Source organism: Neovison vison, chromosome 9, assembly GCF_020171115.1.
Source record: "Neovison vison isolate M4711 chromosome 9, ASM_NN_V1, whole genome shotgun sequence".
Classification (NCBI taxonomy): Eukaryota; Metazoa; Chordata; class Mammalia; order Carnivora; family Mustelidae; genus Neogale; species Neogale vison.
This window is the reverse complement of record NC_058099.1, coordinates 55,286,113-55,358,201: the sequence shown is the minus strand read 5'-3', so window position 1 is coordinate 55,358,201 and position 72,089 is coordinate 55,286,113. Positions and strand designations below refer to the sequence as shown.

Below are 72,089 nucleotides of genomic sequence, written 5' to 3'. Positions count from 1 at the left end.
ATTCAAGAATTCCAAAATAAAGGGAAACTTCTAAAACACTTTCATAGAGAAAGAAAATGTAGAAGAATCAATCTATAACATATTCTCAACAGTAATATAGACTTTTAAGAAGAAAATGGTGAGATAGAGCAAGGTACTGAAGGAAAATAACAGCAAATTCAGAATTTTATGTCTAGTTAATGTAGCATTTTAATACCAGAATAAAATGAAGATATTCTCAGTCATATAAAGCCCTAGGCTGTTTCTGCACAAAGGACACCTTTGAAAACCACCTTATGTTTCAGCATGAAGAAGAATTAATCCAAACATTGTACTAGAAACAAGGGTAACTAAGTTAAATAAATAACTTAGAAAAAGAGATAACTCACTATGCATCTGGATCACAGTGGGATTGTGATTGTTTACCTCAGCCTCTTAGGGCATTTTTTTTTCTTTTCTTTTCTTTTCTTTTACTTTCCTTTCCTTTTCTTTTTTTTTTTTTCTTTTTTTTATTTTCAATTTTATTCATTAATTTGAGAGAGAGAAGGAAGTGAATGAGGGGGAGCAGGAGAGAGAAACTGAATCAGATTCTGCACTAAGCACAGAGCCTGACACAGGATTGGATCCCACAACCACAAGATCATTACCTCAGCTGAAACCAAGATTTGGACAGACATTTAATTGACTGCCACGCAGGTGCCCCTCTTAAGGCATTTTTCATGGCATGATGTTACCACGGTGTACTGTTACTACTTTGTCAGCTACCATGTAATAGGAGCCAATTCAGAGCAAGGACACTTGGAATATTTTAGTTATGTAAAAATTAATGAGGAGTGTTTATTAAGTGGGTGATACTCAACAGATAATATATTTAACATTTATAAATTTCATCTGATAAATTTTGCTCCAAGTAAAAAGATTTAATGAACTATCATATTTCCATGTCAATGATAGACAAATCATATCCATTTAGAAGACATCTTACATTGTATTAATTTTCATCATAAATAAAAGTCAAGTGCTCTTCTGGCTTTGAGCTAGACTAGAGGCCCTGCTCTAATCATACTCATGGTTTTTTTCCCCTTTTTCTTGATTCACTAAAAATTTTGAAACCTAAGGATCAGTCCATTTGTCTTCAATTTTAGGGGTACCTACACAAGAATGCATTCTTAGAATTAAAATGGTGCTTCTTTTTTTTTTTTTTTCAAATATTTTATTTTATTTATTTGACAGAGAGAGATCACAAGTAGGCAGAGAGGCAGGCAGAGAGAGAGAGAGAGAGGAGGAAGCAGGCTCCCCACTGAGCAGAAAGCCCGATGCGGAACTCGATCCCAGGACCCTGAGATCATGACCTGAGCCGAAGGCAGCGGCTTAACCCACTGAGCCACCCAGGCGCCCCAAAATGGTGCTTCTTGTATAAATTACAGACTTTGTTCCTCAGAGACAAAAAAAATACATATCTTAAAAAAACCTTTCCCACTCATGTTGAAATTACAAGAAAAAGTGACATCTAGTTTCTAGTTTTGTTAGTCAAAAATTTTTCCCTCAAATTTTTTTAAAGATTTTATTTATTTATTTGACAGGGAGAGACAGTGAGAGAGAGAACACAAGCAGGTAAGCAGGAGAGGGACACTCCTTGGTGGGCAAGGAGTATGATGTGGGGCTCGATCCCAGGACTCTGGGATTATAATCTGAGCCAAAGACAGATGCTTAATGACTGAGCCACCCAGGTACCCCAAAATTTTTCCCTCAATTAAAACAAAAAAATCTCATTTGGCTATGGAGGGTTAGGAGACTTGATCTGAGTCTTAGAACTATCTCTAGCAATTCTTTAGATGTACTGTAATGTTTCACATTTTAAAGAATATGCATTTTACTTTCTGAATTTAACCTATAAAGGGATTTAGATTTAAAAATCAACATTATCAGACATTTATCAATAAGAATTCATACTCTATAGGATTATAAGAATCATTGAAGTAAACTATTCTATTCTATTCTTTTCCTCATCAAATCTAATCTATTTTTTTAACTGAATCTGCTAATCTGCTTGATAGCAGTTTTTCTTCAGTCCAAGATCAAGTTTAAGATTAGGGATCATATCTTTTCAGTTCCTTTTAACTGGCTAAGTTCCTCAGTCTTTCTTGGTCTTCTAAGACATTGACATTTTTTGTTGAATAGTCTCTATTCCCATCTCCTTTTTAAATACAATGTTCTTCATTTTGTTTGTCTGATATTTCCTCATGATTATTCAGGTCATACATTGCTAGCTAGAAAATAACATAAGTGATATGTCCTTTTCAAGATATCACATTCAGGGCACCTGGGTGGCTCAGTGGGTTAAAGCTTCTGCCTTCGGCTCAGGTCATGATCCCAGGGTCTTGGGATTGAGCCCTACATCGGGCTCTCTGCTCAGTGGGGAGCCTGCTTCCTCCTCTCTCTGTCTCTGCCAGCCTCTCTGCCTACTTGTCTCTCAAATAAATAAATAAAATCTTAAAAAAAAAAAAAAAAGATGTCACATTCAGAGGTACATTAAGTCCACTTGCCCCTATTTCTGAAATTAATTTTGATTTCCTGTTCAAGGTACCATTCTATTTCCCTAATATATACTTTTTCCCTCCTTACTAATAAGGAATCTGTGGGGGAAAATTCTTTTGTAAAAAAAGATTTATTTATTTGAGAGGGAGAGCATGTATGTGTGAGAAAGGGGACAGACAGAGGGAGAAAATATTCAAACAGATGCCCCATTTAGCTCACAGCCCAACTCCAATGTTGAATCTCATGAAACAGAGATCATGATGTGAGCCAAAACCGGGAGTAAGATGCTTATCCAACTGAACCATGCAGGTACCCCTGGGCAACATTCTTTAAAATCAAACACATATCCTGATCTTCATCAAGATTTCTCTTACATTAAGCATTTATTGATGATTTTTGCTGACCCAATTTTTATTGAATAGTTTAAAAATGGGGATTTTCCACCTTTAACATGTCCCCCATATTTAACAGTCAGCATTGGTATCTACTGTGAACAAGACCTCCATTCTTCTTTCTCCCACGTTTATTTGTAATGTATTATTGATGAGGAAATAAGGACTCATGGATTCTAATTTTTCCAATATTTTATAATTAATTACTCTCCTTTGTTCTTCAATGCTCAGATTGTCCTTGCTTTGGTAGGTGGGAGTGTGGCAGGTCTCATCATGGTTTTTAGTAGTTTCTCACCTTCTGGCATAACAAGATGTTCCAGGCTTATCAATGTATTCAGCATCCCTTCAAGGAGCCCTAAGTCCTTTTATTGCTGTGTGGTATTAGAAACCGACATCTGGGGTGCTGGGTGGCTCAGTTGGTTGAGAGACTGACTTCAGCTTAGGTCATGATCCTGGAGTCCTGGGGACAGGTCCCGCATCAGACTCCTTGCTCAGTGGGGGGGTATGCTTCTCCCTCTCATGCTTGCTCTCTCTCAAATAAACAAAATCTTAAAAAAAAAAAAAAAAAAAAAAAAAAAAAAGGAAACCAACATCTGGGTGCTTCGTTTCCTCCTCAATACCCATGTGTCTTTGTTTCTAGACTTTTTCAGTAGACAGAGTTAGGAAATCTACACGTTTATAAAGCCATACATATACCAACATACATAAATTTATAAGCATATACAAGTATATAGATACCTAAATACATAAGCATATACCTCAATATACACATATACATTTCAGAAATCAAGTTCATTCTCATCCTTCAATTGTTATCCATCCTCACATGGTTCACTCTTGTCTTCCCACATTTTATATTTTTATCTCTTTCCTCAGTGAGAGCTCTGTCTCCCAACAATACTGACATATTTACATTTTTGCTCAATGAGTATTACTTTGCCCATACTACTATGAAAGCAAACTTACTTTGTAAAAAGTTTGGTGTTTGCTTCTCAAGAGCAAGGATATATACGTGAACACTGTGCTCATAAGACTCTCAACTCCTGATATCCACATCTTTGCTTCCCCTTCTACTATTCATAATGACATACTTTAGCCAAGATTCTTAATTTCTCTGGACTTCAGCCTTCTTATCTGTGAAACAGGTATAATGACAATTCTCATTTCACAGGATTGGTTGAGGATTAAATGAGATAAAGACATTCACTCAATGCTGGAAGCCCTCCATAATTGATCTGTAGTCAGAGAAAAGAGAAAAGAATTTGTAAACTTTTTATCTTAGTGGTAACAGTGGTGCTGGTGAAAATAGAATTAAAATGTTGATTTTTGAAAAATCAGTCTATTCCACCAATTATTAAAATACGTGTACACTTAGGCCTGATTTCAGAGAATGACAATCTATTCCAAACACGTCAAATATGAAATTTATTCAAAATATACTCACTGTGTCCATTATTTACTGGGTGTTGAATTCAAAAATATAAATAAGATATATTTGCAGTCTTTGAGTATTTGTAATATAATATGCAGATAGAGATAAGTAAAATAATTCTCAACACAAATTACTATAAAAAATACACATGCTGCCAAGGGGGTTAAGATTAGGGAGAATGTGTTAGAGCTAGAAATAAAATACACATGATTACAAATGGAATCCAGATTATTTCTGTAATACTTATCATATCCACCTAAACATTGCTATCAGAAATTATAAAGTGTTTACTATAATGAAATAATATTCCAGAATTAGAATGAAATTACTTATAGTAATTTTTGCACATTAAAAGTGAGGGTCTGAGATAATTTCCATGATAATCAAATTAAATTACAGCCTTTTTTTGGCTATAACTTGCAACTTAATTTTTAAATTTTATATGATGTAATATTTCATGAAATTCTACTTATCTGTGATTTATTTCATCAAACAAGTCTTGAGACTCTAGAAAATCTTGATCCAGATTCTCTCTTTCATCAGCTTAATATTTATAAAAAATTTTAAGCTCAATGAAAAAGAGGCTTCAAATGAACAACAAAGAAATGTTACTCATTTTACAATGTCTCCCAAATGGCTAGTATATTGGACTAGAAAATTATCAGTAATATTATGTAGGGTTATTTTTTTTTGAGATATGATTGACATATAACCTTATTTTAGTTCCAGGTATACAAGGTAATGATTCAATACATGTAAATATTGCAAAATTATCTCCACAATAATTCTACTTAACAGTTTTCACCACACTTAATTATGCATTTCTTCTTGTGATAAGAACTTTTAAGATCTATTCTCTTAGCAACTTTCAAATATACAATATGTTATTATTAACTATTATCATGTATATTACATCCCAGGACTTATTTATTTTATAACTGGAAATTTGTACCATTTGACCACCTTCACTCATTTTGCACACTCCCCATCCCCCAGCCTTTAGCAGCCATCAATCTGTTCTCTGCATCTAGGTATTTGATTTTGGTTTTTATTTGTTTTCTTGATTTGGAGTTTCAATACCTGATTCTTCTAGACAGTCTTTAAAAGTTTTCCAAATGGCATACAATAAGAAAGCTCAGCTATCACATGGAAATATTCTCTAATATTTTCTCTAGTATTTTCCCTCAAGAAAATATTTGGTGGGGCACCTGGGTGGCTCAGTGGGTTAAAGCCTTTGCCTTTGGATCAGGTCATGATTCCCAAGGTCCTGGGATCGAGCCCTACATCGGGCTCTCTGCTCAGCGGAAAACCTGCTTCCCCCTCTCTCTCTCTGCCTGCCTCTCTGCCTACTTGTCATTTCTGTCTGTCAAATAAATAAAAATCTTTAAAAAAAGAAAAAAAAAAAGAAAATATTTGGTGACCCTTTTATGACATAAACAGTAAAACTCTAAATACATTTCCTGCTTTCAAACACTATCCATAATTTGACAACTATCTTGGTCTTGACAACTTTATTTTATGGAATTTATGCTTCACTCAAACTAAGAGTGACCATTTTCTTCACATTCTAACACTTCTTGCATCATTCTTTGTTTATTCTATTCTCTCTGCCCTTCTCTTAAGGTCTCCCATATCACTTAAAGTAACTTGAAGTGACTCGAGAGATAAAGGGAAATGATTATCTATACCTAAAATAATCCAGTGGGAAAGGCACACACAGAATGCATATGAACATGCAATTTAATAGTCTCTAGGCAGCTTATTATAGAAGAGACTACTAAGTAATTTATCTCCATGTCCTTCATTCTCAATTCTCATCTTTCATTCCTTTTTTTTCTTTCTTATTTTCTTTTTTTATTATTTTTTCTTTCTTCTTTTCCATTGTTTTTATTTTTTAAAGATTTTCTTTATTTGACAGAAAGAGAGAGATAACAAGTAGGCAGAGAGGCAGGAAGAGAGAGAGAAGGGGAAGCAGCTCCCTGCTGAGCAGAGAGCCCAATGCGGGGCTCGATCCCAGGACCCTGAGATCGTGATCCAAGCCGGAGCCAGAAGCCTAACCCACTGAGCCACCCAGGTGCCCCATTGTTTTTATTTTTATTTTTACTGTGGTTTTTTTAATACACTGATTTCAAAAATATAATACTCCATAAATATTGAGTACTTACTACACACCAACTCCTGCTATAGGTACTATTATAGACAACAAATATACTCTGGTAAAGAATTTGAAACCAGTGTTTACCTACATAACTTTTACTCAGTGGGTTTTTGCAGGTGCCTAGGCAGCTGTTCACATACTAGTAGAAGACATGAATAAACAAATAAATAAGTGGCTATATAATATAATGGTCAAGTATTTTAAGGGCTTCAGGGAAAAAAATAATTTCCAACAGGGATGAAAAGTAATGATTATTTAGATAGAGTATTTAGCAATATTCTCACTGAAAGATGACATGGACATGAAAATATTTAGGAAAAAGTCATTCCAGAATGTCAGAAAATATTAAGAAAAAAGATAGTATGGAGATATTAAAGGCAAGAATAGTTAGGGAAAGCAATGTTAGGAAAGTAACAAAGAGCATTTTATTATGCCAAATTTTTGAAATTATATATGGCTTATAGATATCACATCCAGAATTTTCCTTTCAAATCTTTCAGGAACATATATTCCCGTAATAGGAAAAAAAAAAAAAAAAAGCTCCGGGTAGGGATGGGAGGAAGTTAAAGAACTTGGGAGTAATGGTCCCAAAACTAATTTTAAAGTGCCTTCTTCTGAATTTAGCTATTTCTTTGGGAAGAAGAGGGATTTTAAACGTTCCAAGTACAACAGGAAAAAATAAGTAATAAACTCTGCTCCTGCCCCTTATGGTACCACAATCCATGTCAAATGGCATTGGAGGTTGAGCTATCTGCTTTTTAAATTTGAAGCAGAGTACTCTACCCATTGGCCCTTTGGTGCCCACAAAAACAACTCATAAAAGTGATGCATTTATTTCTCTAGTATATCCACTCATTGGAAGAGTTATCCTCCTTTATGCCCCAGTGATATTAAATTTCTCCAAGTCGCTACATTTTTCATGTAGAATGTCATCCCTTCTCTTCTTCACCTTTATTTTACTAAGCATTATCATCCTCCAAGATGGACATGAGTTTATTCTATGTTCTTACAGCAATCTGTGCTGAGTTTTATCATAGTTCACACCACACCAAATGGAGATTAGCAGCAGTATTTCTCTCACCCTCTAGACTAGAATTACCATCAAGACAGAGGTTATTTCCTATTTATCTTTTTATTGCCAACCCTGCATAGATTCTAACATATAAATATTCAGATAATTATATATAACAGCTGAAATGAGACAGAAGAGTACTCAAACCTTCCAACTCAACACAAATTGATGATCTGAATCATTTATTCTAAGAAAAATCAATCAGGCTATTTCCTCAAAGGAAGTAGTAGGATGCAATTAAGTATTTTCCCATGACAATAAATGAAGAAAGCAGGATAAATTACAAAAATCATATTTTAAAAAAATAGCTGACCTAAAATTCTGAACTGAACTTCCAAGCTCAACTGTTAATCCCATCCATCTTTCCCCTTGAGGCATTTGCTAATTCTAAGCACAGGCTGTGTATTGGGATGGCTTAAAAGGCAAAGAGATTCTGCTGAGGAAAACTAGTTAAGTTTTTAGCAGTTAAACAAACCCGTTGGGAATAACTGGTGATTGGTAGGCCATGAATGCATACTCAGCTTTATCCTCTATATCCTTGCTGAAATGTGGGATTTCCATGTGAGACAGGGAAGTCAGAGTGAAATTCCCTGCATTCTCACAGTGCTTATTCTAAGCACAGATCTTGGAAAGGGGTCCTGCCTCAATCACATTTCTAGTTTCTCAAGATATCTGACAGATTTTTAAACTATGAGGGGTGGGGGTTGATCGATAATTTTATATATCAACTTGAATGGGTCAAGGGACAGACAGACAGTTGGTTAAACATTGTTTCTGGAAGTGTCCCTGAAGGTATTTCTAAAAGAGATTAGCATTTGACTTAGTGGACTGAGGAAAGCAGATTGTTGTCCCCACTGTGAATAGACATACTCCAGTCTTTTGAGGATCTGACTAGAACTCAAAGGGGGAGAAATGTTGTGTCCTCTTTCTGCTTGATGCTTGATACAATGATCTTCTGCTCTTGCCACTCCTGGTTCTCAAGCCTTTGGATTCGGCTTGGAATCTACACCAACAGATCTCTAGCTATGAGGTCTTTGAACTACACCACAGGCCTTTCTGGGTCTCCAGCTTATGGAGGGAAGATCATGGAATTCCTCAGCCTCCATGATCACATGAGCCTATACCTTTTATAAATCTTTTTTCTATATGGAGATAGATAAATATCTGTTAATATGTGGATACATAATAGATAACTATACATCTTTATCTGTATCTATGTCTATGTATATTTTTATCCTACTGGTTCTGTTTCTTTGGAGAACCTTGACTTGTACAGGGATCTAGAGAGCTAGGCTGAGGAAACCTCAAGAGCATAAGTACAATATATCAATCTCCAAATGGATTTAGGTGATGAGTTCTCCATCTTAGGTGCTTATAAATGGAAAGAAAAATTTCTCTGGTGAATTGTAACGTGAGGCAGGAGAGAAAGAAGTCTCAGGAGACAGGCTAACCAAAGTAACCCCATTTTGATCTTAGGCTGACCCTTAACCTAAAAGTCAGAAGGTCATAAAAAAATTCACAAGATCTGATTCATGAAAAACTACAAGACTCCACTTCCTCTGGCAGTAAAAGCCACATAGGGCAGACATTCTTGAAATCACTCCCTGTGGGTAATTACACAATGCTAAGACATTGGAAAAACTAACCACTTAATATAAATGATAAACCTCAAATTAAAGAGTAAGTCCTCCCTGTATAGTTAGTTAATTTTTAAAAACTTATTAAACTCTTTGTTAGAGACAGAGTTGGGGAGGGGAGGGTGCTCTTCCTCATTTGGGAAGCGAGACTGCTACACTCTATGAAGTAGCTCCTGTCTTATTTCCGTACTTAGTAAATATTTCCCCCTTATTCTAAAGGGCTTGCTCTTGAATTATTTCTCATGCAATGCCAAGAACCCTTCTGGTGATGGGATTAAGAGTCCTCAGCCCATCGGGCATCAACAGCATCTATAACCTCTAGTTTTCTTTACTACACAATATCTGGAATAAAATTTTTAAAGTTACTAGATACTAAGAGACAAAAAAATAAATAAAAATCAAGAGGTGAGATAGTAGAAGTAGACATAAGGATAACCTGAGTATCACAGTAAGAAGATGAGGACTCTGCACTAACTGGATTCATATGCTTCAAAAATCAGAAGATAAGATAAAACAGAATAAATGAAAAGTGAATAATTTCAACAGATAAATAGTATCCAATTTTTAAATGGACATTGCAGAACTGAAAAATTTCAGATTCTGAAATTGAGATTTCATTAGGTGAGTTTAAAAGCAGAGTGGAACAATGGACTACATTACTAAATAACTGGAGGAATGCTTGAGTGACTCAGTAGGTTTGGGGCATTACTCTTGATATCCTCTAAGGTCTTGATCTTAGGGTCATGAGTTCAAGAACCATGTGTGGAGCCTACTTAAGAAAAATATAAATAAATAAATTAATTAATTAATAAGATGGAAAAGAGATCAACAGGAAATAGAAAATATTTATGATGAAACACAGAGATTAAAAACAAAACAAACAAAAAATACACTCACACACACACACACATACAACAAGGAGAAGAAATCGAGAAAGAATATGAGACTTATTTGGGACAGTAAAAATTTATCAGCTAGGATATATATGAATGGAGGAGAAGAAGGAATATAGCAGAAACAATATTTGAGGAAATGATGGTTGGAACATGTCCAAGATTATTAAAGAAAACAGCCAAACTGTGGAAAGAACCAAGATGCCCTTCAACAGACGAATGGATAAGGAAGATGTGGTCCATATACACTATGGAGTATTATGCCTCCATCAGAAAGGATGAATACCCAACTTTTGTAGCAACATGGATGGGACTGGAAGAGATTATGCTGAGTGAAATAAGTCAAGCAGAGAGAGTCAATTATCATATGGTTTCATTTATTTGTGGAGCATAACAAATAGCATGGAGGACATGGGGAGTTAGAGAGGAGAAGGGAGTTGGGGGAAATTGGAAGGGGAGGTGAACCATGAGAGACTATGCACTCTGAAAAACAATCTGAGGGGTTTGAAGTGCGGGGGAGGGCGGGGGGAGGTTGGGATACCAGGTGGTAGGTATTATAGAGGGCACAGATTGCAATGGAGCACTGGGTGTGGTGAAAAAATAATGAATATTGTTATGCTGAAAATAAATAAAAAATAAGTTTAAAAAAAAAGAAAATAGCTCAGAGATTCAAGAAGTTCAACATATCCTGGGCAGGAAAAACACACACATATACGTACTTTATAATGAAATTCTAAAGAACCAAAGATCTAAAAAAAAAAAAAAAAGAAGAAGAAGAAGAAGCCTTACTAGCAGCCACAGAAAAGAAACGATGTGGGGAGAAAGCACACATTACCTTCAGAAGAGGAGTAATAAATTTACAACTGACTTATCTAGAAACTAGAAGACAGACATAATGGAACTATATATATAAAATGCTGTAAGAAAATGGGCAATGAACTGTTATTCAAAAATGAAGTTTATAATAGACATAAAATTCAATGTAAGACAAAAGACCAAAATAAGTGAGATGGGAATAAAGAAATCAGTTTCTTGCATAGTTTAGAAAGTGGCTTTATAAAAGTCAGAAAGTATATAGAAGATTTGACCAGTATTTGCCAACTTTACCTAGTTGATGTTTATCAGACATTCCACAAAAAAAGTGCAGAGTATAAATTCTTTTCAAGTGCATATGGAAATTTACTGGAAATCAAAACTTATCTGGGGTCATAAATCAGGCCTAGGCAAATAAAATTAAAATCATACAGGGTATGTCTTATGACCCCAAGGAAAAATGAAAGTATCTGGATATAGATGAATTAGAGAAAATGAAAAGTACAACTTTGAAAAGTGACAAAGAAAAATAGAAAATCTGAGTAATACTATAACTTTTCAAAGAAACTCAATTTATAATTAAAAAATCTTCCACAAGAAAAATCTGAATTTTAATATACCCCAGCAACTCCTTGAGAAAAAAAGGGGAGACAATGTGCAGCACATTTTATGAAGCCACTATATTTTTTAAAAGATTTTATTTATTTATTTGACAGAGAAAGACACGGTGAGAGAGGGAACACAGGCAGATAGAGTGTGAGGAGAAGCAGGCTTTCCACCAAGCAGGGAGCCTGATGCAGGTTGATCCCAGGATCATGACCTGAGCCTAAGGCAGATGCCTAATGACTGAGCCACACAGGCGCCCCAAACCACTATAATATTGATGCAAATACCTGACAATGATATGAAAATTAAAAAAAAAAAAAAAACAGCTAAACCTATCTTGTGAACATATATACAAAAAAATTCCCGAACAAAATATTAGCAGAAGAAATCCAGTGATATATAATAAGTAAATATGTAATAAGTGTACCTAATAAAAGAAAAGTTCATTTAGCTTTTAAAAATAAGTCAATGTAATTCATATTAACAGAATAAAGGTGAAAATCCATACAATAATCTTAAAAGATTCAAATAGATTCAACTTCCTTTTAGGATCTTAAAAAGTCTCTATAGGGGCATCTGGGTGGCTCAGTTGGTTAAGCATCTGACTCTTGATTAAGCATCTGACTCTTGATATCCACTCAGGTCATGATCTCAGGGTCATGAGATTGAGTCTCAGATTAGGTTGGAAGCTCACCTCAGAGCCTGCTTGAGATCCTCTCTCTCCGCCCCTCCCCCCACTCATGCTCTCTTTCTCTCTCTCTCTCTCTATCTCCCAAATAAGTAAATCAGATTTAAAAAAAAAAAAAAAGTCTCAGTAAATTAGTAAGAGAAATGGATTCCCTTAATTTGGTTAAAGGTATCTACTAAAAAAATCTACAAGTAACATTATAATTATTAGTGAAATATTGAACATTTCTACCTGCATTTAAGAACAAGACAAAGATGCCTAGCATCACCACTCCCAGTCAACTCTGTGCTGGAGGGGTTTATCAATGCAGTAAGGCTAGAAAAAGAAATAAAAGTTAAGGAGTTTGAAAAGAACTAAAATTAACTTTGTACATGGATAACTTGATTGCATGCATAGAAAATTTGAAGAGTCTACACAAAAATCACTTAGAATTAATAAGCAAATTTCATAGGGGGGCTTGAGTTAAAAGTTAATATATAAAAAAAATAAATTGCATTTCTATATACAAGAGAGAAAACATGAAAAAGAAATTTTAAAATGTCATTTAAAATCCCATCATTACATATAAAATATCTATTGGGGCACCTGGGTGGCTCAGTGGGTGGGGGCCTCTGCCTTCAGCTCAAGTTGTGGTCCCGGGGTCCTGGGGTCAGGTCCCACATAGGGCTCTCTGCTCAGCGGGAAGCCTGCTTCCCCCTCTCTCTCTCTGCCTGCCTCTCTGCCTACTTGTGATCTCTGTCAAATAAATAAATAAAATATATTTTTAAAAATCTATCAATAAAAATAATGAAAGATAAATAAGGCTGTTAAACTAATAATCACAAACGTGGAGAAACTGAAGACCTAAACAAATAGAAGGTGTATAGCAAATGGTAAGTTCCATACAATGCTTGTATGAGTCTAAATTTGTTCATTCTCGAATAAGGAGGAAGTGATATATATATATATATACACACACATATGTATACACACACACACAATAAAATATTATACAGTCATAAAATGGATAAGATCATGACATTTAAGACAACATGGTTGCACCTAAACGATATTATTCTAAGTGAAATAAGTCAGACTGAGAAAGACTAATACCATATGATTTCACTCATAAGTAGAAGCTTAAAAAAAAAAAGTAAGAAAGAAAAACCAAAAAACAGAATCAGATCTATAAATACAGAGAACAAACTGATGGTTGTCAGAGGGGAGGGAGTTAAGGTATGGCCAAAATGGGTGAAAAGGAGGGAGAGATACAGGTTTCCAGTTATAGAATAAGTCATGAGGATAAAAGGCACAACATAAGGAATACAGTCAATGATATGTTAATAGTGATGTATGGGGGGGGGCGCGCCTGGGTGGCTCAGTGGGTTAAAGCCTCTGCCTTCCGCTCAGGTCATGATCTTAGGGTCCTGGGATTAGGCCCCGCATCAGGCTCTCTGCTCAGCGGGGAGCCTGCTTCCTCCTCTCTCTCTCTGCCTGCTTGTGATTGCTGTCTGTCAAATAAATAAATAAAATCTTAAGAAAAAAATAGTGATGTATCAAGATAGATGGTTCACATTTGTAGTGAACACCATATAATGTATAATCTAGTTGAATCACTATGTTGTACACCTGAAACTAATGTAACATTGTGTGTTAACGATATCAAATAAAAAATTTTAAATATAATAAATTTATGCATTCTCTTGGGAAAAGTTTAACAATAACTATTAACACAGTAATGCACATAATCTATAACCAAGCAATTGCACTTTGAAGTAAAGAGAAATGCAAACTTTGGTGCATCAAATATAATACATGAATGTTCATTCATACTGGTGTATTTGTAATAGCCTCAATGCCCACTTAAGTTGAATAACTAGCAAACTGTGGGATGTAATTGTATATAATCATTTATTATATATAGATAAAACAAAGAATACAATTTCTGCTACACAAAACAATATGGATGAATCTCAAAGACATATGCTGAATGAAAGAGTTCAGCATCGTCTTTAGCTAGAGAGGCCTTCAAAGTCTGGGGAAATGTTCTATATATGGCTCTACAAAGTTGTTGCATAGGTGAGTACCTGTGTTTTCAGTTCTTGATTATTCACTCTACGAGCCTTGAGCACCAGATCTTAAGATCCTACTGTTGTATCCTTAGTATCTAACTCATTGCCTGCCACGTAATATGCACACAACAATAAACATAAAAGATGATTTTGAGGGATAAATGTCATAACATTGATAAGGAATATATAACCTAGCACAGAGCCAAGAAATAACGTGTTTTTAAAAATATTTACTATTTTCATAGCAACATAAGCTAATTGTATGCTGAACATGCAGGGATTTATAGCAAACTGCCTCTTTCATTCTACATCAGAATTCTCTGTGAGAAATGCACTGTGGTATATATTCCCTTTTAATAACATGACTTCCTTATAAAGTATGATTCAAAGGTTTAACAGAATTACTCTGCCAGTGATCAAACAGCAACAGTTTGAACAATGATGACTTTTCCATTGAAGGTAAGCCAGGATGATGTTTTAATCATTGCAATACAAGAATATCTGCGGCATAACAGTTGATTCCTTTACTTCATTTTTAAAATAAATATAGTTGAACAACTGAATTATATAATATTTATATAAATATTTATTTATATTTAAATATATATTAAATATATAATAAGAGTGATGGAAGTCTAATTGGATTAGACTATTCAATCCTGAGAGGATTGAAAAATGAATTTATAGGTAACAGACTGATGTTCTCAAGCCATTACTAAGATTCTTTCTGTTTCTGTTGTAATTACTTCTAGGCCTAAACTGTGTCTTCTTTGCATGGATCTAGGGCAAGGGAAGGTTACATTTAAAAGAGATAAGACAAGTAACATTAAAAGTAGGAGAAATAGGAGAGGCTCTTGCATTTCCCAATCAGAAATAAACGGCATGATTCCAATATGAGCCTTAAATTGTAATTCACAGGGACAGACAGAAAATTACTAGCATTGATTTGTGATTAACCTGCTGCTCACATGAGCAACTCGATGAAGTATATTTCTCTAGTGAGTAGCATCAGGAATATATTCATTTTATGATGGGAAATTATTTTCCTCCAGAATAGCTGGAGGGGTCAGCTACTCAAACATAAATTCAAATGGCTAATAAAAGAGTTGAGGGGTTTATAATTGTGTTATGGGGAAAAGAGCCATTCTCAAGGGTTTAGCCATCCATGAAAATGACACTGTGTTGTTGGGTCACTTTTTTTTTTTTTTCCAATTTATTTATTTTCAGAAAAACAGTATTCATTATTTTTTCACCACACCCAATGCTCCATGCAAGCCGTGCCCTCTATAATACCCACCACCTGGTACCCCCAACCTCCCACCCCTCCGCCACTTCAAACCCCTCAGATTGTTTTTCAGAGTCCATAGTCTCTCATGGTTCACCACCCCTTCCAATTTACCCAAAAGCACATACCCTCCCCAATGTCCATAACCCTACCCCCCTTCTCCCAACCCCCCTCCCCCCAGCAACCCACAGTTTGTTTCATGAGATTAAGAGTCACTTATGGTTTGTCTCCCTCCCTATCCCATCTTGTTTCATGGATTCTTCTCCTACCCACTTAAGCCCCCATGTTGCATCACCACTTCCTCATATCAGGGAGATCATATGATAGTTGTCTTTCTCCGCTTGACTTATTTCGCTAAGCATGATACGCTCTAGTTCCATCCATGTTGTCGCAAATGGCAAGATTTCATTTCTTTTGATGGCTGCATAGTATTCCATTGTGTATATATACCACATCATCTTTATCCATTCATCTGTTGATGGACATCTAGGTTCTTTCCATAGTTTGGCTATTGTGAACATTGCTGCTATAAACATTCGGGTGCACGTGCCCCTTTGTATTACTACGTTTGTATCTTTAGGGTAAATACCCAGTAGTGCAATTGCTGGGTCATAGGGCAGTTCTATTTTCAACATTTTGAGGAACCTCCATGCTGTTTTCCAGAGTGGTTGCATGTTGGGTCACTTTTTAAATAATATACAATAACTGCTCTTTAAAGAAAAAATTTAGTGGACTTCAAAACACATGTGGCATAGACATCTTATGACAACCACAATAACTTGCTTAGATTATACACATAATTTCACTAAGTGTCACTACGTTTACATTGAGCAAGTTGTCATATGTATGTGTATCTTCCAATAACACTTACGTGGCATACCTCATATAAGAATGCAGAGGTGACCCCCCTCTTTTGATACATCTCCGCGTATTTTCCTGCTTTTGAGATTTCTTTACAAGTATATATTTATTTTACTAATAAACCAAAGATAAACTGAGCCAAACATAATCTGGAAAATTTATTCCAATGCCCAAAGAAAGGAAACAGTATGTATTTTCATAATATAACTAATTGTTTAATTTTTTAAAAAGAATTTTCACATTACATAAATATATTGGAGTTTCTTCATTTGCAATGGTCAGAATATCTTACCTGTACTAGAATCTATGGAGACAATAAATACCTTAAAAGCATTTTCAAAAGGTATATAGCCTTTCTAGCCAGCTACAATTCAAAGGCGAAAGGATTGGAAACCTTCTCAGCAGATGGGATGGTATAATGTGTCTAGGGCTGAGGATTTGCATGAATATGAATTACAAATAGCACAGATAATATGGTGTTCAAGAGCTGTTACAAATCTTGAATGTCAAAGTCATTTAGCTGACATTTGGAGGGACATAATTACCTTAAGAACATGGAAATGGGTTGGTCTAAATTGCATGGGCAGAGAATCACAGGACACACAATGGCATTGCTTTGGCAATAATTGTGACAAGTGGGCATGGCCCAGAAAGCCAAGAATGGCACACATTAATGCAGTGACATTTTTTCAATGATGCTGCCCTTTCAGAAATATGCATATGAGGACCAAGTAACCTTTGACCCAATATGAAATAACAGAAGACAAAAAAAAAAAAAAAAACTACCATATGCCCTATCACTAGCAGTTCAAAGAAGAAGAGTTCATTCACATCTTATACACACGGTTTTACATATTTCAAACACTTAAAATGTACATAACATTACTAGACTTCAAAATTTCATCATTTGTAGTAGGTGTACTTGTAAGTCACTAATGGTATGTGGAGAATTTGCCTTGAAAAGAATGATAGTTTCTGATAGTACAATACCATGCTGATCGCTAAAATAATTTCCTATATTAACACAAATTGTCAATCAAAAATTAAATATGCTGTTCTAAAGGAAAAACCTTTCCATCAGTTTCTCATTTACTTAAGTATATATTTTTTTAAATGATGTTTGGAAAGTGAAGCACTGTGAAATCCTAAGACAGTGTACCAGACATAGTAATACTCATACACAATAATGTCAGCTTACGGTTCCCTGGAGGAGATAATTTACTATGCATGGAAGGGACCCACTAGAGAGCATATTTTACTCTCGAATTTTTGCCATCAGTGCTAGAATTTCAGTATCAGCTATGATATCAGAGGATGCTGCAAGAAAGTAATGCTCCATTAACATTTCATCAGAAAATTCACATACCATTTCTGAACCACTGATTAAAATTCAACACTAGTGATGTAATGAACATTTTAGTATCTACCCACTAAAAGGATATTTGTGAACTCTAATTAATATTTCATTTTCAAAAGTGAATGAGACACTCGATTTCTTTAACAGATCAATATCCCAGCCTGTAATAACACTTGGAGCCCAGTAAGGAGACTTCAATTTACACTTCTATTTACCCCCCTTCTGATGGCAGCTCTGATGAAGCCCAGCCTCCTCGAGCGCCAATTCCTCCCATCTTCAATGAGACACTAGTGGTCTATTCCACACCATTCAACACTTATTTATGCCTGATGTGTTTGCTAATCTTTCATATGCATCAGTATTTCCTCTTCAGTGGAAATAGATAAATTATTTATGGAATAATTCATATTATATTAAGGATATAATAGTTACTAATAGAATTTGTTGGTAGGTTAGAAAAACACTGACTGCTGTATGGTGATGAAAACAACAGACAATCAGCCTATAGTATGCTACAGACAGTATTAAAATGTGGGATAAAAAGGCAAATAACAGGTAGTCCCTCCTACCATGAAGATCCCAGGCTGTGGAGCAGTCAGAAAGCAGATAGATGGATACAGAGAAGTCAGAGTGATTGATGGACAGACTTGATGACAATTACAACAGAAAAATATTGTCAGAGCAAGCAGTACAGAAGATCCAAGGAGATTCCTGTTAATGAAGGAAATAAAACCACTCCTCATAGAAAAGTCTATTTGTTAACCATAAAATATTTCAAGGTCAAATTCCAAGAATAATTTAGCATCTCACAAAATTAAATTGATACAATATTTGAAAGGATGATGTAAATAAAATCAATATTAGGTTAATATGTAATTTGAGTTGACACAATACTAAATTCATTACAAGATATTTATTTGTAAGGTATTCTGGCCTAAAGACCTTGATTTTGAGGAGCGTCTGGGTAGCTCAGTGGGTTAAAGCCTCTGCCTTCGGCTCAGGTCATGATCTCGGGGTCCTGGGATCGAGCCCCGCATCGGGCTCTCTGCTCAACAAGGAGCCTGCTTCCCTCTCTCTCTCTCTCTGCCTGCCTCTCTGCCTACTTGTGATCTCTGTCTGTCAAATAAATAAATAAAATCTTAAAAAAAAAAAAGACCTTGATTTTGAAAGACAACCATCAGAATCAAAGCTGCTTTTTTCAGTCAATGAACAAATACCACAGCCATAGTTATTCTCCTCATAAATCTTCACAAGCACGTGTGTTAATGCTTTTATATTATTCTGATTCATTCATTCAACAAATACTTATTCAAGGCACACTGTGTTCATGACAGCATTCTAGACGCAGGTGATACAGCAGGGGGCAGGTGGGTGAGAGTTTTGTTCTCAAGGATCTTGCTGTGGCTCATATGACTTTACCATAATTAATTCTTTAATTCACTATTTTTGAACAACTATTTATTATTTATCACTAGAATAAGAAAGTGCAATAAAAGCCATCTATAAATATGTCATCATATACTTTACTGTTAATGATAGAGCTTTTGAAATGTCATGTCATAAATAGGCATGTGCAGCTTATATTTTTGATACATTAACACAATTTTATAAGTATTCACATGCCCACCTGCTGTGTATAAATGTGGATAGTATTATACACTCAAAGATATAAAGGTTTTTAAAAGCCTTTGCCAATTTAATCATGAAAAATATATTTGAAATTATTAATTTTTTTGATTATAAGATTGCAAAAATTTTCTTAAGTTCTTCTGTATTTCTATTATTTAAACTTCTTGTACAAAACATTTGGCTGTTAGTTGATCGTATCTTTTATGTATTTATAAGTACAATTTTATCATTTAGCTTTTAATTTTTATAAATATTTTCCTTTTAATAAAATGGTGTGTGTTAGAAAGGTACTTTTATATTAATGCCAATTATTTATCTCTTTTTAACAGAGATATATATTTTACATTAATGGGTTTAATCCACTTAATCTACTGTTCTTACCTATTCATTGTATAAGATAAACATCTAATTTGATTTTCGCCCCTGTAGTTAACACCAGCATCATAGCAACATCATCATAAACTTCTCTTTTTATTTCCAGTAGGTATATATTTTTTTCTATTTCATGTCTCACTACAGTAGGGGGAGCGCTATGGAGCCTAATGCAGGGCTCCATCCTAGGACCCCAAGATCATGACCTGAGCCAAAGCCGGATGCTTAACCGAATGAGCCACCCATGTGCCCCTTAACTATGCATCTTAAATAATGTTAAGGAAATACTCTTCTGTTATTTGGTAGTCAAAAGTTTATTTTTATCAGAAACAAATATTAGTTTATCTTAAATGTCTTTTGAACATTTGCTAAGAACTCCGTGATGTTTCTTACTTTTACTTGGTATAGAATATATTGTTAATTTTCTTCAAATTACTTTCCCCTTTGTATTTCTAAATAAATTTTTGATTAAAATGTGTTATATTTTAATAAGCTTCTGGAATTTATTTGCTGGTATTTTATTTTGAATTTTGCACCTATAATCTAACATGAAATCAGTCTATAATTTTGTTTTTATGTGCTATCGTTATGAGTTTTGGGGATTAAGAGATTTTAGAGTTTCACATAATAAATTTGAAAAAATTCTTGTTTTCTTTTTATTAACTTATAATGTATTATTTGCTTCAGGGATACAGGTCTGTGAATCATCAGTCTTACACAATTCACAGAACTCACCATAGCACATACCCTCCCCAATGTTTATCTATAGTATAATTTAGAATGCTAATGGTTTTCATTGATCTTAAATCACCGTCAAAACTTAAGTCCATCTGGCTATTTATCCATGACAAATTTTATCAAAAGTAGAAAGATGTCTGAAAATACTTGGTGGATTAGTGAAAATCTGCACAATCTGTTTCTGTAACAGAAAACAACTGGAATTAGGATTATCCCAATTTTTATCACAAGTTTTTAATAATCATAAAAGTTAAGTTTATCAGGGTGTTCTAATCTCTCATCCAATACTGAGGAAGATGTCTGGACTCCAAAGAAATCTTTCATACCAAAAAAATTGCTATTATTTAAAAAAGTGTACAAAATAATTTTATAAAAATTAAAATTAAGGGGCACCTGGACGGATCAGTGGGTTAAAGCCTCTGCCTTCAGCTCAGGTCATGATCCCAGAGTCCTGGAATCGAGCCCCACATCGGGCTCTCTGCTCAGTGGGGAGCCTGCTTCCTCCTCTCTCTCTGCCTGCCTCTCTGCCTAATTGTGATCTCTCTCTGTCAAATAAATAAATACAATCATAAAAAATTAAAAAGACAAAAAATTAAAATTAAAATATGTGCAATATTATTTTGTATGGCAGATAGTTCAGTCTCAGGTAACCAACAACCATAAATACAGTTATGCAATTATATAAAAGAGTTTTTACATTGAGTCAGGTTTCTCATTATTTTTTTTAAAGTATCTCTTTAATGTAGAAACCAGACTCCAAATAAGACATAATAAATATACAACACAGATTTTATACTTGTCTTTCCCTACCAACAAAGTATTTATTTTCTGCTTCATTTCCTTACTTATTCATTTAACTCCCTGTACTCAATAGTGTAACACTTCCAGTCTGGAGTTATATGGAATGGATCTATTTTTCTTAGAAATTTAATAGTTTTACTATATTCCTTTTAAATAATTAACATGATTTCTGCCTCGGCATCAATTATTCTCCAGAAGTTAATTGCTGTGAATGTATAATTAATGAACAGATATGAAGGTGAAGTATTGCTTAAGTAGTTGGCAGAATATCTCTAAAATCAATAATCTGTTTCTCCAACTATTTGCACTTATTTCAAGGTGCTACTTTCTTATTAATGCCTTTAAGTCTCAGATAATGACTCATGAAAAAATCTCTGAATGGGTGCCTGACTGAGGCATGACAAACTTAATTGGAAAAGAAGAAATACGATGTTGTTGGACTTGTGAGAACACAACCTTTTCAAAGTTTAAACTGGCGAGGGACTTTCAAACTTGTGAGGGGAACACAATATTGCATTCTTTGTCCTGCAGGTCACGGGTCACTCGCACATATGCATGCGTACATAACTGACGTCACTCGGCTCAATGAACAATGCCAAGTTATCAAAGCACCCATGAGAACTTCATTTATGCAATTCACTCAGCTATTTCCCTTTTGCATGTATTCCCTTGGCATTTTCCTCAATTTTAAAAAAAAGTAGAATGATTTTAATTTTCTTACTTTGGAATTTCTCTGATTTGACTTGGTCAGTGTAATTAATTCTTTTCATGTCTTTTGAGTCTGTTTCTTCATATTATATAGTTTCCATGGATTCCATGGTTTCCAAGATCTGAACCCTGTGTGTAACATACCATAATTTGTAGATGACAAGAGATATTGGCACCGCAATTCACATTAATGACTTGAAGGTAAATTCAGGGGGAGTTTATGTTTGTTTTCTGTTTGTTTGTTTGTTTGTTTGTTTTGTTTGTATAGCTTATCTAAATCCTCTAACTCAGAGTCTCTTCATGTGATGATGGTAATAGACTTGACTTCATAAAATTGTGGGAAAATTTGAAAAGTTTGTAAATACTTTCATATTACCTAGCATATGGTGGGTGCACAATAACTATTATCATCACCAGTCTTCCTTCACATTAGGGGGATGCTCTTAATCAACTACAACTGCAGTGAGGGCATTGGACCTTATACAGTACCTTTTTGCAAAAAGAAGGTACAGATACATAACCTGTATCATTATTTTTTTAGTTAAATTTTGCTCAATCTTCATAAAATTTCCTATGTGCACAATTTTGACAAACATGTAATGACTCCATATTTTAGTATCCACATCTTTACTAGATTGTAAGATTACTAGAATGTCATACGCATAGTGTGGCTGATTCTGAGTAAGCCTTTTCGATAGTATTTTTCCATCTTGCAAAAGCTAAAATAATGAGTGCTGAATTATTGTTAAGTGGCTTTTCAGTGGCTGATTCAATGAGCTATTACAACCAAGCAAAGTTCTCATGAAAGAATAACTCTGTTCTAACTTTAACTATTAAAATTGTGTCAAGATTTTGAATAAAAAATATATACATATGTGAACTAAATTTACAAATGACACAAAACTGGATATGAAGTCTAGAAAATAACATTTTTTACTTAGAATGTATCTTATCAGGCCATAAATTTGACAAAATTGAACTAGTTAACTATAACAGGAATAATCCAACACTAAAAGCAGAATTCCAAGGTAAAAGAAATTTAAGGGAAGTGATTTGTCTATCAACCACACGTATAAAGAATTCCGGTTTGGATGCTGAGGCCGCTAAAAGCAACAACAACAACACAATCTTAGGATTTATTTTAATTAAAGAATAGGATTCAAAAATGGTGTCAGAAGTCCCACATTATTCCATGGTGGGGTGAACATGCTTAAAGATCTGGACATAACTCTAGGTACCACAATTTAAATGGTACATTGACCTGAGGGAGAATGTTGGATAGATATCAACAGAGTAGGCATAGTCCTGGAAATGGTATAGTTAAAAAAAAAAACAAAACTATATATGTATGTATATAAGTATGTGTGTTTGTGTGTGTGTATGTATATGTCTCTGTGTGTGTGTGTGTGTAATCATGGAATAATTGTGGAGAAGAAAGAATGCTGGGGTAGGTGGGGGCAGATGACAGCTATAAAGACATCCCAGCTCAAACTGGTCTAATCCTTTGTGACTATGTACATGACACCATGGAGCAGAAATTACTAAGAGACTTAATCTGTTTCTGTGGCTGAACTTTAAATGCTATACCTACAATAAGGGGTGGGGGGGAAATCCCTGCTTCATTACCTGTATCTGATTAGCTCAAACCTTGGCTCGATAACTATTTAAGAAACCAACTTTTTAGGAATGCCCCCAGGAGGGGTGCCTGGGCAGCTCAGTTGTTTTAAGTGTCTGCCTTCAGATCAAAATTCTAGGATTCTGGAATCTGTCTCTGCCCTCACCAGGGTTGGACTACCTGCCAAATGGGGAATCTGTTTCTCCTTCCCCCTGCTCTTGTGCTCGCTCTCGCTCTCTCTTCCACTCTCAAATAAATAAACAAAATCTTAAAAAAAAAAAAAAAGAATGCTTCCAGGATATTGTTGAAAACATTGTAAGATACAATGTCTTTGCCCAGTATGAAGCCCCATCAGAGAAATATCTTCATTATTTTTAAGAGAAAAATTTTCATCCTTTATCAGGAGAACTTTTCCTTATTGGACAGTAAAATGTCTGTAACTTATCATATTCCCCCCTCTTCCCTTCTATTGCTTACAAATGCAGAATTCAAACACTCACTCACTCATTTATTCTATGTGGAATTATTATAAATGCCCAGTACAGTTCAGAAATTGTTGGGTTCTAGGTACTGGGAATGCAGTAGTGAAAATGACAGGCAAAGAGCATTGTCTTGCAACATCCATTCTTGTGAACCTGGGAAGTAGAAAGACGAAACAAACAAATGAAGGAATACCTGAGCGAAATAATTTCAGTAAAGAGGATGTTAGGAAGAAAATGAAATACATTCACATGATTGAGAGAATCTGGCATTTTAGATGCAAATTGAGTCCTAATTCAGGGCAACTGTCAAAACTCTGGACCAGAGCGTCTAAACAAAGCAAACTTCAAGTACAAAAGCCCCAAGGAAGTCAACAACTAAATCATTGATGGAAAATGAGAGGAGAAGGATGAGGCCACAGATGTGGCTAGACTTAGCGTGCAATCAGGTGGGACAGAGAAATGGGCAAGACGAGGCAGTGCCGATATTGTAACATGAAGAAGTAATTAGAACCATGTATGAGGAGAAATCATTTGAGGGTCTTCAACAGGAAACAGCAATATTTATCTCTTGTTTTAAAATAATCAATCGCTCTATAATGTTGTCAACTCTTTAGAAATCTTAGATATACATATATAAGCATGTGCAATCTTAGTTTCTCCATCTTGATCTTCTAGTCGGGTTTCTTTCCTCTAGGTTTGTCAGTTTATTATTTAAATTTCTCTCTCTGTGTGTGTCTGTCTGTCTGTCTCTCTCTCTCTGTATATGTATGTATACACACATACACATACATACATGTATATATATAAAATACATCTCACATATTTACACACACACACACTAAATACATATCATTGCTAGCATCCTTATTTACTTAGCTCAGAATGACTACCCAAAATGATGTAGCTTTCCACGTTTTGTCACATATTGGGTGTAGAAATATTAGGATCCTGTGATCCAAGTCCTACCTCCTTGAGTATACCATGGTACCAACCCCTGTGAGACTTGCCATGTTCTTTGTTTTCCACCAGAGAGCACTTCTAAGGTATCCATAACTGCCTAGACAACTCCCCCAATATATCCCTACACATGCCCACCTGTCTCATTCCCTTACATAATACAGCTTCCCTAAACTTCGTTATGATACTTTGCTCTCTTGCAGTAAATCAAATGGAATCCCTTCAAACCTTTACTCAAATGTGAGAGACTAGAGAAATAAATAAGGATTAAATGAAAACTATTCCTTCAATAACATACTGTATCTTTTACAAATCATTACTGTCTGAAGGTACAGTTTTAGTCTAAAAAGCAAATGAAAATTGTGGCAGCAAGTCACTAACAAATCACAAATGTTGCCTTCTGAATTTTCTTCCTATCAAATTTGTTTTCATTATAAATGTCACTTACTTAAGGAAAATATAAAACATTATATAAAAATACATGCTGGCAAATTAGTGAAGAAAGTACAGAAAGTACGGACTTTTTTAGGACAAAAGAGCAAAAGGAATTAAACTACTCAAAGGTCAAGTAATGAATGTAAAATCCTGATGTTTATGAGTTTTAGAGGAAATTAATTGTGAATTTGCAATTTCTGCCTTCAGTCTCTGATTATATGATTATATAACCAGTATCTGTGGTTCTTTGATTATTCCAGGGGCCTTCTGTAAATGGGTCAGCCATAGTATCCCATATAGATCAATCATTTTTTGTAATGATTAGATAAGACCAAGAGTAATGGTTCAAAATGTTTAATAACAGTAAGAGACCTTCACTGATCAGCTGGACAGATATAAGTAACAGAGTCCTATAGCTCCTGGCTTTAACCCAGTACTTGTAAGAGGGTGAGAAAGTACGCAGGGTCTTAAGAAAGAAGCTTGAGGGACGCCTGGGTGGCGCAGTTGGTTGAACGACTGCCTCCTGCTCAGGGCGTGATCCTGGAGTCCCGGGATCGAGTCCCACATCAGGCTCCCAGCTCCATGGGGAGTCTGCTTCGCTCTCTGACCTTCTCCTCGCTCATTCTCTCTCTCACTGTCTCTCTCTCTCAAATAAATAAAAAAAATAAAATCTTTAAAAAAAAAAAAAGAAAGGAGCTTGAGTGGCATGGTCTCTGGGAACTATTTGCCCATCGATGGAGAAGGGTTTCAGTGTTTTAGTAACTAACAGCATCTCTGCTGGTATGTAGCAGTAGGTATGTAGGTATGGAGGTAACCACATAAATCCCATTCTGTGAGCTAGGGAAGCTGGGTCAAGTAAATTCAAGTGTTTCTTCTTTCTATATTAAAATCAGAAAAATGAAATTAATTACCTATGTTACAGATGGTATATGAAAGATATAATTTGAAATTCAGTGTAAGCAGTATTTTAGAGTTTCATATTAAATGCCACCTCTTCAAAAAAAACCTTCCTGATCTCCTCATTAAAAATGAAATAGGTTTCCGAACTCTCCCTTGTGAGCTTCTTTCCCATCCCCGTATCTGTTCCTTCATACTGCCTTTCACAATTTACATTTCTAATTCTTGCATCTGTTTGTTGAATTGTCAGGGTTTGGGACTCATTTTTTACTTGTTCTCTCTCTCTCTAGAATGTGTGTGAGTGTGCACATGTGTTTGTGTATTTGCACTGGTTCTTTTACTAGAATACAACTTCTTGAGAACAGGGCCACTTTTGCAATGTACAGTCAGAATTCCCTTTGTATTCACAGTGCCTGGCACATAGGTGATCAATAATTTGTTGAAAAAAATAATGATCCTAGATCATGAACCAAAAGTAATCACTCCATTCTCTGTATTTCCATTTCTTTGGTCATTTATCTCCATTTTAGCAATTAATAATTTGTGCCATTTTATAATGATTTGAGCTCCTTGGGAATAGGAGGCACACCTCATTCCTCTGTGCACCATTCCATTGCCCAGTGCCAAACCCATAGACAGAGTTACTAAATATTAGCCGAAATGAGAAAGGAAGACAGAGAAAGCTGCTTCTGTTACTTTCCTTCAACAAAGACATGATTATTTGGCCAGACATTGAGATACTTAGCTACTCAGAGACTGGATCTCAGTCTCAAAACATTGGGTGTTTTCCAGGATCATATGAGTTACAATGAAAAAAGAAGAAAGGTATGTAAACTATTTCTGCCTGAAAGCACAGTCTCACTGTAAAGTCATATGAAAAATCCAGCAACAAGTACTGACAAATCAGAAACATTGCTGTCTGAATTTCTCTAATTACATATTCCAAATACTTTGTATTAGGAGACAAAGAATACCATGACCTAAATCTGGTTTTCTTCCAACTTCTAGAAAGCTGGGGAATTGATTAGGCTATGGAACTTACAGATAGCTCAAATCTTGCTCCACCTCAGAGAACCAAAGGTTTGGGACCCATAGAAGGATTATGTTAGATTTTTAACAAGTTGACCCAAGGCAGCATCCACAGCCAATGAAAGTGGTGAACTGGTGAAAGTCCTCCATTGAGGTGAATGCTGGCAGGGAAAAGGGCCCTGTGGTCAGTCTAGTTCTATTATCACATGGCAGCTTAGGCCAACGGGTGGCAGCTGGGTCTTTGCATTTCAGTTGAGGGGCAAGGAGTTTATCAGTTTTATTCAAATCAAATCATCCACATTTTTTGTTTGAGAATAGTCTGGAAGAATAATAACCAATACCTTTTTTGCATTTTAATGTGAAAAAAAATTACACTGCTCTTCATGATACAGCGTTTACTGTGACTATGGAATCATAGACACAGTGTGTGCCTTGAAGACTCTATGTTAGGGATGCCAGATTCAGCAAATAAGGTTATAGGATTTCTGGGTAAATAGGGAATTTGTTTGGGATTTTATAAATAATATTTATATTATATTTTACATATTATGTGTCAATAAGCAGCATTTTTTTTTGGTTAAGTATGTCCCACGCAACATATTTACAATGAAAAAATCATTGTTTATTCGAAATTCAAATTTATTTGGGAGTCCTGTGTTGTATCTGGCAACTTTTCCCTAAGTTCAAATTCCAATTTTTTTTTTCTGGACTACCTTTTGATAGTTATTTATAACCTCTCTGAGACCTACTTATCTAGGAAATTTGAATGAACAAATCTTTCTTCCGTGGCTTTTAAGACAATTTTTATTTAAAGATTGTATTTATTTATTTATTTGTCAGATAGAAAGAGTACAGAAGCAGGCAAAGCAGCAGGCAGAGGGAGAGGGAGAAGCAGACTTCCTGCTTAGCAGGGAGCCCAATGTGGGGCTCAATTCCAGGACCCTAGGCTCATGCCCTGAGCCCGAGGCAGACACTTAACCAACTGAGCCACTCAGCCATCCAGCTTTTGAGATAATTTAACAAGACTTTGTGGTGTTGTTAGCATGGACGCCAGATCAGAAGTAAACTCAAACATATCTCTTAACGTAAAGGTGTATTATTAGTCAAGGTAAGGTTAACCAGATACTGTGCAAAAAAAGTCCAGCTCGGTCTCCTAACATGAAAAGAGTTTGTTTCTCACGCTTGCAGTACTACTTTGGATTCCAAGTATGCCCTGTAATTTAGACTGCCTGAATGTTGTAGCCCTGCCTTTCAGTTCAGTATGGAGCCTCCTTCAGATGTGTCAGGCACAAGCGAGAACGCTTTAAGAATCGTGCCAGTAATTAAATCCTTCAGCTTGGAAGTGATAGACTTCACTGTCATACGTGATCCATAGGCAAAACTCATCATATGGGACTACTTATCTACAAGGGGGCTGCTCACTATACACCCCATGCCTGGGGGGCAATGGTAACAAGAGTGGGAGAGTGCTAGAAGCTTTCACCACAATGTGTATCATGGTACTGGTAGGTAGGCGCTAGACAACAGTAGTGTAAGGAACACCCTGAAACAGAGTCCCATGTCCTTGAACTCAAGTGATAGAGACCTGAGCTGGAGGCAAGGACAATGATATATAAACTAAATATTCAAAGCCTGGGACTCAACATCCTGACCTTGTGGCTTCCAAGATCTTAGGCCGGCCCAGACAGACCAAGAACCACAAGTACAGAACCTGCTCCTTTTCCACCTCTGCCCCAGGGTAACCCCCCTAAACTCTTATTTGACAGACAGAGATCACAAGTAGGCAAAGAGGCAGGCAGAGAGAGGAAGGAAAGCAGGCTCCCTGCTGAGAAGAAAGCCCAATGTGGGGCTCGATCCCAGGGTCCTGGGATCATGACCTGAGCCGAAAGCAGAGGCTTTAACCCACTGAGCCACCCAGGCGCCCCAACCAACATTAGTTTTTGATATAGTGTTTAATGACTCATTAGTTGCATATAACACCCAGTGCTCATCACAACGGTGCCCTCCTTAATACCTGTCACCTGGCTACAACATCCCTCCATCCCCCTCCTTTCTGTAACCCTCAGTGTGTTTCCCTGAGTCCAGAATGTGTCCCCCTCTCTGATTTCTTCCTATTCAGTTTTTCCTCCCTTCCCCTGTGGTCCTCCATACTATTCCATATGTTTCACATAAGAATGAAACCGTATGATAATTGTCTTTATTCTTCATTCCTAAAATAATTATGCCTTCTGAATTTGTACCTTACTTTGTATGGTTTTTAATTTTTTATTCAAGTTTTTAAAAAAAATTTTAGTAAAATTCAAACACTGGCTGTGACATCCAGAATGAAGCAAATTTTAGGAATTATATGGAAGCAGATTTCAGGTCAACAAAGCCCAACAAAGAAGAAAATCTTTAATAATGAGCCATGAGCCGCATGTCACTTTAGGCATTCAATAATAATGTCAAATAAACAATTAAAAATCTTTAAAAAAAAACAAACTAATGTTGGCTAACTGAGCATAAAAAAACATTTAAAAGAATGAAGAATAAACGAATACTTGAAAAAATAATAGACCACTTTAAAGGCTAAGAATGCTTAGCAAAAATCACAATATAAACCAGTTTTCTTTTTAATTTCTTATAAGCGAATCTTCTGAAGGTGGGGATAGAGGTGCGGTGGTGGGGGGTACTTAACGCTTTTCCTTTAGCTCTTTGTTCAGGTTGCTATGTGTTTGTTCCACTTTTATTTTGAAAGAATAGTTTTAATGTGGAAAATTTCTAGCTGAATAAAACAATTTAATTGCTTTGGCCAATTTTAGGCTAAATTTCTTAATCTAATAGCCAAGTAAAAGGATGTAGTTTACCGCATTATGTTTTAAAAAATAAATAATAATAATAATAATAATAATAATAAACTGCAGTGGCAGCAGTGCCTAACATTTTAAGAACCTTTTTCTAATTCAGGGATCAAAATAATAATCAGAATATTTAATATATACTTACATGAATAGAGAACATGAGTTATTCTGTAACTGGACTAATATGCTTCATCTATTCAAAGGAAAACTTCTGCTTGCTTCCATTTGCTCTTTCCTACTGATTAGTATCTGGGCTTAATTTTCCTTCTCATCAAGTTCCTATTTTGTTCATTTAAACCTTTCATGCATGTTGGGGGAAAATCACTGAGCATTCAGAAATACAGAGCTCTATTTTTACTGACCTACTTGTAGCTTTGCATAAGATAACAATCCGGTGGTAAAGCTCATTTCCAAATACAGGAAAACATTTAATAATGACTACTGATAGGAGACTCAAATAGCCCCAAAACATTGCACCACAGTTAGACAAGGAGTTTGATATTAAAAGGTTGTAAGACTATAACCTTTTATAGTCTCAAGAGCTCATAAATGAAAAACATGTCTTCTATCAACCAATTTATCAGTTCCTTCAACCGTTTTTTAAAATTCCGTCTGTGCCCCATTGATCCCCAAAGCCTGCCACAATTGTCCTGTTTATTTCAAACTATAGAATAACACAACTACAATCAGCTGTAATGTTATGGAAATGTCACTGAAAATGAGACTAAGAAAACACATTCAATCCCAGATTGCTTATTTACTCGTGTACAAACTTCGGTAAATCATTTCAGTTTTATGAACCTCTATGGGTAAGGATATGTATCTTATAGAGTTGGTGTGAGGATTATATGTAAAATGGGTTACAAATGTGCCCCCAATATTGTAAGTACTCTTGGAGTGTGAGTTCCTTTCCCTTACTGGTGTCCACAGAAATGAAAGGGTGGACAATGAATGGTTAAGTGAGAAATGTGTTTACCACTAACAGCCCAGACAAAGAGTTACGTTATGGAACAACAAAAGACAAATATAAAAACTGAAAAATGGCAATTAATGAGTCCTTGAAAGATATAAAATATGAAATAAACAGTGCTAAAAGGTCATTTCCTAATAAAAAACAGAAGACCCATCCCTATAAAGTCTGTATAAGCACTTTTCTTAGAATCCTACCCAGGAATTTTTACAATGTTCTTAAAAGGTAAGAAGTCACTGTTGACATTAACAAAACCTTTTTGTAAATCTCAGAAATTTCTAGATACTGGAAGCAATATGTGGAATAAACAGGCATGCCATTCACAATGGGTAGTATACTATAACCTGCCTCACTTTCTCAATGTGACCCATAAGAAAATCATCATATTTTTTTCTTCTACCTTCATCTGTGGTGTGCATTTCTGCCTGAAGACTACTGTTCCCGACGCCCATCCACCCTCACACCAAACATTCCAGGAGGATAATCAAGTGCAGAAAATTCTTTTACATTAGAGATAGCAGTTGTAACTCTGCTGTGACCCTAATTTATAAGGACAGGGTGGTTGAGCACTTCCAAATATAAGTTTTAATCGACAAAGTTCACTCAGTTTTAGACAGAACTCATTTTTAACCATCTACTTAATTTAAATTTAAGGGGTGTTTCTCAACAATACAGAGTCCATGGGTGGCAACAATCGAGAGTGCCTTCTCCAGGGTACAGCAAGATCCGTGGGACAGCCTCCTGACTCAGTCCTGGTCTTCCAATGTCACCTTACAGAACTCTGCACACCCTTCCTCTGCCCCCTCTACCTGGCTCCCAGGACTTCAGACCTGCCAACTTCCTCGTACCCTCCCGTTGTGGTATAACTTCTGAGGCCCAGTCTCTCCCATGGATTATCAGAGGGAGTGTGGAGGGAAAAGAGAGTGAATTTTGGTTCTGGGGAAAAAGTAAAAAAGGTACGGGAATCCTCCGCCATTGTCTCACATCTCAAAGGTTATCTAAAAATTAAGGGGGTATCTTTAATGTGAGTATTCACCAAATGTTAGCTGTCTCTTCAAACTTTTTTTAAAAACTTCTTATAGTAAAAAAATAAAACAAAACAAAAGAAAAGAAAAACAAATCTGTCTTCTTATCTAAATATGATTTAATTTACCAAAATCCAATCAGACAAGTTTCAGGGTAAGGAAGGTATGTGTCTATGTGTCTACGTATCTGTGTATGTGTGTGTGTGTATGTGTGTAAAGGGAAAAATGGAGGCATGATAATCCTTCAAAACATATCAAAACTACTTATAAAAGGGGCACCTGGGTGGCTCAGTGGGTCAAGGCCTCTCCCTTTGGCTCAGGTCATGATCCCAGGTCTTGGGATCGAGCCCCGTGTTGGGCTCTCTGCTCAGCGGGGAGCCTGCTTTCTCCTTCTCTCTCTCTGCCTGCCTCTCTGCCTACTTGTGATCTCTGTCTGTCAAATAAATAAATAAAAATCTTTAAAAAAAAACTACTTATAAAAAACAATATCAGTAATCACATATGCAACACAAATCCCTTGATGTTGACAATGCTTTTAATTTATATCTCTGAATTCCCTAATTTTAAGTTTTTAATGTTTCATTTTCCCATTCTATAAATAGGAAAATTATAATATTAATTCAATTTAAAAAAATACTTGAAATGAAAATAAGCTAATTTGATCTTCCTCAATTCATGACTGCATATGGATTTCGCCCTATTTTCTTAGTAAATTTGACACTAATTGTGGTAAAACCTTTCCACTGCCTTACTTCTGCACTGCATACTTCAAACTTTAAGTTTAACTTCTAAGGGAATGACTTTTTAAAAAATCTTTAACCTCTTACAGGATTTCAAAGAATTTTTTTTTCCCCCTGAAGGAGAGCTGTCATTTGGTTGACAGACAGTAAACAACCTGTCCCTAAAGGCAGTGAACTTCTCCTTCCAAAGTCCTCACATTACCTGCTCTGGTATATACCATTTCCATTTTATCAGTAAGTTCTTCCAAATTTCTTACTCTCTGAGTATTTCCCTGACACTTCCCAAAGCTAATCGCTTTTTCTGGCCTCAGAATCATTCCATGTCCTTTAGCAGAAGGGGCAGTTTCTATAAAAGATCTGTTAAGAAAAAAAAAAAAAAAATTACCAACGTCCTTCAAGAAGGCAATAAGAAGGGGAGTTGAATCCAAGACTCGGGACACCTCCTTTGGTTAGCAGTATTTAATTTCTGGTAGGACTCATTTTATTGCATTAGTGAAGATAGTTCTAAAAATCAGAGCAGCAGTCTAGTCAATGTTTCAAAGAAAACAGACCTTTTGTACTTCTTCTAATGCTTGTCACTGCATTATCTGTGAATGGGGACCAGATGTGTTGTGAAACAGGAAAGTGATTTTGCCACCCCTGAGAAGTCTCATCCATCTATAGGCTTCCTGTTTGGTAGAGGATTACTAAGAGAATGATAATTGATTTCTCAGTTGAAAATGTCCCTGGCTTCTCTAGCCCATAGAATTGCCCCCTGCTGTACAGACTAGGCCAGGGTTTGAATGTCACATTTTTTTCTCCACATCTATTTATCTCCTGGGTCACTGAGTTCCTCACCTCCTCCTGGGCTTCTTTCTCAGTGGAACAGTTATCACAGAAGCAGTGAGGTAGTGTGCTGCCAAATGTTTAATGATATTACAAGCATGTGATATCCATTCTATCCAAGCAACAGCAGTATAAGCACAGAATGTTATCTTGGCACCAGAGCAGCACTCCATTCAATTCCCACTCAATCCCCAATCCTCAATACTATTTTCTTCAAGACTCTGCCCTGAAAAATAACACTGATCATGCATCAAGTCATAATGATCTCACTGTTTGTCAAATTTCCATGTCTTATACAGTAACTCTCAGTTATTTCAACATACTTTGGGGATCGTCATTCTCTCAGCTAGATGTACCCTCATTGAGAAAGAGGGGTAGTTCCTACTTTTCTTTTATGTTTGAGACATTGGCCAGGATATGAAGAATTTTACCCATGAGCTATATCCATCTATTTAGAAATCCTGTCAGAGGACTTCTAATGAGTGGCGTGAACATAGGTCAGGTCCAAGAAAACTGGATCAAGTGAAATAATGAATCATTAATGAAATCTACATCTCAAAAATATGAATCTTCCATCTGCAACATTAATAAATTTATATTTATAATTTTTATGCTGGCTTTTTTGGGTCCTTAAAAGTATTAATTGTTGGTCAGTGGAATAGAGACTACTGGCTATGTGTATTTCCTCTTTCTCCTTGGCATAAAGCCCATCTACATTCTCCAACCTCCCTTGTAGTTGTGTGGACCACTGACTAATGATGAATGACTAATTTCTAGCCAATGGAATTTTGCAGAAAGTGATGAAAGCTCCTTTCAGGTCTAGCTAGTAAAAAAAAAAAAAAATTCCTATGTGATACTCCATATTCCTTTCATATTTACTATATTGATGTAAACCATGGTGATCTTTGAAGCCATTATGTTGAAGTTGAAAGACTCACAAATGGAAGGAATATAAGTTCTCTCACTTCAAGAAGAACCACTGTGGTAAGGAACATCCATTTCACACATCGCATGAAGAGGAAATTGATAAGCTATTGGGTGAGATTTGTCTATAACTGTAACTAGAGTTAGAAAAATACATTGCACAAGTTATCATGTTGAAAGAAGAGAAAGAAGAAATGTCAACAGCCAGCTTCTGGCCTCATCCCCAACCACGAAGCCAGACTGGTGTACCACAGATGTTATAGGACTCTCTCATGTAAGGTGTATCTCAGAAAAAGCCCCAATGTCCATTTTACATGTGCATCAAATTAAACACAGGGACTAATTTCCAGAGCAGTCACTTCCACAAACACACAAACACACACACACACACACACAAACACACACATACATTGCATTACATACTATATTTGCTTACAATTTATTTACTATACATGATATATAGCTATTATATAATAGACATCTATATGTATAACTTTTATAAATAGAACTTATATATAAATTAAAATTATAACATATGTTACATTTTTGAAGTAATGATCAAGAAAAATATTGTTTACTATTCATTATTCATACATTGACATCTTTTTCACAATGTGCCTTCTTAAATTTCTTTTTACTACTAAAATTTATCACTATCCCTTTATATTATGAATACTGTAATAGAAGTTAAAGCAGAAACAGTGTCAACATTATTGATACAGATTATACAAACTTGATATTTTGCTCTTCCCTGCATCATTTCAAAATATGGATGGCTCAGTGGATTAAAGCCTCTGCCTTTGGCTCAGGTCATGATCCCAGGGTCCTGGGATCGAGCCCCGCATCGGGTTCTCTTCTCGGCAGGGAGTCTGCTTCCTCCTCTCTCTCTGCCTGCCTCTCTGCCTACTTGTGATCTCTGTCAAACAGATAAGTAAAATCTTTGGAAAAGAAAAAATATATATATGGTTAAAAAGTAAAGAGCCAATATGTGCACTCTTTCTCACTCATTCTTGCTCTCTCATTCTGTCTCTCTCTATATATACATGTATATATATATATATATATATATATACACACACACGCATAAACACACATAATCTCTATATGCACTTTTAACTATTTTATAAGCATTTGGGGTATAACAGCCATATTACCCATCATTTTCAAAGCATCAGCCCTGATTCAGCCTCTTGCACACGGTAGATGCTAAATAAGAGGAATGTGTCTATGATGATGACTACAGAGATAAGATTAGAAATGTCAAGATAAGAGAAACTTCATATTTTACTAATATTATAGGGCAAACATAATCTTTGGAGATAAACACAATAATTTTAACTACAAAACAAATGCACTACTTAATTCGAGTCCAACATAAGTATTTCTCATTGTTTTGACTTTGATGCCTAACACACATGTATTAAGAAATCTTTCCATAGGGGGGCGCCTGGGTGGCTCAGTGGGTTAAGCCACTGCCTTCGGCTCAGGTCATGATCTCAGGGTCCTGGAATCGAGTCCCGCATAGGGCTCTCTGCTCAGCAGGGAGCCCGCTTCCCTCTCTCTCTCTCTCTGCCTGCCTCTCCATCTACTTGTGATTTCTCTCTGTCAAAATAAATAAATAAAATCTTTAAAAAAAAAAAAAACGAAATCTTTCCGTAGGGAAAGCTTATAATATCATTGGCTGAAACAAGAAGAATATAACCCATCAGCAAAAGAAATACTTTACATGTTTTAAAACATGTAGTGAAATTCTCTCATGTTTTTACATGTTTTAAAACTAGTGAATTAAATTAAAAAAGAAATTAAAAGAATTTCTTTCACTAGAAAGAATTTCACGGAAACCAAATTATTGTTAAATGTCTTATGCCAGTAGTTGCAATATTGTGTAAAGGTCTGAAAATGCAAATAAGAAACTAATGGCAGGTTTTACCAAAGACCACTTTAGCTGAGACCTCAATTTCTAATATTCTGCCCTAAAATAGAAATGTTATGTTTGACAGAAACTCTTCTTAGTGACACAAAAACACAGGCCTAACATTCTTCCCCTTTGCTTTCACTGAATTTAAGCTTCTCCATGAGGTGAAAGCACATGACTGACCTAACAGATGACTTGGAGTTAGTTGCCTTAATGCCTTTGGAATTCTAGCCATTAATCTAAGCTTAGTACAAGTAAGCACACAATTTAATAACATATAATCCAATTGGACAATGAATATACTCAGTATCATTTGCCACAAATGATCATGAAAGATATTAATATTCATTAACAATTTTATGAGAAAATTAAGATGCTCCTAAAACTTTTTTCTCCTCAATTTAACCTCAATTCCTGGTCATTATCATTTAGATTTCTGATAACTTCTTTTATAAATGACATTCATAAGACTTGAAAGGAAAAAACAGGAAGTTAGGAACTAATCCTTTTTCCTGAGACACGATTTTCACATCAGCTGTGATGGTATGGCATACACACCAATGGTGACTCCTGACAAGTTTTCTTATGCTGCTAACATGTGCATTTCTGATCAGCCCAGTTCTTTAAAAATTACTGTATAAAATGTAATTTCCATTAAAGAAGTCTTAGCAATAATTTCTGTAGTGGGTCAAGGAGTATCCCCCATGTATTTTAACATTCATTTCTGACGTATGCTTTGCTGGATGATGGCATTTTAACCACTCCACGATGTTGAGAATGACATCAGTGTATGCAGTAAAATGTACTTCTCGTCATCTACTTGCAGGTTTTCACAATTAATGACACTGCCATTTCAGCTTTTCCTTTCTTCAGTGCCTGGAATTCTTTTTTTTTTTTTTTTTTTTTTTTATTTGACAGACAGAGATCACAAGTAGGCAAAGAGGAAGGCAGAGAGAGAGAGGAGGAAGTAGGCTCTCTGCAGAGCCAAGAGCCCAATGCAAGACCCAATCCCCAGACCCTGAGATCATGACCTGAGCTGAAGGCAGAAGCTTTAACCCACTGAGCCATCCAGGTGCCCCAGTGCCTGGAATTCTTATTCCACAGCACTACTTGTAACATTGATTGAATATTTAGTAATAATGAAGACACTGTAAAGTGCATTCCAGTCTACTAAGATAATCATGAATAAAATATTAATTTCAGCATTTTTCAACTACTTTACGACTTCTACCATTGATTCATTTACTAATTAAACTAGAATTGATCGATTGTCTGCATTCTGCTGGTTATTTTTATCTGAGTTTATTTACCTCAACAGTACATTTTATTACATATAACTTACAGATGAGGGATGGAGACTCAGGGAAGTGAAGGCACTTTTTTACGAGTGTATTTTTACTGGTATATTTTACGACTCAAAGTGCAGTGCTTTTTCCATTCTCCAGCCTTCTTTTTTTAGAATGTCAGCAGTACTTGCAAAGCACAAACATTTAGTTTTTGAACCAAACTAAGCTGACTTCAGAACCTAAAACTGCCACTTACACACTACATGATTTTTAAAGAATTTTTAATCTCCAGAAGTCTCTCTGTCTTCATCTGCAAAACAGGAATAAAAGTAATAGTTTAATATTTTTAAAGAATGATTTCTGTCTATATAACATTTAATCTACAACGTATAATGTATGTAATGTATAACATATAATGGTGTATGTAACACATTTAGGAAGTAATAGATGTGTATTAATAGTAAGAGATAAAGGGGAGCCTGGTGGCCCAGTCAGATAAATGTCTGCTTTCAGCTCAGGTCATGATCCCAGGGTCCCCGGATAAAGCCCCAGTTGCCTGGATCCCTGCTTAGCAGGGAGCCTGCTTCTCCCTTTCCTCCCCACTTGTGCTCTCTCTCTCTCAAATAAATAAATAAAATCTTTTAAAATAGTAAGTAATAAATAGCTACTTATTTCCTGGAGGAAATAAGGAAATATTACTGGAGATAAGTTATATCTATTCCTTTAAATGGGAATACGGATTAATCACTAGGCTGGGAGTAAAATAAATCAGATGTCTAGCCTTCTTCGCTTAAAACAAAAACTATATGGTACATGGTTCTCTAAAGATCTCTCGGGTCAATATTGAAAAAGAAAGACAAAAAATGTCTCTCTGATGAGTGAGAGAAACAATGAAAATATACTATGTAATAAAAATTACAGGAAGTGTTTGGTACTATGAAGACTAAGTCTTTAAAAGGAAGTGATGAACCATGAGGTTAGGAACTAGCATGCGGGATTGTCAGGCAAGGCCTCTCTGAAGAAGTAACATTGGAACAGAGACCTGAATGAAGTGACACAGAAAGTCATACATACACCCAGGGCCATGGCAGAGCAGGCAATAAGATTGTAATTGAACAAAGACGTTAACAGGGAGGATGGAAAGAGGTTGTCAGAGATAGGAAGGGCCAGATCACATAGACTTCTGTAAGCATTTGGGTTTTATCCTCTGTGTGTTTAGAAGCCACTGAAGTGTTTTATTGAGAGCAGTGGTCATCAAGTATTAGCAATAAAAGATCTCTCAGGCTGCTAAGTGTAGAATAACATCTTATATGAAGAATACACTCCTGTGTGGTTAAGCATGGAAGGTAAGGAGATAAATTAGTTGCCACAGGGCAGGAAAGAGCTAATGATGGCTTCAAGTTAGACTCTGTTAGTTCAACTAATGAATAGTCTGCATGAAACAGAGAAGAAAAACAAAACAAAACAAAACAAAATGACTTCTGTGTGTAGGGGTTTTTTTTCCCCCAAAGCAATAGGATGAACAATGATTCCACTTACTGAGATGGGAAAGATAGAGGAACACATTTTATAAGTGTCTGATGAATCTCCTGGGCACCAAAGTGGATTTAGCGAGTAGGCAGTTAGATATGTACGTCAGGACCTCTGGGGAGCGAGTGTTATTAGAGCTCCTAACTTGGGATTCAGCAGTCCATAGGTGAATTCCATGTGACTGGATGAGATCACCCTTAGTAATGATCTCCAGCATGGGAGTCTCACAATCACCTAAAGGGATCCAGAAAGAAAAGACCAGGACATCACTTTATATTTATTCTTACATTTAATTTTAATTAATATTATGTGATTCGATACTGATGCCCTCGCATTGTGCTTATCGTGTACAATACTGCACACAGGGTACCCTGAGGTCACTGCAGGAATTACATAACAAGGAGGTATAATGGGCAAAGCTTCATTTTTTTTTTCTTTCAACATAATGTGACACACTGTGGTATACTTATATCTGCCCACATGAATATATATGTGAATATATATGAATAGATTACCTAGTTTTTAAAATAGCTTTTTAAAATAAACATTGTATTTTCATAATAATTTTAGATATACAGAAAACTTACACAGATAATACAGTTTCCAAATATCCATCACTCTGTTCTCCTAATGTCATCATACATGACCTCAGTTCCTTTGTCAAAATTAAGAAACCAATGGTACATGACTACCACCTTTATTAGAGAGAAAAATGATCATCTACTTTGATCCAGTAAGAAGTTGGACTAAAAAATTCAAAGAGCCAAAAAGACTATCTGAATATCATTTTCTAGACCTTATTTTTCACCCTTAAATGTACCCCAAGAGCATATGAAACATGAGATATTGACTAATGTTTGTATGAAGCCACTAAAATTCCCACACTTTTAAAATTTAAAATTAGTGTCCTTGGATTAAGACTGCTTACAGAGAAAGCAGGAGAGAAGAAGACATTCGGTGGTTACTTCCTAAACAACAGAAGTAGCAGTGTCCCTGGGATGCTCTGCCACAGAGATGGACCCTACCCCAAAGAGGAAGGGAGCTGGAGTACTCAGTTGTCAACACAAGAGGCACCAGGGAAGGCACTGCCATGTGATTTGATGTAATTGTATCTGATGACTTTTCTACTACAATTATTCTCCATAGAAATTATAAGAATGGCAGCATCTGTTTTCAAGACCAAAGGTAATCAAAAGCAGATAAAGTACTAGTCTAGCCCTGTGTCACTAAGTGTAAATAATCTCATTTATTTTCTAAAGATATAAATCAAAGGGGGGGGGCCCTAAATCTCTACAATGCAAACAAAAGCTCCCTAGTTTCTCTGACTTCTATTCCAAATTACCGCCTCTGACCTTTTCTTAAAACTTTAAGCATCACAAGGAAATCAGTGGGAAGGGAATCATGTGCTAACCAAGTACTTAAAGAGCAGAAAAATGCACTGGAGTGAAAGGGGATTAGTAAAGGGTGGGGAAGAGGACAAAGTCCCTCCCAGTTTGAGTGAGCAGATTTGGGATTAGTAATCAAGCAGAAACCCACATGCAATTAAGGACTCTGACATCAGGGGAGAAGCCAATATAAAACACTCAGCTCTAAGAGGGGTTCATCAGAGAATCCCCTCCGGAGTGAAAGGTACTGGAGAGAAGCTCTATGGGGAGTGGGTGGACTCCCGCCAAATCTTCATTAGAATGGGAGACTTTAAGTCACGGAAATTAACCTGCTGAAGATCTGCTTCCAATTCTTCTTCCAGCTTCATGGTTAAATGTAATTAATGGCTGTGACCTGCTAATGAATGCTTTTGATAAGAGACATCTATGATGAGTTCTTTTTTTAATAAATAGAAATTTAAAATGAAGAAAACTAAATGCTCAGAGAGGGGATTTAATTATGTAGGTATTATACATGTCAAGTTTCTAAAGGTAAATTAGTATTTTTATGATTCGCTAAAAATGTCATTTTACAGATATGAAAGGTATTTTGAAGGGGGTTGGGAAGGGCTCATGCCTGTTTATAACAAAACCGAAAGAGAACTGGCACAATTTCATTTTGTTTTCTTCCTTTCAGCCTCCTTTTTTTATTGATGTGCTTCAGTCTCCACACCAAGGGCTGCAAACCAGAGATTTGGTCTTCGCTCTTGTTTAGAGCAGAATGAAAGCTCATAAACTCCTCTCCCTGGGATGCATCTTCTTGCCCCTGCTTTTTTTTCATCGGACCTGGGCTCAGTTCCCAAGAGAGTGTGCCACTGTCGAGGCCTTGAGAAACGGTGTGTGTTGCCCTGATCTGTCCCCGCTGTCTGGGCCTGGGACTGACCGCTGTGGCTCCACATCGGGGAGGGGCAGGTGTGAGGCAGTGACCGCAGACTCCCGACCCCACAGCCCTCATTACCCCCATGATGGCAGAGATGATCGGGAGGCTTGGCCCACACGTTTCTTCAACAGGACATGTCACTGCAATGGCAATTTCTCAGGACACAACTGTGGGACTTGCCGTCCTGGATGGAGAGGAGTTGCCTGTGACCGGAGGGTTCTCACAGGTAAGTGAGGATATCAATGGAGGAGACACAGTTCTTCCTGAGACTCAATGCATTTAACAGAAACCTAAATCACTGGAGCTGGAAAAATACCTGGAAATCCTATAACTCCGCTGAGGGAGGTGAGGCTTGAGAGGATAATAAGTTATGCAGTTTAAAGAGTCAAGGCTCAGATGTGAGTTATGCGATTTTCTTCTAACACTTACTGGGCAACCATGCTATTCAAGGAACTGTGCTAGGTGTTTATGACTAGAACCTTTTTTTTTTTTTTTAGATTTTATTTATTTATTTGACAGAGAAAGAGAGAGATCACAAGTAGAGAGAGAAACAGGCAGAGGGGGAGAGGGAAGCAGGCTCCCTGCTAAGCAGAGAGTCTGATGTGAGGCTTGATCCCAGGACCCTGAGAGCATGACCTGAGCCGAAGGCAGAGCCTTAACCCACTGAGCCACCCAGGCACCCCATGACTAGACCTTTTTGGAACTTCTCAAGGTAGTTATGTTAATGGTCATAAGCGAGGTTCAGAAAGGTCTAATCCATATAGCTGGGACTTGGAAACCCTGGAATTCACCCCTGAGGTCAGTCTAGCTCTAAATCATGAGCTTCTTCCACTGCCCTTGCTAATCCACAACGAAACTGCCCACTGTTATGGTCAAGTTCAGCCATTTTAGATGGCGAACCTCACCTGTGCCCTATTAAATAGCAATAAATAGCAAAGCTCTGAAGAGTAAATCCAGAAATACTTGCTTGTTTTCTATGTGCCAAACACTGGACCAAAGGGTCTAACAAGAGTTTTATTGAGTCTTTATTATGAGCCAGGCTCTGATATAATTTTATGTGTGTACTCTTTAATCTTTACAATTCTGTAAATTAGATATTGTTTTTACATACACCTGACAGATGAAAAACTGAGACTTAGAAAAATGAGTGCAGAGTCATAGAATGAGTCTCTGGCCTTAACCACTATATCATGTTTTTGCAAGGCTTATGATTTTAAGAATGTAGAAAGTTCCCCAAATATAGCATTGTTAAGCAGAACTAATTACAAGATCACAGAATCATAAAGTCCACAGTCAGATTAAAGAAAACTAACAGAAATTCTAGGGTAAGGGGTGGAGGATGAAAACAGGCCTAAAGAAGGCATTTTAGTAAGCGGCATTTTAAAAAAGTATAAAATGATTTAAACATTCATGCAGATTATTGTTAGTGGGAAAGTGGGACACGGCGTTATGATTATGGTTCATGAGGCGGATGCTTTCATGGTTGAATTTTGTATCCTTGAAGTCAGGAGAAACCTTCTGGACTTAAGTGCAGAAGAGAAGAACCACTTCATCCAGGCCTTAGACATGGCAAAGCGCACAATTCACCCTCAATTTGTCATTGCGACCAGGAGATCAGAAGAAATACTGGGACCAGATGGCAACACGCCACAATTTGAGAACATTTCCATTTATAACTACTTTGTTTGGACACACTATTACTCAGTTAAAAAGACTTTCCTCGGGCCAGGACAGGAAAGCTTTGGTGAAGTGGATTTCTCTCACGAAGGACCAGCTTTCCTCACGTGGCACCGGTACCATCTCCTGCAGCTGGAGAGAGACCTGCAGGTGTGTGTGGAACATTTCTGTTCTCAGGTCCAGTTTGTACGTCATCTTAACTCACTGTGTTCTTAATGATCTAAACGTGTGATTAATCTGCCTCTGACATTCGTGAAGTTTCTCCCTCTACTGATTACTTACTCATTTATTAATCTTTCTCTTTTGTGAAGGGTTTGTGAAAAGATGGTAGTGTATCAATGATGAGAGAGCCAGTTGGGACATTTGTAGGTGTGATTTAAAGTGTTGGACATATTCTATAGCTCTGTAATTGAAAAAATTATCTTCATATGGCTTGCAACAAAAGAATCTCATTTGCTATGTCTTCCTTCTTGAATATAAACTAATACTCCCTCCTCCTGGTTCGGACGAAACAAGTGTGCATACACTTCTGAGGCTACCAAGTCCCAAATACATCCCCCATTATGCCAGCTGATGATTTTAATACAGTACAGGGTTTAAATTATGGAAAATATCTTTTACATTTATATAGTCATATTTTCATTGAGTGCCATTTTGCTTCCGTGACCCCTGACACTTCAAGGCCTGTGGAAGAAACCTAATAAAATATCATATCAATCAGACAGCATTTTTCTTTAAATAGCATCAACTTTTGGGGAGGCATAAAGTGAGCCTCAACCCAAACATAAGTATTTCCTGCTTATTTTTAAGCAGAGAAGCTCTAGCCACATTAAAGGATCCGTTAACACAGATTTCTTTATTACCGTAGTTTCTTTTGCCAATTGCTTTTTCTTGAGAGAAGTATTGGAATTTTCAAGTGACATTTTAAATTATTATATCTCAACTAGGAAATCCACAGAGTGAACCCGTTCTCTAAATGAAATGAATTCTTTCCCTCAAATTAAAATCTGAAAATTAATCTGAAAATATCTGAGGGTAGAAAAGGTGTTTAGAGTCACCTATTGATTTGTAGTATGCCTGCTGTCAGCATTATCTCAAGAAAATAAATGGTTGGAATACAGAATAAAATATGGGTATGAAAGCCATCCAAACATACGCAGTTTGAGAGTGATTAAATTAATTCATCTGATACTCTGAACTTCATATTTTATAGTTCTGATTACAAGTAAGACATTTAGTAGATTATGAGTAGATAAATCTGTCATTTGTAATCAGCTCCAGATCTCCGTGCCTTTAAGTCATTTTCCCATGGGCACACCAAAATGAAAGGGCAGGTGGAAAGTATCTAAACGCTTCGATTTTGCCTGTGTAAACTTCAACCTCTATGACTTACAATTTTCAAACCCAACAGCACAAGGGATCCAACAAATTACAATCTAAATGTAATGCACAGTTGAAATGCCACATGAATATGCTCCAACTCCCAAATGTCAGCTCTGAACCACAAACTGACTCTTATTGATCCCTTGGAAGCTGTCACTAATTTTTGTGAACCAGAACAATGGCTTCTAAACAAGGGCTCTCAACCCCTGGAGATCAATAACTGAGGCTCCTTGGAAAGCTTTGGGTCCTCTAAAACACCTTGAGGACATGGAAATACTTCCTGGGAAGGGTTTAAAGTAAAAAGGCAGAAAAGTACTAAATGCTTTGGAGGTGAGATAAAACAATAGCAGGCTCTCCATCTCAATTCCATGCTTTAAACACACTCACCAAAGGCCTAAGGGAAATGAGAACAAGTACAATAAATGCATGTTTTAGGGAACTCAGTAAAAGAAGCATGTGATCTTGAGTCCAGTACATTTAAGAACTGTTCAGTCAGCTCAGAAGGGAAACTTGGACCCTGGTTTAAAGAACAGTATGCACAAAGAAGTATTTTGCTTCTGTTCAGTATTTCCTGATGGTATTAGTTTCGAGCAGAAACCCAAGTCTTAACAGTTTAGATTCTGAAGCAGGGGTCTTTAAGTAAAACACCTTCAGTGCCCCGGCAGGTAAGGTAAGTGTGAAAGACTATGTAACCTGTGAAAAGTCAAATTCTTGTGTCTGGGGCTTGGAAAACCTGGATTGTACCACTGCAGTCTTCGTCGCTCTGATCCATAGGCTTCTCCCACTGCCCTTGCTAACCCACAAAACATTTTAAAGGCCAGACTCCAAATGCCTGAAGTCGTTCAAGTTAAATTTTAAAAGACAGAAACAAAACAAAAAGTACTGCTCTACATATTTAAAGGCTGGATCTGGCTCCAGACCCAGATTTAGTGAGGCTTGAATTCAAGATCTGAAAACAGAACGAAGTAAAGTGTCAAAGGGTGAAAGTTATTATTGGTATTTTTTGGTATAACCAATAGAAATCTAATTACCTGTTTAAAAAAGAAAGGGAAGAATCCCTCCCTCCCCCCCAAAAATCATTTGCAGAAACTTCTGTATGCTGAATGACTTATTGTAGTACATCAGAAGCCTTGTTAAGTAAGGTGGTTAATTCCTCTGGCCTCTCAACACTGCTGATACACTCGCTGGTTCGAATTGCCCAGAGAGAGCTGACAGAAAGACACCACTGGGGAGAAAACCAAGCGAAGACGGAGAATTTTAAACAAAAGCAGAGAATACTAATAAAAGTTTCTGTCCTCTAGGAAATGTTGCAGGATCCCTCGTTCTCCCTTCCCTACTGGAATTTTGCGACTGGGAAGAACATCTGTGACATTTGCACCGATGACCTAATGGGATCCCGAAGCAACTTTGATCCCACTCTGATCAGCCTGAATTCTGTCTTCTCTCAATGGCGAGTGGTCTGTGAATCCTTGGAGGATTATGATTCCCTGGGAACTCTTTGTAATAGTAAGTTCTAAATGACATCCAGGGTTCAGAATTCCCTATTAGGTAAAGAGATTAAATGTGTGGCCCTTCATTCTACGAAGGACTTCAGAGTAATGTCTACTTTTGCTATATAGAGAATCCATGTACAGATATATTCCTTGAACACTGGGGCTATTCAAGGCAATCTCAAAGGTCCCAGGGGAGACTAAACATTTTGATATGGCTTTTCTTAAGCAATTTGGTTAGTGCATTGCTCACGCTCTTATTTTGTAAATGTTCACTGTCTTATTTTGGAAATGTATGGTTGTATAAAATTCATCCTCTTAGCACACTCAGCACTGCTCAGGAGTCATGTGTCTTCTGCTGGACTTTCACAGAAAATTGTTTCCCTGAGAAATCTGGAATGTGCAGAAACAGTTGAAGAGCCCAAAGAGTAAAATTCGAGTCAAAGGGTCAAAACCAAAAGGTGATATGAAGGATATCCTTAAGTAAAGGAAGATACTGGGGCACCTGGATGGCTCAGTTGGTTCAGTGTCAAGAGTCTTGGTTTTGCCTCAGGTCATGATCTCAGGGCTCTGGAATGGAGCCAGGTATCCATCTCTGTGCTCAGCAGGGTGCATGCTTGAGATTCTCTCTCTGCCTTTCCCCATGCTCTCTCTTTCTCTCTCAAGTAAATAAAACTAATAAATAAGTCTTTTTTAAAAAGAAAAGGAAAGGAAGGTTACTGCACAGAAAAAATCTGCCAGCCAATCACTTTCCACCTCTCAAAGCAAACACATAAAGAGAATGCTTAACCAGCTGTCCTAGCTAGCATCCTCTCTTCAGTGATTTAAATGCCACTTCTGCCTTAGGCCAAGTTTCTGTTGTATGTGGATGTGTTCCTGAGTGTACCATTCTCTTGCTTGGATCACATTATTAGTCTCTGTGGTACTAACACAAGGTCTTAATTATTAGAGTCTCCCTACCCTGTCTTATTTTTCTTCTTCAGGCATGCTCAGGTATTTTAAGCTTGTTCTTCCATGTAAAAACTAGATTTCAGGAGTTCATTTTATTAATATCTTCATAGCACATTTTATGTACATTCTTTTAAGTTTAAAATATTAAATTCCTTTATAAATGTAAAAAAAAGGATATTTAAAAAAATATTCTAAGTAGAACAAAAAAATTCTGTAGATTTTTTTTCACCATTAGAAAATTATTGGCGTGATCCTGGAGTCCCGGGATCGAGTCCCACATCAGGCTCCCAGCTCCATGGGGAGTCTGCTTCTCCCTCTGACCTTCTCCTCGCTCATGCTCTCTCTCACTGTCTCTCTCTCTCAAATAAATAAAAAAAAAATAAATAAAATCTTAAAAAAAAAAAAAAAGAAAATTATTTAGCTGTGTATAGAAATAAAGGATGAGGGAAGTGACAGTATATTAATTTTTTTTTGTAGAAGCTTAAAACTTAGAGTAAAAATTTTATTTGTTTGCCATGCTGAATGAGTAACCACACCTTGAAATACAATTGAGAATCAATATATCTTTAGATACCAAAACATTAATTTTTGAGCAGGCTATTGTATTTTGGGGGGGATTTTTTTTTTCCAGACATTTTCGGATGATACAGATAATTGGATACCAAAATGTAGCATAGTTTAAATGGGTAAATAGGAGAGAAGTCCCTTGGTCACAGTCTCTTGGTCAATTAGTCTAAGTCTCATAACAAGACACAGAGTTTCATGAAAAATTGAAGATTATGTATTTTAAATGAAGCAAATTTGAAGATTACTCCTTGTCTTAGTTCAAAATATAAATGCCAAGCATTTTATTTATTATTAGGCCAGTGAAAGATAAAAGGAAACTAATAGTTGCTTCAACACATGCTATGCAACTGATATGGTGCCAAATGCTTTAATATAACACTGTATTTAATTCTCCTAGAGAGGGGCACCTGGGAGGCTCAGTTGGTCAAGCCTCTGTCTTCTGCTCAGGTCATGATCCCAGGGTCATGGGATCCATCAAGCCCTAAGTCTGGGTCCCTGCTGAGCAGGGCTTCTCTCTGTCCCTTTTGCCCCTCCCCCCTGCTTGTGCTTACATGCTCTCTCTCACTCTCTCTAATAAATAAATAAAATCTTTTAAAAAACAATTCTCCTAGAGATTCTTTCCTTTCTTTACTGTTCTTGGGTGAAACGATTTATTCCTGTGGGTTTTTTTATCATATTTTACAGGAGAGCCATGCGTAGACCTATCACATGCCTGTGTTTTCATGGGCTGGTTGCATCGTGTCTCTCCAATGTTCCATTAATGCACCAAACTTGGTACTTTGAAAGAATGAATTAGGGACACCTAAGCCTCTTCTAACCAGTAAAATATCATGTTTGATTCATCACATGAAAAACACTGTTGTTTCTACACAGTATTTCCTCCATCTACTTTCTCCTTCACACACTCAGAACTTTTTATTTCTTCCTGCATGAAAACTCCACAAGACTCCAATCTGTACAATGTTTTTAGGTGCATTTTAGGCAGAGGTTGTCCATGCCTGTTTGGTCCAAACCTAAAGACCCTTGGGTTAAATTAAACTGCTTTAAACTAGTTTCTTTACTATTTGAATTCTCCACTATGAAACTTCATGAGGGCAAAATTAGAAATGTAGTGTTTTCAAAACCCAAGGGATTTATTATTATTTTTTTTTGGAATTTATTGACAGCTCCTGAACAATAATCCCTAAAACATAAACTTGAATTGATAGATTAGCCAGTGGTGTCTGAAACTTCTAGTAATAATGTATACCTAAAAAAATGTACATCTACTTTCTAATCTCAATATTGCCATATGTTTAATTTTTATATTACATAAATAAATTTGCTATGCTAATTCATCAGGTATTAACCGTTAGGTCAGTTATAAACATTACAACATAATAAGCTTTATGAATGAGGTAAAATGTATACAAGTTGCAGTTGTAAGATCACCTCTCCCATCCCATAAATGCAGATTATTCTGCATATACTAGTAGGACACACACATTCCTCTGGGGACCACTGAACAGATAAATGCAAAAGGCTCCTAACCAATCTCCTTTCCTCCCAACTACCTAAGATTTCTCTTCACTTCCTATTGAATTAAATAAAATTTTTCCTATTGCTCTTGATTTCTTCTCGTATGGCTCTGGTCTAGCTTTTCATTGTTCTCACCGTCCACTACTCTCATACATCACCCTGTGCTCAAGGCAAGTTATTTCCCACGCAGGCCCTCTTTTATAGCCAACATGGTCTTTCCATACATCAGCATACACCAAGCGATGATTTAGCATCTGTTACATGCCAGACACGATACCAAGATTAAGGGGTGTGCTGGTGAGCGAGTACAGAGAGCATTCTTGCTCTGACAGAACATATCTCATAGACAGGAGAAAGCTTATCATCTGTCGTTATTGCCTCTGCCTAAAATCTCTGACTTGTAACATTTCTCCTGTTTCACCTGAAAATTCTCCTCAGTCCTTCCGGGTTCTTTGCAAATCTCTCTTCTTCTTCTTCTTCTTTTTTTTTTTTTCAATTTATTTATTTTTAGAAAAACAGTATTCATTATTTTTTCACCACACCCAGTGCTCCATGCAATCTGTGCCCTCTATAATACCCACCACCTGGTACCCCAACCTCCGACCCCCCCGCCACTTCAAACCCCTCAGATTGTTTTTCAGAGTCCATAGTCTCTCGTGGTTCACCTCTCCATCCAATTTACCCCAACTCCCTTCTCCTCTCTAACACCCCTTATCCTCCATGCTATTTGTTATGCTCCACAAATAAGTGAAACCATATGATAATTGACTCTCTCTGCTTGACTTATTTCACTCAGCATAATCTCATCCAGTCCCATCCATGTTGCTACAAAAGTTGGGTATTCATCCTTTCTGATGGAGGCATAATATTCCATAGTGTATGTGGACCACATCTTCCTTATCCATTCATCCATTGAAGGGCATCTTGGTTCTTTCCATAGTTTGGCGACCGTGGCCATTGCTGCTATAAACATTGGGGTACAGATGGCCCTTCTTTTCACGACATCTGTATCTTTGGGGTAAATACCCAGGAGTGCAATTGCAGGGTCATAGGGGAGCTCTATTTTTAATTTCTTGAGGAATCTCTCTTCTTTAATGACACCCTTCTGGAGTCATTCAACTAGAAAGGGTTGATATTCGCTCTCAGTCTCTCTCAGTCTCTTTGTCTCTATCTCTCTGTGTCCCTCTCTCTGTCTCCTTTCTCTACCTTTCTGTCTGCCTCTGTCCCTCTCTTTCTCTCGCTCCCTCCCTCCCTTAAGGCACCTATCCTATTACCCCTAGTATCACAGTTCTTTGTTTCCTGTTTGTCCTACTGCCTTTTAAAAAGTCTAATTATTTCTCACATCAATTGCTGTAAAACATGAATTGATTGAAGTACAGACCATGTCCCAAAGAGTTTTGGATTGTTTTTCTTTATTTCTCTGAAGGCTTGAAACAAATAACTTTTGAGTACAAAATTTCACATATATGTGAAATACAGATTTCACTGTGGAATTTAGGTTTATGAGATTTTGGTAAAATTCAATTTTCCAAGGAATTTTTATGTTAATATAGTCTAATATAGCATACATCGATTAATTATCAGAACCTCTACCTATTTGTGATTTTATAGATTCCACTGATTTTATAGGTCACATATCTATTTTAAAATCTTCTATTGATTTTATGGATTGCATATCTAATTCTGTTCACAGAAGTGGCCATGATAACTTAGATTTTCTCACTGTAACGCTCCTAAGTAAGCATTTCTAAAAATTTTCTCTTCTACAAAGGAGAACTTATCTTTCCATGTTCTTGCTATTAATAAAAATTAAAGGGGCGCCTGGGTGGCTCAGTGTGTTGAGCCACTGCCTTCGGCTCGGGTCATGATCTCGGGGTCCTGGGATCGAGTCCCGCATGGGGCTCTCTGCTCAGCAGGGAGCCTGCTTCCCTTCCTCTCTCTCTGCCTGCCTCTCTGCCTACTAGTGATCTCTCTCTGTCCAATAAATAAATAAAATCTTTTAAAAAAATTAAAGAGCAAAGATAAGATCTCTAAATATTCTATAAATGTTTACATAGTCCATCCTATTTCCAGGTACTGAGGGTGGACCCATTAGGAGAAATCCAGCTGGAAATGTGGCTAGACCAATGGTGCAACGTCTTCCTGAACCACAGGATGTCGCTCAGTGCTTGGAAGTTGGTTTTTTCGACACTCCTCCTTTTTATTCCAATTCTACAAACAGTTTCCGAAACACAGTGGAAGGTAAGTAAAAGAAATCAGCGTTTCTGATTAGACTCCTCCCCCTGAAAAAGAATGGGAATAGATCTCTCTGGCCCCATGATCTGAGATACTTGAAACATAAATCTCATCATTATTTTTATTCTCTCCCCTTTATCATCAAAAGTGTATGCCATTCTCTTCTATCTTCATGTTAATTTTAATTATTAAATATTCATACATATATACATATACACATATATACATGTATATATGTGTATATGTATATATGTATGAAAATATGTATGGGAAATACATATATAACATGAGGAATATATATGATACATGCAGTACAGGAAATGTACATATTATATGGGAATAGCATATATATATCATATAGAATATGGGAAATATATATGTAGAATATAGATAATTATCCAAAATTCCTAGAAATATTTCAACCAATAGGTTGTCAGATGTTTAAAACTAGTACAGACATGATTAAGAACGTTCTGAGAAATTGTGACTTTTCTACAAAAATAAGATAACTTTCTAAAAATAAATGTGCTGACAGTCAAAAGGAATAAGGCAGGAAACTAAAGTAATATCTGGCAGTGTAAGTTCTAGGACAATCAGAGGGATGTTCTCCCAATTGTGCCAGCAGTTTTTAGAAGAAGCTGGAGATTTCCATTGTCTTTATTTCCACTAGACCAATGTTTGCCTTGTCAAAATAGTGTGTTCTATATATTTTGACTGGTATCCTTTGCGGCCATTATTTTTAAGCTAGAGGCTGCATTTAGCAAATCAGGCCACTAGTTTAAAGCTAACCAAGCTCTGAGGGGAGCAGGAAATGACACCAACCATAGGTACAGAGAAGCAGTGCTATTAAAGTCAAGTAAAAATTGGCCTGAGAAGCTTAGGAAAAATTTTTTCCCAATTTAATCACTGCCACTGATTTGGAAAGTAAGATGTTTGTGATGGCTTTTACTAGTCTCACCCATGTTTTTTTTATCTAGGTTACAGTGACCCCACAGGAAAATATGACCCTGCTATTCGAAGCCTTCACAATCTGGCTCATCTGTTTCTGAATGGAACAGGGGGACAAACCCATTTATCTCCAAATGATCCTATTTTTGTCCTCCTACATACTTTCACTGATGCAGTCTTTGATGAATGGATGAGGAGATATAATGCTGGTGAGATGTTTTCATACGCTTTTTTGCAGGTTCAGCAAGGGCACTGCTTAGGTGATAGAGTTATCACTATAGAGTAAGCACTCGACACATCCAACCTACACTTCAAAGTAAGGATAAAATAGCTGTGATATCTAGACGTTTCCAAATATCCCAAACTACTTTGAAAATGCAGATGAAACATCTCTTACAACGGTTATAAGATATTTATTACCATTCACTCAGACTAAGTACATAATCCCTTCCCATTTTGTATGAAAAGATGACTATCATACTCCTCAATTTTTTCTTCCCCATATCTTCCAATGAACATTGGCATTACTTTTTTCTTTTTCTTTTTTTTTTTTTTTTGTTTGGAACGTTCTCATTGTGAATAAAAAAATCCTACTGAGCTCTTCCTCAATACCCAAAAGACAAAAAAATTATACTCACAATCCACAGTTTTGATTTTTATTACTTTTGGCCTCTTACAAATGGAAATTTTATTCAACTTGAAAAGTTAATGTTGGCTTTTTATCACTGCATAGATAATCTCTTTCAGCTTCATTTTAATGCATTTTTAAAAAATATTATTTAAAAGGCCATTTTCCCTTCAGTTCTACTCAGCTGAGAGGCTTACATTACTTTTCAAATAACAAAAGTGCTTCTATCGGTTAAGAGGTCATGCATTTTCATGTTTCAAAACTGTTCTAAATTTTTGCTTCTGTGCCTTTACTTCATCACACACATAAACATAATGTTGGGGATTAACTATTGATTTATCTATCCAATTCGGCCAGTCTCTTATTTGTGTGTGTGTGTGTGTGTGTGTGTGTGTATGTATTTATACACCAGAAAACTCTAATCCAACCTGATTATGAGCATTAACTAATGTATTGATCAAAATCGTATGTTCCATCAAAAAATACGTGAAGAATCAAATAACTTATATGTAAATATTTGCTCATCAACCTGCTATGAATTCACTGGAGTGCCACCTTATTTCACACGTATTTACATACATACCTACAAACATAACGAATTACCTAGAATTTACAATGTCTATTTTTTAAGCAAAACAAGAAATTAACAATGCTTAAGATGCAATGAATGCAGTATTATTGTGGATTTTCATAATGCCTACCTTATCTTTACAACCATAGTGCTCACTCCTAAATCTTACCCAATATCTCAGGCATTCATCTTCAACAAATCTTTCCTAAGCATTCATATATTTAATATAACACAACATCCTCCTATTTTCACAGTCATAATTATCATTTTATGTATGCTTAGCTGTATTACTTTTAGGACGATAACAAGTAAATGGGAGTTAATAGGTTTAGGAATGAACAAAAAGTTTCATTAAATATACACTTCTGGGAACTAGACAATGATGTACAGACTGCACTTACGCAGCCATTCAAAATGGACTGTTTGTAAGTTTTTCTTACTTAACACTTACTTAAGAAGTCAGAAGAAGTGGAGAATCTTGGTTACTCTGGCAAGTCTCTTAAAGGGAGCTTTCTTTCATCCATGAAAACAAATGTTCCTTTGCCTTACATATCTTGATTAAAAAGATCATTATTTCACATTCATAACAATCCATTAAAGGCCATTGATGAACCAGATTAAACACCTTTGCTTTTTAGTTAATTTCTTCCTGCTCCCTTTGTGTATGCTATAAATAGCATAAGATCTCTCAGTTACCTGGAGGGTAACGGAGGGAAAAGCACTGTAAATGAAAAATAGGGAACCTGAAGCCTATTCTGACAAAATACAGCCATAAAATTATAGGACAAGCCAATGTAAACACTAATAAATTGCATGAACACTAAACACTAACAGTTAACTACCCACTTAAATATTCCATGCACCTGCAAATGTCCCTTGAAAAACAGTGTCATAGAAAAACTATGTTAAAGAAAAAATAAAACGATTGGAAAAATTTCTAAAATTATCCATATAGTAGAAGTCTTTGTTGAAAATAAGTCTATGAGTGGAGGATGGAATTATATTTTCAAAACGTATTAAACAGCTTTTATAGATAACGAGAACTCTTCAAAAATCATAAGATTATAAAATTATTAGGATCAGAATGGAATAAGAGTTACATTTTACAGCTGAAGGAAATTATAGTCATTTACAGGGAAAAGTCTATTACAGAATCCTTTCATTAGACATGAGGTAGAACAATATAGAACATCCAAACTAATACTAATTTTTATTCACTAACATTTTTTATCTATGTGCACATTTACTTCAAATCTCTTTTTTTTTCCAAATGAGAATCGTGTGAATTAAGTTTTAAATATAGTACTCCAGAAGTTCAGTGAATTTTTCAGAAGAAGCAGTTTATATATTTCCTAGCCCAATCACTACTATTATGCCCTGAAAGAAATGAAGTAATTACACACACACTCAAATCCTTTCACATATATTATCCGATTCCATATCCTGGTTATTGTGAATAATGCTACAATAAACCCGGATGCAGACATCTCTTTGAGATACTAATTTCACATCTTTTAGATATACCCCCAAAGTGACATTGCTGGATCATATGGTGGTTCTATTTTTATATTTTGAGGAACTTCCATTCTGTTTCCATAGTAGCTGCACCAATTCCCACCAATAGTGTGCAACGGCTCTCATTTCTCCACACTCTTGCCAACACTTGCTATCTCTTTTCTTTTTGATAATCGCCATCCTAAAATATGTGATCTCTCATTACAGTCCTAATCTGCATTTTCTGATGATTAGTGATATTCAATACCTTTTCACATACCGGTTGCCCATTTGTAAATCATCATGTCGTACATCTTAAATATATACAATTTTTTGCCCAGGTGGACCTCAGAAAAATACTGGAAAAAATACTATGAGCACCTACTATTCCCCTACATTGTCTTCTAGATACCAGAAATACAGTAGCATACGAAGCACACAAAAATAGTTTCCCTCCTGGAACCCTCCTAGTTGTTGGTAGAAATGACAGTAAAAATATGTAAGTAAATATATAGTATGTTAGATGGGGGAAAGTCTTTTCAAGCAAAGAAAATCAGGAAAGCGGTTAGGGGGTACGAGGTACATACATGGCGGAAGATCATCCCTAGGTGAGCAAAGGAGCCCACTCTGACTGGAGAGTGGGGGGAAAATGATGGGAAATAAGGTCAGAGGGACAACAGGTGGAGATTTTGAGGGGTATTAAATGTATTTCTAGGATGCGGAGCCCCTGAAGGCTCTTGCATAGGAAAGTTTCATGACAATTCTGCTGTTACTGTTTATTATTTTTATGAATATTCCTCCACTCATTTTAATGGGTATAACACTTTATCACATAGCTGACGCTGAACTGGATTGAGGCTGACCAAGTCAGGATCTAGTAGAAAGGTGAAATGAAAAGTTAAAAAATTACCTAAATTATTAACTTTAGTACCTAACTTTAATAAATAATTAACAGTAGTACACCAAAATGTGAGCTCCTTGAAGCCAGGCATTTTGTCTGTTTTGTTCAGTGTCATCACCTCCATGGCTAGACCAGTGTCTGGCATTGGTAAGAGCTCAACGGATTTGAATAGATAAATAGTTAATTAGCATTAATACATAGTAAATTAAAAGTCACAAAAATATAAACACTACATACCATTTTAATGATCAAAAATGTTTTTTCAAAGTAGATGCTAAAACACCCTTCTGAGCTTCCTAGGATCACAGTGACTGTTTAGGTAATATATTGCTTACAAACAGAAAATCTAATACTCCATTAGCTCTTCTAAATATATTCCCACTCATGTCCTGCCCAAGCCCATTTCCAACTCTGGTCTTGAGATGCCCCATCTGGTTTAGTTGTATTGACAAAAATGCAGAACAACAATAACAAAAAAGAATAATCTTTTGCCACAAAGAGCATATCACTCTTTTTATCCCTGATGACAGAAACTCACTAATCATATAAATGCCTATAATTTGCATTTAAGTAGAAAAAGGAGGAGAGGCAGGAGGTAAATAATATTTCAGGACCTTGATTTAAAATTTTAAGTGTTTTTTCTAACAGAGTATCTGGAGATAAGTTAATATTTATATCTCTGAAGATAAATAGAAAAAGTAAAGAATACCAAACAGATATATTTATATTCAAGGGCAAACTTCCATTATATATAGTACCTCTCAAATTTAAATTTTAGATGAAGCTACAGCAAACTACAGGTCCATCTTTTTTAAGCTTTGAAAAATAACTTCAATGAATTTTTTCAAATAAGTTTTTGTAATTTAAAAATAAAACAATAAATGATCATCATAGATGATAAAATATTAAAACTTCCCTGCTTTTAAACTTTCTTGATCTACTGAATGATATGCTAGTGCTGTATTCAAAGCATTTGAACTCTGTTTTATGCAATTCCCTGTTCTGCTGTAGTGAAACTATTTTTATGTCTTTTTCAGTATAAATTATAAAAGAAATTTTTATCTTATCCTAGAATATTTCAGGTCACCTTCAGAACATAATAATAATCTATTAATACTAACTTTATTATGTCTAATAATAAGATGTCTTTGGCATATTTTAGATGTATCCACATTTCCACTGGAAAATGCCCCTATTGGGCACAATAGGCAATACAACATGGTACCATTCTGGCCCCCAGTTACCAACATAGAAATGTTTGTTACTGCTCCAGACAATTTGGGATATACTTATGAAGTTCAATGGCCAAGTGAGTATTGAAAATGTAACTACTGTGGAAATTTCCAAAAGCAAATTTGTTGCCTTTTAAGGTAATCACAGTATTCTGTGGCCTATATTTTCCACTTAGATTTAGAAGGTGTTATTTGGATTTTTATTTTGGGATAAAGAGATTAAATTTAACATTTGTTGAGAGCCACCCTGACCTGGAATTAAGTTGATTATATAGCACACTCTCTCACTTAATCCCTACAACCCTCTGAGATAAGTATTGTAATCCTCATTTTACAAGTAAGGAAGAAGGGGCTGGCCATGATTAGTTTAGAAAGGATAAATGTCAAAGATCACATTTTTAGTAGGCAGGGAGAATTAATTTTGAGCTTAGACCTTTGTAATATGCCCCAATTTATTCTACTACATAATTATACCTCCTTATCTTTATTCGGAAAAAAAAAATGGAGTGAGATACTGCTTACTGCTTTTTCTGAGATTCTGAAATTGAAAAGTTTCTTGTTTAATTTCCAATCCCTTCCCAACAAAGGCAGGAGGGTGGAAGAGCACACAACACGTAGATTCTGAAAGACTTGGGCTCTAAAACCAACTCTAGTGCCACCTAATCAAGTGACCCAAGAGGTTCAAACCCCACAGCAACATTATCTCAACTTTAGAATGGAATTAATAATAACTATCCCAGGAGGGTCCATTTATTATGAGAAATTGGGAAGTGCCTTCAAGATAACAGGTGCTATTATCGCAATGTGGCCAGTAAAAATTATATATGAAGAATGTGGTAAAATGCCTGCAACAGTGTCTAAGTTTAGGGTGTCTGATTTTTGGGAGGCAACTATTTTACTGTTTATTTTTAATTCTCCTTTTATTTTTCCAATAGGTCGGAATCTTAGTATTTCTGAGATTGTTACCATAGCAGTAGTTGCTGCTTTATTACTGGTTGCAGTCATTTTCGCAGGTGCTTCTTGCCTGATTCGTGCCAGAAGCAACATGGATGAAACAAATCAGCCTCTTCTCACTGATCAGTATCAACACTATGCTGAAGACTATGGAAATATGCAGAATCCTAATCAGTCTATGGTCTAATGACAAATGACCAATTCACTTATGTACTAGTATCACAAAAACACTTGGTTGAAAAATAATAGATTAAATTGCTTAGTGTATTTTCTTTCCCTCTGTTACTTTCTTCCTTATGCATGCACTTGTTAGAACTAAAGCTCTAAATATTGTTTTTCATAATTAGGAAGACTCAAAATATTTTAAAATGGGATCTAGGTTTCAAATCTTTAAAATGGTAAGTTGCATGTTAACTAACAAAAATTTAACCAAAATTTGAAACAATTAAAAAAAATGAAATGAAACGGTAGTTTGTAGGCACATACCCTAACTGCTAACCCTAATTTCTAACCTAACCCTAACTCTAACCCTAACACTAACCCTCTTGAGAGGTCCCTGAACAGCAAAATACCAAGGACATGCCCTAACCCTAACCCTCAGTCTGAGAAAGTGGCTTCCTGAGTACATAATAAGAAGCTGAGAAGCAGCCTAGTTATCCTAGAGAAGACCCCAAACACTTAAGAATTGGTAATATTTCTGAAAATGGATGTGAAGGTAAAGATTAAAAAAAAAAAAAAAAAGGTGGGTTGCACCAACTCCATGGTATTTAAGGAGAGTGTGAAGGTTTGGGGCACATTTTACAAGTCAACTATATGACAATGTTAATAAGCTACTGTGCTCTGTTTATGTATAAAGAAAAATCATGATAACAAATCTCTGATTGAAATACAGGAGTAAGAATATCTACAATGTAAAATGTAAATATCTTTCCGTTCACTTACATTGAAGAACAGATACATAGGAAGCCACTTTTATGAGTGAAAATCAATTATGTGGAGCTATAAACGAGATCCCAATTAATTTTTTCAAACTAGAATTCCCCGTTGGACATCAGCATACATTTTAGTCTAAGGTTCAAAGTCGGAAAAAATCATAATCACTGTCACATTCTGAAGTGGTAAAAATGTCACTTTGTTTAAAGGACAATTGATACTGCCTCTGTTTGCCACTATGTTCTCCCTCTCAATTCACTGAAAAAGGAACTACCCATCTGTACACTTCACCTCCCAGTTCCTCTGCCAGTATCTTAGAGGTCCACAAGCCAACCACTAAGGTGGAGAACACACAGTACAGTGTTCTACAGTTACCATTCAATTCATGGTGTTTACCCCAAATAGCATTCTTTTATCATTTACCAGCCTTTTATATGTTATCAAGACAAAGTATTTAAAATATTATTTCATCAGCTCCCCTTTTCTATGCAATCATGTAAGACTGTCATCAATTGTTCTCTTCTTCCAAGCTTCTAACATAAAATATTTTTTACTATTTTTGATCTTTGGGTACTGAAACAATATTCCCAAAGAACTTTAAAGGCTGGTCACTGTGAAAAAACATTTTCGATAAAATAGGTAAAAAGAAATACTAACCGTGGTAATCATACACTACAGAAAAAGGAGATTCTGGTATTCCCAACTCAAGAAATAGAAACTAGATTAAAGTTAAATACACACAGGGATGCCTGGGTGGCTTAGTTTGTTAAGCATCTGCCTTTGGCTTAGGTCATGATCCCAGGGTCCTGGGATGGAGTCAGACATTAGGGTCCTTGTTCAGTGGGGTATCTGCTTCTTCCTCTCCCTCTGCCACTCCCCCTGCTCATGCTCTCTCATTTTTTTTTCTGTCAAATAAATAAATAAAATAATTTAAAAAAACTTTAAAAAAGTATGCACCCACAATTGGTTACTGGTTTTCCCTATACTCAGCAACTGTAAGGCTATGGGCACAAGATAAATAAACAAAATGTGATAGTGAAGGAGAATGCATATACTAATAGTATCTTTTTAAATTTTCAAATAGCATTACTGAATTGATTTTCTGAATACATTTGATTTATTAAAATACTATATACTCATAGCTTTTCAGATAACCTATTGTATAATGTAAGATTTCTTTTCATATAAAAGTCAATAAAACCAAATCTACCACATCATATTTTTAGAGATTTTTAAAGTACTCATTTCATAAACATTTATTAGGCATATTCTCAATTTTTAGACACAGTTCCAGGTACTGTGGATTGGGGAGGGAAAAGTAAGAAATACAAAATTTGAGAAAGTCAAATTTGATGTGGGCTTCAAGGAAAGCTAATGGATTTACCAAATACAAGAGTAGAGAAGGGGGGCACCTGGGTGGCTCAGTGGGTTAAAACCTCTGCCTTCGGCTCAGGTCATGATCTCAGAGTCCTGGGATCGAGCCCCGCATCGGACTCTCTGCTCAGCGGGGATCCTGTTTTCCCCTCTCTCTCTGCCTTCCTCTCTGCCCACCTGTGATCTCTGTCTGTCAAATAAATAAGTAAAATCTTTAAAAAAAAAAGTGTAAAGAAGGACACTTCATGCAGAAATGACAGCAGGAGCAAAGTGACAGAAGTTTGGATAAGCATGGAACATTCAAAAATATGAAGTAGGTCAGTGTGTAGAACATAGTTTTCATGGGGAGAGTTGAAAGATAAATCAGGAATAAAATCGGTGTCCTATATGAAGTCCTGACAAGTTTGGAATTCATTCTACAGGTAAGAGGGAGCAGGGAACAGTCACCAGTAAAGAATGTTTTACAAAGATAATGATGGTGGTGATGTTTGTAAATAACATCTATTAAGAATAATTTGGAATAGTTAAAGTAAAAACAGAGACTAGCTAATATCAAAATATTTCATGGGACAGAGAAGGAGGGCCTATCCTAAAACATAAACATTAATTCTAAAAACAAAAACAAAAACAAACAAACAAAAACAGGGCACCTGGGTGGCTCAGTCAGTTAAGTGTCTACCTTCAGCTCAGCTCATGATCTCAGGGTCCTGTGATCAAACCCCACATCAGGCTTTCTGCTCAGCAGGGAGCCTGCTTTCTCCCACTCCCTCTGCCTGCTACTCCCCCTGCTTATGCTCTCTCTCTCTGTATCTCTGTCATATAAATAAATAAAATCTGTAAAATAAAATAAAAATAAATACATAAATTTAAAAAAATACATAAATTTTTAAAAATTTTAAAAAGACAATTATAAGAGAAAACTACACCCATTATATTGTAACGGTAACTTTGACTATTTCTCCCTAAATATGTGGTTTTATATTTCTTTCTTTCAAGGACTCCTATTTATTTTTCAGCACTGTATGATTTTAGGAGTTATCTTGATCAGGTGACCATTACTCTTCTATAGTATGTCATAGCATTCTCTTCAGATAATAGTCATTTGCAATCTTGGATATTTTCTACTGTTCTCAGTCCTTCGGTTCTGTTATAGTCAATGAAGGTATTATGCACTCACTGGAAAGCCCATTCTACACCACTTGATTTTGTCCGGTTGCATCAGCACCCATTATATGCCATTGCCCCAACTGAGCTAAGCATTATGGTTTAAACAGAGTGAATAAGAAGGCTGACTGGGTCTTCCTATTTAATCAGAAATGAAAAGCTATTACTTTTGTGCATCTCTGAAGATCTATACTATCTTCATCCCTAGAAGCAGACTTCAGAGCCAGTGCTCACTTAAAGCTCTCATAGTCTTTAAATTTGGATGCAGGGGAAAATATTTGACTATTAAGACCTCTCTTTCAAGATTTGGTTATAAGACCTTTATTCTGAGCTCAGCTCATGAGTATACACCAATGTTATGAATTTTGTCCTTTGTCTGGCCAAATTTTTTATTAAACAACCAGCCAGTGGAACATGATGTTGGGCAGAGAGAGCTAATATGAAATAGAAAAATAACAAAAAATTTTGAGATATAGTAACAGACCAGGAACAGGGCCTGATATAAAATGTAAAAAGGAAAAATGCAAAATCTGGCACTTCAAAAGCAGAAGTGCAAAATTGAAGGATGAAGGAAGGTAAGAACTACCAGGATTCTTTACAAAATAACCAGATTCTAGTAGATTTCAACTTCAGTGTAAGCCAATAGTGCAATGCAACGAATAAAGGGGAAAAATGCTAACTGCTGAAAAGTGAGGAAAAGTACTGTGCAAATGGGAATATGTTGTGCTTCATTAATACAGAAACAGAAATCTGTGGTGTTAGAGTCACATCTGGAGTATCTGTTCAACCTTAAAGCCACCGTTTAAGGGAGACATTGACAAACAAGAGAGTGCTTCCTCATCTTTCACGTGATACAATACTTCAGTTACTGGCCCAAGAGAGAACCTTGGAAGTCTCTCTTAAATTCTACCATCCCTCTCAATCCTCACATCTAATTAGTTAACAAGTTTGTTAATCCTGAGCACTGAACACATCCTCTAAAGTAGTGGCTCCCAACTGGCGGGCAATTTACACCTGGGAGTCATTTGGGTGTGGGATGGCTGCTGGCATTGATTGGGTACACCCAGGGGTGCTGCTAAATATCCTACCATGTACAAAATTGCCTCCGCATTGAAAAATTAATCAGCCTAAGATGTCAATAGTGCTGAGGTTCAGAAAATGTGATATAGAGCTACAAGGATAAACAAGTTTTACAGTGTTCCTGGCTCCTTCGAACTTAATACCTAATGGGAAAGAATGATAAAAACACAATGTACTTTATTAGGAATACATTATTTGCTCACAAAAGAAGTTTAGAAGGTAGAGAGTCCAAGCACAATACTTTCAAGGACTCAAGCTCTTTTTAACTTTCCCCCACTACCTTCAGTGTGGGGCCTTCCTCCTTTTGTTTACACGGTCAGGGCTGCTCAACGGCTATTCCATCGGCAGACCTTATATCTATCCCACACAGAAGTTTTCTTTTTGTTCAGAAATGGATGCCACCCAAAAATTCTACCTCTATCTCATTAGGTGTTTGTTAGATAGAAAGAGAGTGTAGAGAATTGAGGGTCCTTTTTTAGTGTTTTGTTTTTCTTTGTTTGTTAGTTGGTTACTATCCTGAATAAAGTCAGAATTCTAGTAGTTAATCAGAATATCTAGTAGGGATAAGAGAGAATAAATTTGGGATTGTGGTAACTCAGAGTATAGCTACAACAAATAAACAAGGAAAAAATCAAGATAATAATTAGAGCAGTATGAAAGAAACACACAGTGTGCTTTCCTTAAAAAAAAAAAAATTCAGTGGAAGCTATTTAATTCAGACAGGTGATTGAAAGATTAACTGAGAAGTGAAGTTCAACTGAACTAGGGTACAAGAACACCACTGGAAGAGTTAATCCAACAGGGCTAGGATAAAAGCCAAGTCCTCATTATCCACAGTAGAATGTTAAAACATGCTACATCTATTTTTTTTAATATAAGAAATAGAATTTTAAATACACTATTTAGAAATATGGAGGCAAAATCAGAAGAAGCAACTTGAATAGATGAAAATTATTATTTGCAGAAAGTATGATTTGTGTGGGGGAGGATTGGGGCAGGAGAGGACCTTTGTGGTTCTTCATGAATCTTGACATTTTGAAAGGAAATTCCATTTTTTAAAATATTTTATTTATTTATTGGACATAGATCACAAGCAGGCAGAGAGGCAGGCAGAGAGAGAAGGGGAGGCAGGCTCTCTGCTCAGCTGGGAGCTGAGCTGCCTTCAGCTCAATCCAGGACCCTGACATCATGACCTGAGCTGAAGGCAGAGGCTTACCCCACTGAGCCACCCAGGTGCTCCGAAAGGAAATTTTAAAGAAGAGAGTGAGTCTTCTGGAAATCTCAGTAAAGAATGATTGGTTTCAAAATTTATATCACTAAACAGAAGTTTATTCTTAAATTTTTCCTCTGTGAAATAGGAAACTTTAGAACTTTAACTTCGGGGATAGGGAAAGAAAAAGGGCAATGAATAAAATCCATCATAGCTTTCAAATAGAAACTGTTAGCGAAATGAGTAAGACAGTTATTTATCAATTAGACTAAATACATTATACAGGGAAATACGCTCTTGTCGTCTTTGTACACGGGCTTCAAAATACAAGTTTTTCAAATGTATTTTTGCAATATACATTCCTTCTCGTCTTCAGATTTAGTCAGACTTTTATCGATATATCTGCTAAAAATTGAATAGAACATTACCACAAGATGGCAGCTTTGAATTTGAAAATGTTGATTATGAACATCAGATGCCTCCAACTGAAATGAACAGTGAGACATCTGCTCTTCCTCTCTGGTTTAAAAAATGTTCATGTGATCCTTGAAAGCAGAATAAATGCAATGTTTCATTTTGGTGGAAAAATGGCATGTGAGACTAGTTATCTTCAAGTGGCTGAAGTTTTCAACCAAATAATAATGACCAAAATGTGTCTTCCTGTTGACTGGAACTCTCCCATATACATTATCCTTCTTCATCATTATCACTTATCATTAGGGCTTTCTGGGCCACAAAATGAAGAGTGAGTGGCATATCACCCCAATGGTTTCACATACAATAGACAATGACGCCAGCACCAAAGACACTGATAATTTGTGACAACAGTGAAAGGGCTAGTCAGCTGTGGGAATCGTCTCCATTCAGCCACTGAGACTACAGATAATGAGATTCATGGTTAACTTGATAAATGTGCACCTAAAGTTTTCAAAGAAAAACCAGCCTAATAGAAGTTTAAAAAACAAACAAAACTCACTTTTAAACGACTTTGAAAAAAAAAATCCAATCATAGAATAGTTGCAAGAATACAGTGAACTCCCCCATACACTACACCTAAATTTACCAGTTGCCAGTATTTTGCACATTTTCCTCGTCACTCTATTTCCATACGTACTTATGTATGTATTTCTTTTTTTTTTTTTTTCCTGAACAGACCAAAAGTATTAGATACCATGACCTCTTCCCTGTATTTATACTCACCTTCTAGGACTAATGCCATTCTCTTAAATAATCACAACACAGCTGTCAAATTCAGAAAATTTAACATGATACAACGGTTTTCTATTACACAGTTCGTATTAAATGCTCTGATTGTTCCAACAGAGTCCTCTAGAGTAACTTTTTAAAAAATATAACCACGCGAACGCTTATTTAAGATACCATGATATAAAAATATCAAAAATACAAGAAAAACTTCTATAGCTTAAGTTGAACAAAGCCGAGAAAATCCAAAGAGGAGGGGGAAAAGGAAATGTGAAGATCTTCTACAGAATTCCGTTAAAAAAAAGAAGAGAAGAGAAGAGAAGATAAAAGTAGTCAGCACCTGTTTGTGATACACAACTTGAGAGGACCAACCAACTTTGTATCCAAACACCCGTAGGCTGGTTTCACGTCTTTCTATTAGGAATATGTCATTGAACAAGTTCCATTACTTCTATAAGCCTCAGTTTCCTTATCCATAAAATAAGGACGGTTTTTACAAAACAGGGATTTTTAGAACATTAAAAATGCAGTGTATGGCAAGTACATCTCCCCATACCTGGAATGTAGTAAGGGCTTAATAAATTGTAACTTTCATCCGTAGAATCATGAAAATGTAACACTTTCTCACAACATCCTTTAAAAAAACAGTCAAAAAAAACCCGACACCCAAAATTTAAATCTCGCGATTCACGATGCCATGTTGCACACTGGTTTCCAAATGAACACTCGCATCCCACTGCCATCGAGGGGCATGTCACAGCTAATTATCTGTCATCACGCCCTGTTGCATAGGCAGTACCTTGCCTGCTGCTGCTGGGACCTCCGTGCTGTCTGTTGATTCATTTGCATTGCCTCCTGAGTATCTCTGCTCTGTATGGGTCACACAGAATGAAGCCCAGGGGCCAACTGGCAGGCCCATCTGAATTGTGGAACATATCTAAGGCCCCTCCTCATTACTTAGTGAGTAATGTGGGGGATGTTCGCTGGTTCACACACCCTGGCAATGTAAACGGTCATCTGCTGCCTCATCTGCTTTTCTGCGTCGGGGGTGCAGGACCAGATCGGCTGAGGAACTTTGCTAGCACTTATGCAAATAGCTGTGGGAGCTCCTGGGTTTGGCAACATTTCCCTTCCAAAGTCTCATTTGTGGCTGCACCGTCTGCCTCTTTTGTGCTTTCACAGCTTTGTGAGGCAACCTCAAAATAGATCTCTCCCCTACTCTTGTTGTATTTATGTCCCTTTACCAGGGAAAAACTGAAACTCTTCTCGGTACATTTAATGCACCCTGTTCTGGGAATGTGATGTTTCTGTTTAAACTCCAAAAGAACATACATTTAAGACCGAATCAGACTATGCATATCCAATTCTCCAAACTAACGGGAAATGCATTTCCTTAACTGACTCCCCAATTTAGTTTTAAAATATATAAATACATTCTTAAAGCATGTGGAGACATAACACAATGAATCCTAAACTGTCAGGCATATATACATAATATAATTTTGTTCCAATACAAACTTTATTTTTCCAAATATACTGCATAATAGACACTTAAAAAAAATAAAGCTAACTTGATTCAAATTTTGTAAATTATCTTTGAATAGCTAACTTCCCAGAGTACAGTGGAATCTGCAATAGTGCATTACTAAGTAACAAGGATACAGTTTAATTTTGGTATGAATTTCTATTCCATCAATAGATCAGATTTCGTAATTTTTCCTTCTCTTTTCTCTGTCTTATGCTATATAGCTTATGATCTGAAACGCTTCTACAGAAACTAAATTCAAGTTCGCTTAGAAGAGAAAAACAAACAAAACAAAACAAAACATGGTAAATACCCCCCACTGTGGGAAATTTACCTAACAAGGGACCAAGAAAAACCACAGGAGGTAAGTGATACTTGAAACTGATTTCCTCTAGGTGTCAGTCTAGTCCCAGAACTTACAAACCTTAGAACTAATGAAAAAAATAAGAGCACAGTAAAATAAATATGTTTATGCCAGTCTATACTATTTATACATTTGAAAGATTTTTCTTTTGAAAACTGAGCTAAATTTGCAACTGTGAATGTTCATCTGCAGATGACAGGATGGTTTTTGTCCTAGAAGGAACAAAATGTGGCAATGGTATATTTCTGCAAACACACATTATTTTCCACATCTTTTTTGGCATTGTAAGACCCTATCATTCATTGTTCGGTAGCATAACTTACCTACTCCTGTCTAGACACGTAATGTTATAAAAACACACTAAGCAGTATCTGAGGTTACTTTTGATATCTATTACAGTCATTGGAGTTGATTCAACATGCTCATTGGCAAGGAGTCTTGAATGACATCTTTATCACCAACACTGGGTGCTAACACAGAATTTAAAAAGTAAAAAACAAGGTGAAGGGGGTTAAGAGTACACTTATCTTGATGACACTGAGGAATATATGGAAACATTGAATCACCATGCAGTTCGCTTGCAACTAGCATAGCATTGTACATCAATTACACTGGAATTAAAATAAGAAACTAAAATAAATAAATAAATAAAAATAAAACAATAGGACGCCTGGGTGGCTCAGTGGGTTAAAGCCTCTGCCTTCGACTCAGGTCATGATCCCAGGGTCCTGGGATTGAGCCTCGCATCTGGCTCTCTGCTCCGTGGAGAGCCTGCTTCCTCCTCTCTCTCTGCCTACTTGTGATCGCTCTCTGTCAAATAAATAAATAAAATGCTAAAATAAAATAAAACAATAAAAACCAAGGAACTAAATAACTATTTTACATTAAAAATAATACACGAGCATACAAAGATTTGAATGAGTATCTTCTTGGTATGTGTCACAATATGCTCTCTATTAAAATGCCCATTCCTTCAGTCAGATCTTTTTCTCTCCAACTGAAGTTTCTCAGTAGGTTATATACTTCATCTGGATGCCTTCCAAGGATCAAACCAGAGAATAGTGATATCTCTATACTTACAGATCTAGTGCATTTCAGAAATTCACTATGCTTTATCTCTTAATTTTTCTCTAACCTTTATTTTGAAAAAGATCAAGCCCTCAGATAACTGAAAAAACAAAACAATGAATACTGACATACACTTCAGTCTTTAGTCCAATTCCTATATTGTAGGACACATGAAGTCTTCATGTATGTATGCATCTAATTGCCTAGTGGTAAGATTTGTAGAACCCCCCAAAACCTGGAGATCTGGATCATGCAGATGATCACACACAAAGCAGTTCAGGAAATAATAAGATGATAGCATCTTAGCAATCTCTCCCTGAGCTCACACTACACAGCCAACCCAGCCTCCATCTCCTCCAAACAGCCAGGGCACTTCCTACCTTATAATCACTCACATGACCCGTTATCTGAGAAGGGAAAATTTATGGGGAAAGCTAGATGGCCTGGGGCACGAAACTATAAGGCTGTGGGAGACATCACTGAAAAATTCAGAAATAGGGTTCTAATGACCTTAGAGACAACTCTCTTCACTTAACGGAAAACATAAAGTGGTCCCTCTCTGATCAATTCCTCTGAGAGGAATTTGAGAAAGAACAAGAAAAAGAAGAAGGAGGAGGAGGAAGAAAAGACAAAGGGAGGAAGAGAGGCAATAATTGACAATCTGTGATAGAAATGACAACTGCCTACAAAATAAATGAATATATATTTATTCATTTATCAGTTTGAATGGCTGAAAAATTATGACCCTATCCTGGACATCAAATATTATGCTACTCAATTTGCTTTCATAGCCTGTGGTCAACTCTACTGATCGTGCCATTCTTAGAGTTGAAGTTTGAAGTTCATTTATTAAAGTTCTCCAGTACTTTGTTTCAAAGTTCTCCAGTACTGGATTAAAACTGTACCCACTTTTTGTGAGGTTTCATTTTGTACTTCATCAAAACATTTGTATAAATATTTCTACCTTTGTTCAAGTACAGGATTTTTTTTTCTTACTTAAGAATATTTTGGGATATCTCTAGAGAAATTATCTTTATGAGCTTAAAATACTGCTTTAGTTTCCTACTTGCCACAGTAACAAATTACCATAAACTTGATGGCTTACAACAATGCAAGTTTATTTTCCCAAAGTTCTGGAGGCCAGGTGTCCAAAATCAGCTTCGCTGGGTTGAAATCAAGGTGTAGGGAGAACTGTGCTCCCTTGGGAGGTTCTCAGAGAGACTCCTTCTCCCGGCCTTTTCCAGCTTCTAGAGAGCATCTTTCCATTCCTCTTATGGCCCCTTCCTCCACCTCCAAGGCCAGCAGGGCTGTCCCTATCTAATTTAGCTCTGTTATTTGGCCTTCCCTTCTATTTGTAAAATCTTCCTTTGCCTTCCTTTAAGTAGGACAGTTGTGATTGCGTTTAAGATCTAGATGACCAGGGGCGCCTGGGTGGCTCAGTGGATTAAGCCGCTGCCTTCGGCTCAGGTCATGATCTCAGTGTCCTGGGATCGAGCCCCGCATCGGGCTCTTTGCTTGGCGGGAGCCTGCTTCTCTCTCTCTCTCTCTGCCTGACTCTCCGCCTGCTTATGATCTCCCTCTCTGTCAAATAAATAAATAAAATCTTTAAAAAAAAAAAAAATCTAGATGACCAGGATAATATCTCCATCTTGAGATCCTTAATTTAAAAAATCCATTTTATCCTATGAGATAACATTCACAATTTCCAGAGATTAGGACTTGGATATGTTTGGGAGCTGTTCTTTAGCCAACCATAAATACTTTCTTTGTGTGTCCATTTTGAGAAATTGGCTCAGTTACTACCAATAAAGAAAAATTTAGTCAGTTCCAAATTCTTCATTTTTCTTCATTAAACTGCCATGAAAAGTTTATCCTTAGCCTTTCTTCTGATAGATGACAGAAGATATTGAATCAAGACTATAAAACCAACTAAAGATTTCTTCTCTGTTCTTATAAATCTTCCATGAAATTTCCTGCTCTCCAGTTATTTTCCCTCTTCTCTACCTTGAATCCTTATTTTCTGCTATGTTTCTTTTCTAATACTATAATAAACATTTTGGTTTAACCATATAGCAGGAATTTTCGGATTCTTTCTCTTAACTGTAGTTCCCCACCCCCCCCTTTTCTTTAAACTTCCATGTAATCAAGATGGCCACAATTTTCACAAGAAAGGCAATCCACTTGCCCTTGTAAAAATATACTTCAGACTTAAGAAGTGTCCCTGGGACATCTGGTAACACAGTCGGTTAAGCATCTACCAACTCTTGGTTTCAGCTCAGTTCACAATCTCAGGGTCTTGGCAGGTAAGTGTAGAGGCTGCCTGAGATTATCTCTCCCTTTGTCTCTGTCCCTCCTGCTTATGCTCTCTCTCTCTCTCTCTCTCTATCTCTATCTCTTAAATAAATAAATCTTAAAAAAAAAAAAAGTGACCCAAAGAGGCAACCTCATTCCATTGCTCTTTGCAGACTGAAAACCCTCCTAAGTGACTCAATCATTTTCATAGTTTTGATTTCCCTCTCAAAGCTGATAATGCCCAAATCTCTAAAGTTAGCCTTGGCCACTGTCACAAACTTGAGTTTCACATATTTAACTGTAGGCTAAACAAATCCATTTGACTTGCAAGAATTTAAAATTACAAGAATTTAAAATTCTATGTATCCAAAATGGAACTATTTCATTTCCCTACACTAAAATGATCCCTCCTCCTTTAGCCTTTGCCTCAGGTAAAAGTTTTACCACCCACGAGTCACTGAGAACCTTGGACTCCTCTTTTCTCCTCCATCTGCTAATTGGCTACCCCATCTTTATAACTAATCTACACCATATCTGTTCATTCATCTTCCAAAATATTTTTTATTTCCCTTTCTTTTACCACGGCCTACCTGAAATTTTTCTGGTACTTAAGAAAGGCCTTAGAGATGTTTTCATTTTGTGATACTTTCATAATGTTAATAAGCCAAATCCATTATAAAACATAAAGTATATGTTAAATTCTTAGATTGAAGAATGCTCTCAATACAAGGAAATCATGCTATTTGGGAGGAATTAATAGGACTCATTAAAAATACAGACTATATTACAGGAAATATGGCTAATACTGGAACACAAGTTTGAAATTTCTTCATAATGTTGTCTTTCAAATCTATCAGTGTTGGGGCGCCTGGGGGGCTCAGTCAGTTAAGCATCAGGTCAGGATCCCAGGGTCCTGGAATGAGACCCAGGTTGGGCTCCCTGCTCAGTGGGAAATCTGCTTCTCCTTTTCCCTCTGCTCCCCCCAGCTTGTGTTCTCTATCTGTCAAATAAATACATAAAATATTAAAAAAAAAAAACCAAACCAAAAACCTGTCAGTGTTTACCTAAGTCTGAATGCATAATTTTATTTCAAGATGGTATCAAAAATCTGTATTTGAGGTCCTTTGTGAATGGGAGTCTAATACAACACCTCCTTCCTATAATTTCCTTCTGCCCAGCCTCTCCCTCCTTGATAGGACCTGAGGTTTCGGTCACCAGTTTCCTTGCTCTTCTCAAATCTATCCTCCTTTCTACTAAAACACTGCTTTACTAAATCTTAACTGTCTCCCTGCCCCCATCTAAAACAGTGAAGTACCATCTCCTTCGGGTGCCTTCTGCGACCAGGCTCATCTTTTGTCTCGTTCTTCTCCCCAGTTTTCAGTTCCAGGACTACAAACCTCTTGTTTTTCCCCAAACAACAAACCACTTGCTTTTCTTCCTTCTGCACTAACATTCGAGCTATTCTTTGAGCACCTGGCTAGTCTTACTGGGCGCTGCAGTTTGCCCGAGGTATATCCTTGGCCGTTTCCAGGCTCGCAGCCTT

General features: G+C 36.3%; 1 protein-coding gene across 1 annotated transcript; it reads left to right on the top strand.

Annotated features, from left to right (window-relative positions):
* Positions 1-40,947: 40,947 nt before the first annotated feature.
* On the top strand, positions 40,948-58,696 carry TYRP1 (tyrosinase related protein 1). The gene is made up of 8 exons (XM_044265655.1): positions 40,948-41,109; positions 41,542-42,010; positions 43,289-43,611; positions 46,146-46,350; positions 51,444-51,611; positions 52,583-52,762; positions 57,310-57,456; positions 58,315-58,696. The coding sequence occupies exons 2-8, from the start codon at positions 41,626-41,628 to the stop codon at positions 58,518-58,520; spliced, it is 1,614 nt and encodes a 537-aa protein (XP_044121590.1). The 5' UTR covers positions 40,948-41,109; positions 41,542-41,625; the 3' UTR covers positions 58,521-58,696.
* Positions 58,697-72,089: the final 13,393 nt, after the last annotated feature.

Excerpts from the sequence above, each read along its gene's own strand:
- TYRP1 (XM_044265655.1), top strand. The coding sequence starts at position 41,626 with ATGAAAGCTCATAAACTCCTCTCCCTGGGATGCATCTTCTTGCCCCTG. Across the intron at positions 51,612-52,582 it reads TTTCCGAAACACAGTGGAAG|GTTACAGTGACCCCACAGGA; the intron begins GTAAGTAAAAGA and ends TTTTTTATCTAG. Across the intron at positions 57,457-58,314 it reads TTATGAAGTTCAATGGCCAA|GTCGGAATCTTAGTATTTCT; the intron begins GTGAGTATTGAA and ends TTTTTCCAATAG.